The sequence below is a fragment of the Ornithodoros turicata genome, unplaced genomic scaffold (genome assembly GCF_037126465.1).
Source record: "Ornithodoros turicata isolate Travis unplaced genomic scaffold, ASM3712646v1 Chromosome29, whole genome shotgun sequence".
NCBI lineage: Eukaryota > Metazoa > Arthropoda > Arachnida > Ixodida > Argasidae > Ornithodoros > Ornithodoros turicata.
The window spans coordinates 889032-958509 of NW_026999353.1; the positions used below are offsets into that span (position 1 = coordinate 889032).

At 45.3% G+C, this 69478-nt stretch overlaps 2 protein-coding genes across 2 annotated transcripts; one reads left to right on the forward strand and one right to left on the reverse strand.

Moving 5' to 3' along the window:
- Window positions 1-219: 219 nt before the first annotated feature.
- LOC135373681 (uncharacterized) lies at window positions 220-30328 on the reverse strand. Its single transcript, XM_064606768.1, has 3 exons — window positions 30283-30328; window positions 1355-1539; window positions 220-1294 (listed from the first exon to the last, which is right to left on the reverse strand). Exons 2-3 carry the CDS (start codon window positions 1447-1449, stop codon window positions 235-237), a joined length of 1155 nt encoding a protein of 384 aa, XP_064462838.1. The 5' UTR covers window positions 1450-1539; window positions 30283-30328; the 3' UTR covers window positions 220-234.
- A 13076-nt stretch (window positions 30329-43404) lies between these two features.
- On the forward strand, window positions 43405-45398 carry LOC135373670 (uncharacterized). Its single transcript, XM_064606762.1, has 3 exons — window positions 43405-43923; window positions 44758-45144; window positions 45240-45398. The coding sequence occupies exons 1-3, from the start codon at window positions 43405-43407 to the stop codon at window positions 45396-45398; spliced, it is 1065 nt and encodes a 354-aa protein (XP_064462832.1).
- The last annotated feature ends 24080 nt before the right edge of the window (window positions 45399-69478 follow it).

Here is a 69478-nt window from a genome sequence, read left to right on the forward strand (position 1 = left end):
TACAGTTTGGACTATAGAGCCCTGCGCGGATGATATTTTGGCATCCGCGCATACGTTATCCGCGTCTGATTCGCATCGGCATCATACACAACGGTTTAAGTCCGTATCCATCTGCCGAACAAAACGTACTGTCGGCACTGGATGAGCAAACTCCGCACGTTTCGAAGGACGCGTAAACACCACCGGAAGCATGTTGTTATAATTTCGGATGCCTCCATGCTCTCGCGGAAGGACTCACGACGGTAAGCAAAGCAAAGTTGAGCATTTCAACAACCGTTCAACAAACGCGATATGAAGAGACTTTTGGAGCACGTGGAACGCCACCTCGCCGGTGCTCGCGTAGTTGGCGACGCCAGAATTCCTCCTCTCGCGTCTTGGCCGTGCACGGTCACGGCCACTTCTCACTTGGCGACGCCCGACACGGCGTTGTGAGCGGGTGGCCGAAGTAAACGCGTTTTTCCGGAGTCGAGAGAGGAGAGTCGAGCCAAAAAAACTGCCATGCCGACCTTCTTTCACGACTTCGGCAAGAGCTGCCGAGAACGACAGCTGGCGACCAATTAGATGACACAGAAAGGCCACGCCTTCTGATTTTTCGTCTGCTTTGGATGACGGAACGCCACTGTGGTGGGAACATGAAATCGTGCGCTGACTGGGCGGCGGAGTTCCTCTGCCCGCGCACGACGACGCGTCGGGTGTCGACAAATGAGAACTGGCCCTCAAGGGTGAACCCGTGTATGCGCACGCTGTGTGCGCGCAATACCAATAGATTTCTGGTAGAAAAATTACTGCACACGGTATGTCCGCATCCAAACCGCTGCCGATCCTCTGCTTTCGCATCCGCATCCGATCCGCATCCGACCTCGAGCCACCCGCATCCGATCCGCACACCGCAGAAAGGGCTACATTTTCATCCGGATTCACAAGTATGTTGCGGATATCCGCGGATATACGCTTCCGTTCGCGGATGGTGCAGGGCTCTAGTTGGGACACTACGATGAATTCTAACGCGTCATCCCCTGCTCTTTCCGTACATTTAGCAATATGGAAAACCCGTTCAGGACGACAGGCACTGCAACTCAAGGACGCACTGGAGGCACAAGGAGGCACTGCAACTGCAAGGACGACTGCAACTCTCCCCCATCTGGGCGTGTCTATTTTGAAAATTTTTCCCCACAGCTGTATTCCAGTGGTGATCCTTTTCCGTCCCTTTCTCCAAGAAAACCCCGTAAGTGGAGTAGTAGCATCATCCATCCAACCTTCAGAACTCCGATGACCCTCGAGGTGTTCCAGGTACCTGCGTCAAAAAGGCGTCTGACAAGGCTATTCCCTGTTGGTGAAGGTATAAATAACCCACCTGATGAAATAGCCAAGCAGGAAAGACTTTCCACAGCGGAATACACCGGCGATCGATACAACGACCACAGGCAGGTTTTCAACTCCGTTCCACATGCTATGCTCCAGCACATCGCGTTGAAATTCGTATACGCTCCCTTCAGATTGTGAGGGCAGGATAACCGGTACGGGCAGCGTTGACAGCAACTGTATAGGAATAAGATAATTACGTAATAAATTCGCCTGCTCATCTAGTGCACATCAATACCGCTGACATTGAATGTGTTAAACGGCAATTTCAGTCAGCACAACAACATTTAATTTACTGGGTATTGTAAAGTAACTTCGCCGAAAGAAAAGGAGTACAAAACATGGAGCCGTAAATGATCGTTATGCACATCCACGAATTTTGGAACGCGTTCAAGAGTGGACGACGTCATCATGTGCTATATCCTCAGCCTGCTAGCAACAGCGCAGGCTTCACCGGCTGCGTTTCCGATTGGAACGACGGAAGCAGCTGTGCTGAGAAGACGGGAAGTTTGAGATTTAAGAAGCAAAGTCGATAGACGAGCGGAACATTGCGCCCATTGTGAGCAGGCATTTATATATATATATATATATATTGAAAAGTTGGAGTTGGATCGGACGGCTACGTAATTATAGTTGAAATAAATGGGAGACAGAAGATGAAAGTAGGGGAAGTAACAAAAAAGGGGTTTATTAAAACTTAAAAATTATAAAAGATAGGGAGGATGTCTACGTTACGGCGGCAGCTCCGCCTTCTTCGGGACAAAAGAGCTAAATGTGGCCACGAGGCTGATAAGGGGCTTGAGAATGACGTGGTCGGTTGGGGGAAATTCCCGCCACCTGGCGGTTGTCATTTCGGGAAATTTCCCCAATTGACAACCGCCATTATATATTATAGAGCGGGGAAAAAAGCTATTAAAAAATAAGTATTATAATTCACTGGCTTGCACTGTGGCATTGAGGAGTGCTCAGTCACCCTCCCAGGTGTATATCGCTCGCTGTGTGACCCTTGGTTTGCCAATCCCGAACGATGCGCAGCTACCCACGGCTGACGAGCCGCAAACACGGCGAAACACGTGTCCTCTGGTGCTGTCGCATCGTTCCATGAGTATCTGTTTCTCTACGTGCAGCCATAGGAGCCATCTTAATCTGTAAGTTTGAATTTCAAACACGTCTAGCGTCATTTACTTATTTTTTAATGGCTTTTTTCCCCGCTTTATAATTCACTGGCTTGCACTGTGGCATTGAGGAGGGCTCAGTCACCCTCCCAGGTGTATATCGCTCGCTGAGTGACCCCTGGTTTGCCAATCCCGAACGATGCGCAGCTACCCAGGGCTGACGAGCCGCAAACACGGCGAAACACGTGTCCTCTGGTGCTGTCGCATCGTTCCATGAGTATCTGTTTCTCTACGTGCAGCCATAGAAGCCATCTTAATCTGTAAGTTTGAATTTCAAACACGTCTAGCGTCATTTACTTATTTTTTAATGGCTTTTTTTTTCGCTTTATAATTCATTGGCTTGCACTGTGGCATTGAGGAGTGCTCAGTCACCCTCCCAGGTGTATTCGCTCGCTGAGTGACCCCTGGATTGCCAATCCCGAACGATGCGCAGCTACCCAGGGCTGACGAGCCGCAATCACGGCGAAACACGTGTCATCTGGTGCTGTCGCATCGTTCCATGAGTATCTGTTTCTCTACGTGCAGCCATAGAAGCCATCTTAATCTGTAAGTTTGAATTTCAAACACGTCTAGCGTCACTTACTTATTCTTTAATGGCTTTTTTCCCCGCTTTATAATTCACTGGCTTGCACTGTGGCATTGAGGAGTGCTCAGTCAACCTCCTAGGTGTATATCGCTCGCTGAGTGACCTCTGGTTTGCCAATCCCGAACGATGCGCAGCTACCCAGGGCTGACGAGCCGCAAACACAGCGAAACACGTGTCCTCTGGTGCTGTCGCATCGTTCCATGAGTATCTGTTTCTCTACGTGCAGCCATAGAAGCCATCTTAATCTGTAAGTTTGAATTTCAAACACGTCTAGCGTCATTTACTTATTTTTTGATGGCTTTTTTTTCCGCTTTATAATTCATTGGCTTGCACTGTGGCATTGAGGAGTGCTCAGTCACCCTCCCAGGTGCATATCGCTCGCTGAGTGACCCTGGTTTGCCAATCCCGACCGATGCGCAGCTACCCAGGGCTGACGAGCCGCAAACACGGCGAAACACGTGTCCTCTGGTGCTGTCGCATCGTTCCATGAGTATCTATATATATATATATATATATATATATACTGGAAGAAAGGGGTTCGGGCGACCGCGAAATTAAATAGGTACTAACAAAATATGAGGCAGACAACGAAGATGTAGGAAGTAGAAAAAGGGGGAGTTATTTATTTACTAGTGGAAAGTTAAGGGGGAAGTCAACGTTGCGGCGGAAGCTCCGCCTTCGTCAGGACTGGAGTCCTGACGAAGGCGGAGCTTCCGCCGCAACGTTGACTTCCCCCTTAACTTTCCACTAGTAAATAAATAACTCCCCCTTTTTCTACTTCCTACATCTTCGTTGTCTGCCTCATATTTTGTTAGTACCTATATATATATATATATATAGAACAAATAGGTTAATATATCAGACGGCTACGAAGTTGAATAAAAGTGAAATAATAAGACTTGGACTACAGATTACAGGAACGTTAACAAAAACTAATTTATTTAATGGGCAATTTAACACATAGATTAAAAAAAGAACGGTCGACGTTTCGACAGTGGCACTGTCTTCGTCAGGACAAAAGAGGTACAAGGGTTGCATATTGCTTAAATAGGTTTCCTGGGTGACGTCACAATCGGTGCAAGTATGCCACGTGACAGTTGGCTGAGTCATATTCTGGAACATTCCGCAAGGTCAAGTCCGGGTGGTGATGTCATCTTTCTTGGGGAGCCAGCTCAGGGTGAGCTGTACTGAGGCCATAGCTGAAAAGAAAGAAAAATAAAAGGAAAAAATGGGAAAGTATATCCCATCTAGAAGACCAGATTCCTTACTGTTGAAAGTACACCGGGATCTTCGTTAATGATTGATTGGAATTTGTAAATGAGGTAAGACTCGGGTTGTTCCCTGCCTCTATCGGAGCTAAAGTTTGATTGAAGAATAAAAAGGGCAACGTCATTTATTGAATGACCAGGCTGGTTGAAATGACGAGAAACAGGAAGATTCGGCTTTTTATTACGTCCGACCGGTGGTTGTTGAACCTGATCCGAAAAGATGTTTTGGTTTGACCTACGTATTGTGCTTGACACGCGTTGCACTGAATGGCATAAATGACGTTGGATGAATTGCAGTCAAAGTCACCTTGAATTTTGACGAAGAAATTAGAATTTGTTCTGTTAAGCACGTGGGCACTTCGCATTAGTTTGCATATTTGACATCTGCGGCCATTGCACGGGTTTCAGCCTGCCGTCGGACTTGTTGGTCGGTTGACTTTGGAGCTGACTAGATTATCGTGGAGGTTTTGCGAGCGCCTGTAGGTCACACGTGGCGGTTCCGGGAAGATGTGTCGCATGCGCTCTGACTGACAAAGAATACCGTGAATATATTCATTAGCAATTTTAACCAAGCACGTCCGTCTATCAAATTCACCCATTCTTACTCAGCTCTAACTGTTAACTTCCTAGATGTCCAGGTAAAGTTAACGGACGGTGCCCTAACTACGGACCTGTTTCCTAAACCTACGGACTCCCAGCAGTACCTAGCTTTCAAGAGTTGCCGCCCGCGGCACACTAAACTTGCTATCCCCTACAGCCAGGCACTTCGTTATAGACGCATCTGTTCCAGCGACAGTGATCTGGATAGAAATTTGAACCAACTCAAGCAAACATTCACCAGTCGCCAATTCCCACCCAGTTTAGTTGCGGACGCAATAAGGAAGGCCTGCAGGGCAGATCGCAAAGCTCTGTTCCAAAACCGCAACCGCAAATCAGACAATGGTTTCGTCAACCTCGTTGTAACATTCAACAATAATGTTTCCAACATCAACAGTATACTTAATCGCCACCACGGTATTCTTTGTCAGTCAGAGCGCATGCGACAAATCTACCCGGAACCGCCACGTGTGACCTACAGGCGCTCGCAAAACCTCCACGATAATCTAGTCAGCTCCAAAGTCAACCGACCAACAAGTCCGACGGCAGGCTGCCACCCGTGCAATGGCCGCAGATGTCAAATATGCAAACTAATGCGAAGTGCCCACGTGCTTAACAGCACAAATTATAATTTCTTCGTCAAAATTCAAGGTGACTTTGACTGCGATTCATCCAACGTCATTTATGCCATTCAGTGCAACGCGTGTCAAGCACAATACGTAGGTCAAACCAAAACATCTTTTCGGATCAGGTTCAACAACCACCGGTCGGACGTTAATAAAAAGCCAAATCTTCCTGTTTCTCGTCATTTCAACCAGCCTGGTCATTCAATAAATGACGTTGCCCTTTTTATTCTTCAATCAAACTTTAGCTCCGATAGAGGCAGGGAACAACGCGACTCTTACCTCATTTACAAATTCCAATCAATCATTAACGAAGATCCCGGTGTACTTTCAACCGTAAGGAATCTGGTCGTCTAGATGGGATATACTTTCCCATTTTTTTCCTTTTCTTTCTCTTTTTTTTCTTTTCAGCTATGGCCTCAGTACAGCTCACCCTGAGCTGGCTCCCCAAGAAAGATGACATCACCACCCGGACTTGACCTTGCGGAATGTTCCAGAATATGACTCAGACAACTGCCACGTGGCATACTTGCACCGATTGTGACGCCACCCAGGAAACATATTTAAGCAATATGCAACCCTTGTACCTCTTTTGTCCTGACGAAGACAGTGCCACTGTCGAAACGTCGACCATTCTTTTTTTAATCTATCTGTTAAATTGCCCATTAAATAAATTAGTTTTTGTTAACGTTCCTGTAATCTGTAGTCCAAGTCTTATTATTTCACTTTTATATATATATCTACATATTCTTCCAAAATGTTGCTCCGCTATATGGCACGCCAGAATCACAAAGTTAATACGTAGTTATATATATATATATATATATAGATAGATAGATACTCATTGAACGATGCGACAGCACCAGAGGACACGTGTTTCGCCGTGTTTGCGGCTCGTCGGCCCTGGGTAGCTGCGCATCGTTCGGGATTGGCAAACCAGGGGTCACTCAGCGAGCGACCATAGCTGCGTGCAGCCATAGAAGTCATTTTCATCTGTAAGTTTGAATTTCAAACACGTCTAGCATCATTTACTTATTTTTTTAATGGCTTGCCCCCCTCTTTATAATTCACTGGCTTGCACTGTGGCATTGAGGAGTGCTCAGTCACCCTCCCGGTATCGCTCGCTGAGTGACCCCTGGTTTGCCAATCCCGAACGATGCGCTGCTACCCAGGGCTGACGAGCCGCAAACACGGCGAAACACGTGTCCTCTGGTGCTGTCGCATCGTTCAATGAGTATCTGTTTCTCTACGTGCAGCCATAGAAGCCATTTTAATCTGTAAGTTTGAATTTCAAACACGTCTAGCATCATTTACTTATTTTTTTAATGGCTTTCCCCCTCTTTATATATATATATATATATATATATATATATATAGTGGAAAAAAATAGCATAGGCTCTTTGGCTGCACGTTGAACATATGTTTATAAGTCCCAAACGTATACGATATATATATATGAACACTGCATAATAACTTTATCATTCTGGCGTGCCATATAGCGGAGCAACATTTTGGAAGAATATTTTGCTAGAGACACATTTCGCATTGGCATAAATCTGGTAAACGTCACTACATTTCGTCAGTAGGAAATTAATTTAATTGTAACAATAAAAACGCTGATCTTTCGCCGAGAAGCAATATGGCTGTGATACCAAGGAGGTAACAGCACTTCCGCCGTTAAACGCAAAGAAAGGCACATGTTGGTCTGGCAGCTTTCGGTAAATAATGGGCACTTAGTGAGGCACGTAGCCCAAGCAGAAGTCATGGCGAACTTCTAAACGGTAAAACACAGAAGGTTCATACACTTTCCGTACGAAGAAAGGAGTGTTCATTTGTAAAAGTACGATACAACATAAGAAAGTAATCAGACCCATCGGGACAGACAGCAACCGAACAGAGGGCACATTATCATTGACACACATCATGGAAAACGAACCTTCGTAGCAAACTACATGGTCTTGGAAGACATATTCATTTCCTGTTGCCATGAAAATAACCCAAAATTTGGGTTGTGTTCTCCATCATCTTAATACTGAACAATACTGGAAGGAACTATCTTCCTTCCCCTCCCCACAGGAGTGTCGGCTAAAACAATCAGTATTGTCGTGAAGCTGCCCTTTTAATGTTCTCAATGTGCCTGGATCCCACATCCCCCGTCGAATTCTAGTAGAGCGAAAGGTGTGCCCACATACTAATTACGCAGGGGGAAAACCTGCGCCCTCATAACACGCATCTGGCTCTACTAACGAATGGTGCTGCGAGTAGGCACTTGTCCGAAAACGTTTGTATGCAGAACAGAAGGCCCTCTAACTGCGAAGTGAAGTACGAACCGAAGTGCTATCTTTCCACAGTATTCGATTGATGAGGTTAGAGTGCGAATTACACAGATTCCACATTTGATTACACTGAGTGAAGAAAAAACGGGTAGAAACACTTTATTACAATTAAGATGAACAAGGCTTTCGTGCAGAGTCTGCACTTCATCAGGTTAAAGAGTAGCCGTACAACCGGACGTATATATACCAGTAGAAAGGGAGGGAGAAAGGGAAATAGACAAGCAAAAACACAACCGAAGACACTTATCTAGCTGAGGGAGTTGAAAAAACAATAAGTAAAATAAGTAGCAGACCGGACAAGACCAAAAAATATAGCCCAGGGTCATGTGTCACAGACACATAACAGAGGAAGGTTCACAGCGCGGACAGCCGAAAAACGCAAGGCGACCCTTCCGATGCTCCCTGTAACAAGGAGTTTCGAGGAAGGCTCAAGGTCGCTCCGCGGTCCCCAGCCGGCCGCGCTGCCACCCCGCCGGCGAACACATCCACCCACAACAACCACACTTCCTGGATAACGGAAGGACGACACACTTGAAGCATAATTAAATGTTGAACAACTGTAACGGGCCAGCGTATATGTTTAACCCGTGTGGCTGAAGGGAGCAAAATTTAGAGATGAGGTAGGATTCGCGATTTTTTCGTTTTATGTCATTTGTATATCCGGATTCAAGGAGTACAATTGATAGATGAGTATTAAAGTCATGTCCCGATGCATTAAAGTGTACAGAGACAGGGGTGGGGCGATTATTAATTATGTCAGATTTGTGGCCATAAAATCCTTCTCGCATGAAATTTGATGTTTCACCAATATATTGGACGTTGCATTTTTTGCACATAATCAAATAGCATAAATTAAATGAATTGCAATGTAAAGAGTGTCGTATCTTGAATGTGAAGGAATTAGCGTTACTAGAGATAGATGTACATGGGTTTATGAAATGACATGTTTGACAACGTGTTTTATTGCAAGGAGAGCAACCGGGTTGCTGTCGCACTAAGCGGGAGGATGTGAGGATGTTGCGAATACTGCGAGATCTGCGGAAAGTTACAACTGGAGCAGTTGGGAAAATATCTTTAAGTTTTTCATCGCTGTGCAATATGTTCAGATGACGTTCAAAAATGGATCTAGCGTTGTTCAATGTTTTGTTGTAGACGGTGACGAAAGCGATATCATCGCGCTGTTTTATAGGCTGATGGGAGAGCAATGTATCTCTCTGCAAAAAACTACATTTTAATCGAGCGTTCTCTATGTATCTCTCTGCAAAAAACTACATTTTAATCGAGCGTTCTCTATCAGTTTCGGCGGATAATTGCGTTTCTGAAAGTCAACTGACATTTCTCTAGCGCGTTCAAGAAAATCATTGTCGTTAGAGCATATGCGCTTAAGGCGTGTAAATTGACCGTACGGTATATTCCTTTTTTGGAAATTTGAGTGATGGCTTTGGAAGTGTAGGTATTGACGTTTATCAGTTGGCTTCTTGTAGAGGTCGGTAATAAGTTTCCCAGATTGTGTAGATATATTAACGTCGAGGAAATTTACCGAGGTATTAGAATGGTTACAAGAGAATTTGATTGTATCGTGAACCGAGTTAAAATGTTCAAAAAACGAGCGCAGTGAATCTTCATCGCTAGACCAAATACCAAAAATGTCATCGATGTATCTAAGAAAAACTAGAGGTTTCGTCGGAAAAGAGTCCAGTGCTTTCTGTTCGAATTGCCCCATAAAAATATTTGCATAGTTCGGGGATACACGTGATCCCATAGCTGCACCTTGCACTTGGACAAAATGGTTGTCATTAAAAGTAAAGTTATTATATTGGAGAACGAGTTGAAGAAGGTGAATAATGGCGGAAGTTTGGAGGATCTCAGAAGGGAAGGAAGAGAGGTAAGATTCCACGGCGCCAAGACCTTCGTCATGTGGTATATTGGTGTATAGCGATGCAACGTCCATGTTAACGAGAGTCATGTTACTAAAATCCATAAATTGGTCGTTTAACGAGTTAATTTTGACTAGGAAATCATTGGTGTCCTTGACGTATGATGGAAGAAGCAACGGAATGTGTTTTATGCAGTGGTCAACAAGAAGGGATATGTTTTCAGTCGGTGTGTTGATGCCTGAAATTATCGGTCGGCCAGGGTTGTTCTCTTTATGTACTTTGATGACGAGGTAGAAGGAACCAGGTGTGGAGTTCTTTGGTTTGATGAAGTCTGCAATGTCGCGTGGAATCAGGTTTTTGTCAAGGAGCTCGGTAATACTTTTGTTGATAATTTTACAAAACGATGCCGTAGGGTCATGATCAAGGGGTCTGTAAAACGAAGTGTTAACCAGGTGCTTGTTAGCCTCACTAATGTAGTCTGAGGTATTCATAACAACGATGCCGCCGCCTTTGTCAGCGGGCCTAATAATGATATCATTCCGAGATTTAAGATTTTTCAATGCAATTCTTTCTGATTTTGACAAATTGCAACTTATGTTGTTACTTGAAGACGTTAGTGTGCGTTTCATGTCATTAAAGACTGCTTTGATGTAATTATCAATTTGATGGCTAGTTTTGGAAGGGTCCGGGGTCCAAATGGAAGGTTTTTTGAAAAGAGGTCGACCTATCTGTTCGTTACCGTGAAAGAATGTTCGTAGGTGCATTCTTCTGCCTAAATTTTGTAGATCGTTAAGAATATTTGCTGACAACCACCGGACTGTACCGCGTCTTCTGTGTTTCTCAAGGCCCGTAAGTTGTTTGATAAAAAGGCTAGGTTTATGTCACATTTCCATTTCTACTCAGATTGCATTGCGCAAAAAGTTGTTCCCAGAGGTCTAAGGCTTCAACTGTTCGCTACGTTTGATTTCCATTCCCCTCGTAGCTCTAGAAGATGGTGTGATACTTTGACACGTGCGTCTATAGACCTAATCAGAATTCTGCGATCAGAGAGTTCCCTAAAAATTAAGGATATTGACAACCAGCTTCGACAACTTGCTCATTCCCTAACAGCCAGCGAGATTGAAGCACTTGAATTGTTCGCATCTCACAAATTGTCTGAATTACAACATGTTAAGCATAAGAAAGCCCAACGTGACCACATTAGTCTAACAAATATCAGCAATATTAACATATCGAGTGTATTGTCTGAATCTCCATCCGCTCCTATTGCCAACGCTAAGGATGTTGTGTTGAATCTGTCTAGCTCCACTTTAGACCAAACAGAAATCAATGTACTCTCTAAAGGATTAAGCTTCGTCCCTACCCCGCCAGCAATTGATGAGTTTGATATTCTTAACGATCTACAAAATTTAGGCAGAAGAATGCACCTACGAACATTCTTTCACGGTAACGAACAGATAGGTCGACCTCTTTTCAAAAAACCTTCCATTTGGACCCCGGACCCTTCCAAAACTAGCCATCAAATTGATAATTACATCAAAGCAGTCTTTAATGACATGAAACGCACACTAACGTCTTCAAGTAACAACATAAGTTGCAATTTGTAAAAATCAGAAAGAATTGCATTGAAAAATCTTAAATCTCGGAATGATATCATTATTAGGCCCGCTGACAAAGGCGGCGGCATCGTTGTTATGAATACCTCAGACTACATTAGTGAGGCTAACAAGCACCTGGTTAACACTTCGTTTTACAGACCCCTTGATCATGACCCTACGGCATCGTTTTGTAAAATTATCAACAAAAGTATTACCGAGCTCCTTGACAAAAACCTGATTCCACGCAACATTGCAGACTTCATCAAACCAAAGAACTCCACACCTGGTTCCTTCTACCTCGTCATCAAAGTACATAAAGAGAACAACCCTGGCCGACCGATAATTTCAGGCATCAACACACCGACTGAAAACATATCCCTTCTTGTTGACCACTGCATAAAACACATTCCGTTGCTTCTTCCATCATACGTCAAGGACACCAATGATTTCCTAGTCAAAATTAACTCGTTAAACGACCAATTTGTGGATTTTAGTAACATGACTCTGGTTACCATGGACGTTGCATCGCTATACACCAATATACCACATGACGAAGGTCTTGGCGCCGTGGAATCTTACCTCTCTTCCTTCCCTTCTGAGATCCTCCAAACTTCCGCCATTATTCACCTTCTTCAACTCGTTCTCCAATATAATAACTTTACTTTTAATGACAACCATTTTGTCCAAGTGCAAGGTGCAGCTATGGGATCACGTGTATCCCCGAACTATGCAAATATTTTTATGGGGCAATTCGAACAGAAAGCACTGGACTCTTTTCCGACGAAACCTCTAGTTTTTCTTAGATACATCGATGACATTTTTGGTATTTGGTCTAGCGATGAAGATTCACTGCGCTCGTTTTTTGAACATTTTAACTCGGTTCACGATACAATCAAATTCTCTTGTAACCATTCTAATACCTCGGTAAATTTCCTCGACGTTAATATATCTATACAATCTGGGAAACTTATTACCGACCTCTACAAGAAGCCAACTGATAAACGTCAATACCTACACTTCCAAAGCCATCACTCAAATTTCCAAAAAGGGAATATACCGTACGGCCAATTTACACGCCTTAAGCGCATATGCTCTAACGACAATGATTTTCTTGAACGCGCTAGAGAAATGTCAGTTGACTTTCAGAAACGCAATTATCCGCCGAAACTGATAGAGAACGCTCGATTAAAATGTAGTTTTTTGCAGAGAGATACATTGCTCTCCCATCAGCCTATAAAACAGCGCGATGATATCGCTTTCGTCACCGTCTACAACAAAACATTGAACAACGCTAGATCCATTTTTGAACGTCATCTGAACATATTGCACAGCGATGAAAAACTTAAAGATATTTTCCCAACTGCTCCAGTTGTAACTTTCCGCAGATCTCGCAGTATTCGCAACATCCTCACATCCTCCCGCTTAGTGCGACAGCAACCCGGTTGCTCTCCTAATAATAAATAATAAAACATAAATAATAATAAATAATAAAACACGTTGTCAAACATGTCATTTCATAAACCCATGTACATCTATCTCTAGTAACGCTAATTCCTTCACATTCAAGATACGACACTCTTTACATTGCAATTCATTTAATTTACGCTATTTGATTATGTGCAAAAAATGCAACGTCCAATATATTGGTGGAACATCAAATTCCATGCGAGAAAGATTTTATGGCCACAAATCTGACATAATTAATAATCGCCCCACCCCTGTCTCTGTACACTTTAATGCATCGGGACATGACTTTAATACTCATCTATCAATTGTACTCCTTGAATCCGGATATACAAATGACATAAAACGAAAAAATCGCGAATCCTACCTGATCTCTAAATTTTGCTCCCTTCAGCCACACGGGTTAAACATATACGCTGGCCCGTTACAGTTGTTCAACTTTTAATTATGCTTCAAGTGTGTCGTCCTTCCGTTATCCAGGAAGTGTGGTTGTTGTGGGTGGATGTGTTCGCCGGCGGGGTGGCAGCGCGGCCGGCTGGGGACCGCGGAGCGACCTTGAGCCTTCCTCGAAACTCCTTGTTACAGGGAGCATCGGAAGGGTCGCCTTGCGTTTTTCGGCTGTCCGCGCTGTGAACTTTCCCCTGTTATGTGTCTGTGACACATGACCCTGGGCTATATTTTTTGGTCTTGTCCGGTCTGCTACTTATTTTACTTATTGTTTTTTCAACTCCCTCAGCTAGATTAGTGTCTTCGGTTGTGTTTTTGCTTGTCTATTTCCCTTTCTCCCTCCCTTTCTACTGGTATATATACGTCCGGTTGTACGGCTACTCTTTAACCTGATGAAGTGCAGACTCTGCACGAAAGCCTTGTTCATCTTAATTGTAATAAAGTGTTCCTACCCGTTTTTTCTTCACTCAGTGTAATCACAGTTAATTGGACTTTGGCGTTGCTTTTTAGTTTGTACTAGATTCAACATTTGTCAGAGTACTATTCTGTACAATAGTAAAACATCTCACATAATATTTCACGGGAAATCCTTCCCTAGCGAACACCGCGAGTTATTCATCCACGATATCTGGGGAGGTTACCTGCTCCACGTGAACAGCCTCAGAGAACTTTGTTATGGCACAAATCATCGTGACGATATATGTAATTATCCTCCGATTCAGTCACAGGCAACGGCCCCACTACGTTAATAACCAGTCGACGAAAGACTTTAATGATAGATGGCACAAACCAAATACGTTTCCCTCCTGGTTTGGCATGCCAACTCTGTGGAAAGTATCGCATGACCTCACATAGTACTTGATACATTCAAAGGGGCACGAACATTTTCCAATTACTATGTTCAATTAAACAACGTAGCGAACGATATTGAAATGTGTTTGCTTCTAGCGAGCGTCCTTAATACGAAACAATGCCATTCACAGAGCACAATCCGCGCGAGTCTCTCCGTATCCTGCGAACCGGGTCACGTCACCATGTTCCAAGACACAGAGTTCCACAGCTAAAGGTGAACCTATTCTTTTAAAAATATATCATTACTTTTTCTCAGATGAAATCAGTTTCAATATGGTATATCCTGAAGGGCACTCTCTAGGAGGGCATTAGCAGACTCCTAAGGCAATGTCTTAATTAACGTTCAATAATTAACTTTTTAATTGTAAAAGCTACGAAGATGTTCCAGTGAGAAAATCTGATCCCTTCGGTCACCTCATACCAAAACCGCTTTCAGAACAAAAATCCGTTGGATACAAAAAATTCGTGAAGGAACAGCTTTTTTTTTTTTGTTCATTGCGCATTTGCGAAGACGCGTCTTTCCTTCACATCCAGTGTGAGGAAGTGAAAGAGCACAGTGCCGCCTCATGTGTCGAAGACACATGAGTCATGAGTCATCATGTGTCGAAGACACATGAGGCGGCAGAGCTTTAACTTGAGCTTTAGTTGAGCTTTAGTTTGAGCTTAACTTGAGCTTGAGCACAGAGCTTTAACTTGACAGAAACAAAACAAAAACAAACGTATCGGGTGCACCTATCGCAGCCCCTGTCTTGGGTTGCATTTTCTGTTCTCTTTTAATCTTTTCCCACGACGCAACAGGCGATAGTGTGCTCTTTCATCCTCTCGTATTGGGGCTGAAGGAAAGACGCATCTCCAGAGATGCGCAATGAACAAAGTAAAGAAAAATGTGGTATTCCTTCAAGACTTTTTTTGGGAACGATCTGTCGAGTAGACTTTTGTATCGGGTGACCGCAGAGATCAGATGGTCTCAATGGAACAGCTTCGTAGCTTTTAAAATAAAAAAGTTAGAAAATTAATTGACAAGGGGCGACGAAAAAATAATTTTGGATAGACTACACAACTGGCAAAGCACTTACATTTGGTTGCATTTGTGTAGACACTCCGTTTTTTCATTAGCCCCTGGCCTTTTTTCGGTGGGACACCTGGTATAGCAACACCGAATTCTAAGCGCTGGAGGGGGAGGGGGGAGATTTCACTCTTCGAGCCAATGACGGACCCCACTCAGACAAGTTGCAGCTCGCGAAGGAATCGTTTGCGGGAACATCGCTGTGACCAAGAAAATAAATATATAACCATCCTGAATTCTGAGTGGCTGACGGCGGTCAACGCCAAGATGACGCGTCTGTATTGTCGCAAGGATATCGCACGGCGCGCGGGGTATGAGGGCGAAAGAGTGCAGTGAATATTCATTAGTCCTGGAGACATTAATTACTGTTCTGTGGCATTTTTTTAACGTTCACTGTCGGAAGCGTATCACAATTGATTTCAAAAAAGTGCGCCTCATAGACCTATTTGTTGCCCCTTTAAAACACCGAGGCCGGTGAAATTTGTCTAAAGGTCTCGTATAGTTTTCTCAAAAACTGAAGTGACCTGACCTGGCTTTTCATACTGAACAAATGCCTCTGCGGAATTACGAGCTGATTGAAGGCTCACCTTTTTTTGTCTCCGCAGCTCCGGTACTTTTAAAAGGACGTCACGTTCCTCATTTTGTATCTTTTACCAGGTATAAACAGGTTTCAAAGCAGAATCCGCCATCTGCTGATCTATTAGCCTCTATTATCTACCTGCGGCGTTAGATGTCACTGGAGAAAGGATTGTGCCTTCCTTAGCGTCTCGTCCATTACCTCAATCAAAAGCATTATTTCACTGAAATACAGTGTGGCACTTGTAGCAAAAAGCTGCATTATACAGCTTGAAAGAGCTCCAAACCCGTGAATAAATCTGACAGTGGCGAAAACAAAAGTATAAATACGTGAGACAACAAAAGAATAAACGAAATAACTACACATATCTGAACCTGGCGGGCAGACAGTTTTCAGAAAAAATACAAAATACAATACAATGCCGAAGATACAACGGGAGTAATAAATAAGTACACTCTAAATATTTTCACACCTTTAAAGGTGTAAAATTGGTGTATTCTCATGTATTACACCTATTTGACACCCTAGAACCTTGGCTTGAAAATTTTCGAGGGTGTAACTATAGGTGAATTACACCCTTTTATGAAACATTGTCAGGAGGGTGTGATGAGGGTGCAACAGAAGGTGTATTTGGAGGTGGGACAGGCTCCATTACACAGGCTAAATGTATTCCTGTTCCTGTACAGTGTTGGAGTGCTTGTGGTACTCAGAACTTAAGCTCATGATACAAGTTGTGATATCAAGACCAAATGCACTGTTACTCAGCATTTGGTACACTGTCATCTAACCCCTCAAGGTTAGATGACTGGAAAATATAAAAGTACCACTATGTGATAAAGCTGTATTAAGTGATACGTTTGAATACCTTCATGCCTACGTAATGTAGGATATGTATGCTGCATGGCATAATGTCAACCGAATAAAAGCATAACTATTCAGTTCCTGTGATTGTGTCTGATATGTATGATGCCCGCATATACCCACATCAATCACCTATAACATGTGTGCTGTGCAACATGTGTCTGCAATGTCCTATTTTTGCTTCACACAGGGTACAGCTGAGTAGTATACCTGGAAAGTATTACAAGTTCAGTGTGAGAAAAGTATATTCTTGGCTTTTTAAAGAATATTTTGCATGGCTGTGATCGAAGAGTGATGCCAAGATAGCCACAATGACACTCCAAAGTACCAAGCATGTGCCTTCTGTAAAAACTAGAAACACTATATTTTCGCAGTGAAGCTGTAATAATTTCCAGCTGCCTCTTCTATGGTTTGCGGGTTACATTACACCCTTCCATACAATTACACCCTTGATTTCTTGAGGGTGTTCTGTTACACCTTAAAAGGTGTGCGCCATGCACATGTTCTTTTACACCCTTTAAGGTGTAAAATTATTTAGAGTGTAGTAGGAAATGCTCGACAGAACAAAGTGTACTGAAGTGTCCTTTTGTTTTTTTCTGGTACCATAATTTGTCATTGAGAATGGTATCTGCCATGTTACAGCTGTGCGGGTGTGATACATTGGCAAGGCTTCCGTTAAATGTACTAAACAAAGAAAAATGCAATTATACCGCTTAGCGGCGTCTCTATACGCCAGCGCGAGCTTACACTTGTAAAGGTTTTGCACTGGTGGAATAACCAGTTGACCGAAAGCTCTACCGGTACCGGACCTTGCCGGTAGGTTTATTATGCCACGAATAGGTTTCCTGTGAATCGTCGCCAATACCTGTAAGTTTCGTTCAGTTGCAGTTCCGCACACCAGAGAGCAGTAATTGAGATGCGACTGGAACATAACATTGTAGATTATTAGTTTAGCCTTTTAAGGCAAAACAAAACGGCTTCGATTAATGACCCCTGTCACTTCGGATGGCTTTGGCTTTGTAAAGGATATGTGGCGATTCCTGCTCATGCGCTCATGAAAATGGACACCTAGGAAGTTTACTTCAGATGTTACATCAGTTGCATTAGAGTTAATGGTTATAGCAGACTTCAATTCGATTGGTTTATTCCTTGGCCGAAAAACGACCGCCTTCATTTCGTTAATGTTAATTCTCAGCTAGTTTTCGGACGTCCAATTTTCTAAAAAAATTAAATCATCATTTGCCTGCTGAACAAGATCATCAACAGTGGCACCAGAGAAGAGTACAGTGGTGTCGTCAGCATACATATTAACTTCACCGTGCGCGCACCTCTCTATAATCTCGTTAACGTAAAAGTTAAATAAGAGCGACCCTGACATGCTTCCTTATGCACACCTGATGTTACTGTTGACAAATCCGAGACAACATGATTTATTGTGACTCTTTGTTTTCTATCATCTAGATAAGACTTGAATAACTTCCATGGTATGCCACGAATTCCATAACCACGAATCTTCTTTAAAAGCACCAAGGAAATCTCCTAGCGTCATACGCTTATCTACAAAATTCTGAAATTAATTCCTTTAAGTGTCAGCAGGGCAATTTCTGTAGACCGTAGTTTTCGGAAGCAGTGTTGACAATCTGTTAACGAACCCTACTTTTCTAAATTGAAGAAAGTCTACTATGTAAGAGTTGCTGAAAATTCCTCGCAAATACAGAGAGCACGGAGATTGGTCTATAATTCGACATGCGATCTCTGTCGCCACCTTTATAAATGACAACAACCTCGGCTACCTTCATACTTGATGGGAACTCGCCTGATGATATTGAGATATTATATATACAGGCTCAATGCGGTGCAACTAAGTCGATGATATACTTCAGTGGCAGAATCTGTAGACCATATATATCCGTGCTCCTGGAATTTTTCATGCCCTGAAAAACCGACACGACTTCTTCAGCGGTAACCGGAAATAAGTAGAACGAATTTGGACAAACTGTGGCATCTCGCTCAACACTATTTATTTCATCAATATCAACAATGTTAGAGAAAAAAATCGTTAAAATTATCAGCCGGCTGCTTACCACTAATTATGCTCCCATTAATGTTTTATTGAGACTGCCTTTTGCGATCACTTTCGCGATTTATTAATTCGTTCAGGTTCCTGCATATAGAGTGTCTTACCTTGCCTTATCTCTTTATTAGCGAGGTTATACGCTGTGTCGTCAAGGCCTTATAATCGCAAGAGTGCCGTTTGCGGAGAAATTTACTAAAGAGCCTCGCCCGCTTTGGGATCATCCTAAGGTAGGTGTTGGTAACCCAGGGCTTGCGGGCACTTTTGCACTGTACCCTAATTCATGTTTGGAAATGACTGTTGTAGTGACATATGATAATATTAACATAACCTTCCTACAGTAGTGAAACATTACATTAGTTTCATGTTGTGCGCTTTCTCAATTAATTTCAGCCACTGCTCTTAGAAAACCTTCTACCCTATCTGTGGTGACAAGCTGATAGGTAGTTACTACCTCCTTTCGACCTTTCTTCCTTCTGTGAGTTCATCGTACGAACTAGGACAACGCTGCGGTGCCCCTTTCCTCCATTGGAGCGACACACTAGCAGCAAACAGGAGAGCACGCAGACACTGGGAGATGGCCGCACGTTTCTTATTCGATCTCTTCCTGATATCTCGCAGGAGGCCGCTTAGATGAGAGAAATGAACCGGTGTCGTGTTACGTAAACTTTGCCCCAAGCTATGACAGGATGATGTATATCGAAGACTTGCTGCTCCATTTTGACGGGGTTAGAACTCCTCATCGCTGTATTTCAGCCCTTGTTAGGCTTTTCACCCCGTTAGAGATGAACAATATCCTCCCTATAACACAATCCTTTTCTTTAAGCTACCCATCAAATCGGTTTTTATTAACCAGCTCAAGGTCGCGGGTTCGATACCCGTCTAGAACGCTAGCAATGAGGGAGAGAGGAAAACGTGCGTTCCAGCACCGTGTGCCGGTAATTTTCGGCGCCGGTCAATAATAAAAAAAGAAAAAACCTAGGTGGTCGAATTTACACACAGTTCTACCCTGCTGCACGTGCAGCATGTCACCACACAAATAAGCTGACTCACCTTAGGTGTAGAGCTACTTCAAATTTCAATTTCGAGATATGGATAAGGCCAATTTAGACTGCAATGTTTCGCCGAGCAGGCGCTTGGCTCTTGCCGACAACACTTTCCCTTCGGGAGACGCAACTCAGTTGCGCTGCGCATGCGCCACCAAACATGTCCCGTGTCGTACTTTGCCGCCACCGCCTTGCGGTCTGCTCGCTTCGCGTGCTCGTGGGCTAGCGGATCCCGTTTTGCTTCAGGATGCGATTTGTGGTAGTGGTGCAGGAGCTTCGCCGAATATTTCGTTCAAGTTCCTCACTGTACGCCCGTCGATGTTCACCATGTAAGGGGGGTGTTTCGGCAACTCCAGCGATTTGCATGCTCGGTCCAAAAGATCAGGGCGTCTTTACAAAATTGTTCCATGGCTCGCTCTGTTACAACAGATGCAACAGGCGGAAGTTCACTTTTTCTCATTCTGCACTGCACTCTCCCAGTCCAGGCAACCTCAGTACCACACTCTAAAAAAGGGGGAGTCGAAAGAGAGTATTAAGCAATTTTACACCATGTGCTGCGGATGAACTCTCACCAAACACCCTTGAAACTCCTTGTTTGTACATTTCCATGTTTTGATGCCTTAATAACTCCCTTCAACCTGCGCTTTACTCCGTGGCGAGAGTTAAGCGCGACACATCTGCATATTCCTGGACAGTTTTTCTCCTTGTCATTGCGCAGTTTAGCAACACTGATATCGAGGCCGTTGAGTTTGAGCGTCTGAGCTCTGCGGCGTGCGTCTCTCTCTGCTTGTCGTGCAGAGACCTGTTAACGGTCTATTGGACCGCTGAATAATATTTTCTTCGAATAATAACGTTTTTCAGCATGCTGAGCTGCAATGAATGCGACGACTGCAAGTCATATAGCTGCGTGTCCTACCACTATGTACTCAAGGTAAGTCTCCCTCCTGTGAAACGTACACGTATACGTTGCTTTGAAAGTAGGATCCGCTTTGTGGACACTGCTAACAAAATACGGTAGACGTTGGCCTGTACTTTGTTCACAAATATATGGTTGAGAGTTTCTTTCTTTTCATAAGCTTGGAAGTACCCTTTTGTTGTGTTCTAAAGGAACTCCGCTAAAGGAATTTTGACAATTATCAGGCCATCTGAATGACGATAGTTGAAATGTGATTTTAGCTAGGACACTGCGTACATGTTAACTAATGTTAACTATATTGTAGAATAGTCTGGCTTTAATGCCACGCACTACAGATGACGAAGGTGATAATTTCCCCTGAAAGGCCAGCATATCTTGGCATGACATTCAAGTGACAAACTGTGAAGGTGGTGTGAAGGAGGTCCCCTGCGCTGGTAAGTTTCAGTGGGGTGGGTACTACTGCTGTTCTGTATTAATATTTCATTCACATGTATCCTGTCGATGAGAAGTGGCGTCAGTGTTGAGTTCTAATGCTGTTGTTAGTAAGTTTCAGATTGACCACTGGTGTGCACAGCACAGCGGAAAATACGATGAAAAAGCGCTGCTCCACAAAGGAAGAAAGTTTTATGCAAATTGCAAGGAAGAGAAGGGCAACAGTTAAACAAAAGGGTAGGTACAATGCAGTGAATTAAATCCCCAATATTTTCTTCTTCTATTACATCACATCACAGTGCTGGACGAAAGTTTGCGGAACACGCTGCGGAGCATATCTTCCTCACCGTTGCAGGCCAGCAGCGAATGACACCTATAGACTTGCAAACAGATGACTGGGTTACCTAGGCACATGTCTGTAAGTTCATGCAGCCCCATTAGCTGCTAGCGTGTCACTCTGAGGAAGGCGCCGGAGCAGGTTCCATAAATTTTTTGTGTAGCACTGTACTAGCATCAATCAATTTTTCCACACGTATGATTCAAACCATTCATTTTCCTAGCACTATGTTTGTTTGGCATACGAAATGATTAATTAGCAAAAATATTTGACATATGATAGCATCACATATCGCCAGTGCGTGGACTCTCATTGCCTATATTTATGTTGCAGATTATTACACAGCAGGAGTAATTTATGTCGTTGCTCATCTGGTGAGGGAGATCAATCTGACTTGTTCACTTGTGTAAGTGCTTACTTTATTTCGTGTGCTTTATAATAGATATACAGCATAGTGCGTACACATACCTATTTTAGGAAAGCTACGCAGCAGATGAACAAGCTGGAGATTCACTCGCACACCAATATGCACATCCCAAACACTGTGATTTCTGCAAGTCTGGGACGGCACACACATTCTTACATTTTTTATGGTTTTTACGGTGCATCCTACTATCTGTCCCATCATTATATTTAAGGAAGTAAAATGTTTGCAAATAAGCGAGTTTTCAATTTTGGTGTGTATGTCCTCTGTTTGATTTGATTCTTCTCTAACTTTCAGTAACGAAAAAATTACTCTGCTCCTTAGATTAATAGGTCTACATTGCATACTTGACTGATACTACTTGAGAAGGCCATATAGAAAGGAATGTAACATAACTTGATAACTTCGTAATATATCGCTATCATTTCTCTCCCCTTAGCGGTGTCGCTTCAGACAAAAATGATCTATATCTCACAAAAATGCTCACAGAAGACCTATTCAAGTTGCAGTCCTGCTGTATCACGGTGAAGGGACGCGCCTGTAAAGTAAATGTCCGCATTCAAACATCACGAAGACTTCAACCTGAATTATGTTGCATTGGTTAGGGTACGCTTTAGGTGCCGTTAAACACTTTAGATCCTAACTTGTTGTTTCTAGTCATATGATTATGTTCCATGTACATAGCGTGTAATGTGCATTGTAATGTTCAACTTCTGCTCGTATCAGAGGCACAATAAATGTATGTTTTTTAAACATACAGTTTTACAACACTTCCTTGCATGTTTTTCAAGATGAAAAGTTGACTAGAGTAATGTACACACCGGGATAGGGGCATAATTTTTTCGCCTTATGTAGTGTAACCAAAACTCCCCAACGGAGTTACGTTAACCTCATGAGTGGAGTTGCTTTTACACTCGACATGCTGGAGTAAATATGGAGCTGTTTGTGAGTAACTTTTACTGCGTACTATAGGGGTAAATTTACTCCATAGTTCCCGGAGTTCCAGATACTCCTCAAAAAGACTATAGTTTTGCACATAGGAGTTAGGGTGTTTCACCCTCGCAAAGGTATCAGTATGACACCTGTTTTTTAGAGTGCAGGTGAATGTAAACAACTGCCAAGAGATTCACGAATGCAATTCTGTAGCTGGTAAGTGCGGCTCATGCTATGTTACACTAATAGGCACATATACATTGGTGTTCAATGCACTTGTCTCGCTGGTGTTTCAACAAATGACTCAGTGGCATAGACCAGCAAACTGGTGCGTAATGTACACCCATACTCCCATGTTCCACCGAGTTCGCGTAGCGTGTTCGAAATTTCTAATTGTATCACCTCTTCTATTTTAACACCGAGTCATTATATGAGTAAGAAATATAGTGGTTTCGACAATACATTTATTTGTGCTGAATTATTCTTATTATACTGTACTTGTGTTTTTACTCAGAATTCTCATGCTGTATTTTTCACTGGAGCAAAAAAATAATGAAACACACGAGCACTGTGTGAAAACTGAGGACATTGCTTATCTTTACTGCAGTGCAGTGCAGAGTGACAAAAAGAGGATTTCTACCTGTATCATCTGTAGTAACAAAGCGACCCAAGGAACAATTTTGTACAGACGCCTTCACCTTTTGAGCCGAGCATGAAACTCACCGACGCTGCAGATACGTTCCCTCACGTGGTGAACATCGACGGACGTCCAGCGAGGAACTTTCAGCTGACGGAATATTCACTTTTCGAACTTTCGACGGAGTATTCAGCGATGGAGCTTCACCACTATCACAAATCCATCCTCAAGGCAAACCGATGTCTGCTAGCGCATGCGCACGCGAAGCGAGCAGGCTGCTAGACGGCGGCAAAGGACAGGTGATGTCACTGCTAGCGCATGCGCAGCGCAACTGATTTTGCCCGCCCGAAGGTTAAGTGTCGACCACCGAATCCCGCGTCTTCTTTCGAAATAACCATGACGCTGTTGACACAATGGTCGTAATAGTATAAGGTGAACAAGATAGTTTTCGAAACAACAGTCGCCCTTTTCACATATGCACTTGCTAGTATGGCACTTCGTTGGGACGTCTCTTGGGACATCACCGAGACTGGCCCGGCATAAAAGGAGGTTATGGACTGTGACTTCACTCTAATGAAGCTGAAGAAAACATTGAAGGTTGTGAATGAGGACTCTTTCTGAAGCACATCGTTTGCTTCACTCCACAAAATTGGGTGGTGTTCAGTGCCTCAATATACGCGCTGCAAAGGATTGAAAATTCTGGCATCCGAGGCTCCTCCGCGCCGTTAGTTATGGACGTGTTAATGGCTTACAAACCTGTCTAAGAAGCAGGGCACAGGCTGGTTCTCCAATGGGTTAAGGCCCATGGTGGTGTCAAAGGCAATGAACAGGATAACAGCGCCACCGAAGCAGCTCTCTCGTCTCGGAGACGGGCGCGTACTGCAAGCTGTTGAGAGATGAGGTCGTCGGGCCGTACTTCGACATCTCGTGACTCCTCTGGCTACCCGCCATCGCACCGCTAACATACCCCCCCCCCCCTGCCACCGCGGTAATGCTAAGCAGGGTTGATCTAGCGCTCGCTTTCATGCCCCATGCCTGCACATATCCCTCGACAAGATGCCGAACGCGCCTCGATGTGGTCTTCACAAAACAGGGGCGCTACGCTTGAGACAAGTTGCCTCTCCCCACTGCAGCCACTACGGTGCTGTTGAAGATCTTGAACACATTATTCTCCACTGCCCACACTACCAACCTTACCGAACCGTACTTTTCGGATACCTCAACGAGCTAGACTCCTGCCTCCTCTCTCTCGCAAAATTGCTTTGTCCCTGGCCACATCCAGCATGCCAACGCTCTACCCTCAATGCTCTCTTCACCTTTCTGGACGCCGCAGGACTTCGATCATATTGTGAAGGGGCTCATTATTTCTTTCCTCGCATCACCTACCAGCAATGGGGTAGAGTATCATCCCCGGTGATGAAGGTCCCCGGTCATCAACCCCTAATAAAGTTGTTTTGGGCTCTTCCCCGGAACACGGTTAAATCACGTATGCGCACTGCGAAACCTCAGTCATTGGCGTTCGGCCACACCAAACTCTCATTTATGTAACACTTCAGGGAAACCGGGATATCTACCACTTGACCGGAAGGAGGCATTAGTTGTTCCCATTGTGAAACAAGGCACGTCCCCGAATGCCCTACAAAATGCCCAAAGAAGTATTCTGAGTCCGACACTCTTTAATGTGCTGAATGCTGCCTCAAACCGATAATTCCTCAAAAAGTGGAGCTCTGTGTAAATGTAGTTGACGTTGTCCCTTGGACAGTAGGAAAAACGCAACTTGCCATTCAGCACCGTTTCAGCTCGCCCAAAAAGAGCTGTAAAGTCAGGCAAACCTGTAGGAGTTGCATGCTTTTCTCAACGCTTGTAATTTGGATGGTTCAGATATGTAATAGTCCTGCCGGACATTGGGCCCTTTTCCAGCAATTTCCAAGATTGCCGCGCCGAGGAAAGCTCATTCAAACCGTGGGAGAGTACATGAGTTGCCTGTGTGCCCTTGACGAGAAGCCCCAGTCCGCGAACATACCGACAAAGGAGTGAGAAGAAACGAAGCGCTTCGTAAAGGTCTTTATCCAGTGGTAACATCGTAACTTTTGTTTCAGGTTGCCGCCAGTCCCCCTTGCAGTGTGAAAGTCACATCCTTTTGATTGGTAAAAGAACGTTGTGGAAGTTTGGAAAAACGTAAAATGAGCCAATTGCGAGACCCCTGCAGATGATGGCTGCCACTATTGGATCAGTATCATCCGAAAGCTTTACAGGACCTTTCACATGATATAAAGTGACCGCGTTCAAGCGCATTTTTCGTCCGCCAAGTATCGCAAAACCACGAGTGGTACGCGAAAATTAAAACAGGTTCGATCTTAATTATTTCTAAAACCCCAGAATATTTTTCAAAGTTAATTTCACAGGGGCAGAATTATGCCTGTACTTTGCGCTGTTGGTAAGGTAGATACCTTTTCTCTTTTTGATTGAAACGCTGGGCTACCTTTACGTGGAGCGATTTTTCCACCCAAAGGCGCTCCTCGTATGTTTACGAGCGAGCTTTGCTTCGTAGTCTTTGCTTTGTAATTTACTGCCCAGATGTTGCATTCTGTACTTATTTTGCACTTATGGTACGTATGTTTATTTGTTCCTTTGGAGACGCAGGGCAATACTTTCGTGGGAGCCTTGAACTTGCTATTACGCACTTTCATGGGAGTCGCACGCACGACGTTTGCGTATGCGCGTGCACATATTCAATATTCTCCCGCACATGTGCTTGAGGCAATGCACAAACGCACGCTATGAGGCTGTCGTGCGAGTTAATATTAGGAAGGCATAACTACGGCCACAGGGAACAGAAAGTTACAACACGTGAGAATACAAATTTGTGGCTGCCTGCTTGCAGCCGTCTCTGAGCTTGGGGCGCAATAAGTGATAGTTCGAAAGCTGTGCATGCTACCTTTAATTAGTTTTATGCCCCGTAGCGTTATTTCGGAACCACGATGAGTACTATATACAAAACCCGTAAGACCGCTGTGATGACAGTATGTTGCTGCTCTCAAGTATAACACGTTCGCCCTCCACGAGCTGTGTCAGTGCCACCGTGGGAATCAAAATTTTCGACAGAACAAAGCACAACTAAAATCCCTCGTTTCCGGTAGCCGTAGATACCTTAAGCCCTCCGTGTGGTCTTCAGTAATCCTTTTGGCATCCATGCGGTTGAACCCAGACACTTTATATCATGTGAACGGTCATTTCTAAACCTATCGGATGATGCTAATCCAATGGCTGCATCCATCACCTGCAGGGGTCTCGCAATGGGCACATTTTGCGTTTTGCGAAAGTTCCACAACGTTCTTTTTCCAATGAAAAGGATGTGACTTTCACACTGCCTGGGGGACTGGTGGCAACCTGAAACAAAAGCTACGATGTTACCATGCACTGGATAAAGATCTATACGAAGCGCTTCGTTTCTTCTCACTATATACTTTGTCGGTATGTTCGAGGACTCAAGGGCGCACAAGCAACTCATGTACTCTCCCACGGTTTGAATGAGCCTGACGGGACTGGGAGACCATTGGGTAAACGTAAAGTGATGCTCTGGGGACACTACAACAAGCTCACGCAGTGTGGTCATTCATTTCTCGGTCAGCGGGAGACCTGTAGCAAAGAAGAGGTTGAACGTCGCGTGCTCGTAGGTGAGGCGCGCAAGGCCGCAGCCTCTTGAACCCTGCCTGAAAAAATAAAAAAATAAAAAAATCGCTGCGCGTCTCTCGGGTAAAAATAAAAGATTGTCTCACTGGGCGTCTAAAGTAGAGACATGACGCCACCTTCTCAAAAATAATCAAGGAAATCGAAGATGGTATTTTTGAGAAAATTGAGATGCAACATTGGCAATTTTCGCCTACTATGTGCGATTCGCAAGCTAATAACACAGAAATCACTAGACTGAAAAAGATTAACTTTATACAGCACGAAAGGCCTTTCAACGTCCTATCGAATGGCACTAGGCTCGATGTCCTCAGACGTACCGTCATGAAGCAAATTGGTAACAAAATTTGGCCTTTTTGAACGCTTACGCCAAGTTTGGCATTTTTTAACAGAAAATCTGTGGCCCTCAGATTTTTATGGGTGGCTGTCGACCGTGTCTATGGTGCAGCCTATAATCACAAAAAACCTCCAGTTCCTAGGCATAAAATCAGCGGTGCTAGATCCTGTTAAAGTCGGTCCAGAAGAAAGCGCCCTCAAGCATCCTCCGACTTTCCTCCTCTTCCTCGCGGAAACTACCCCACGAGCATCGCACGTGGTGTGGTTTACTTCGTTTGAGCTGTCCTGTAACATATATTTTTTTCTGGGCGAATTCAAAAATACGACTTTGATCCGTTGTTCGATTTAAAATGAAACTACCCAGGGCATCAAATTCCTTTGCGGTTTTGCTATATGTTGTGGAGATAAAATGTTGTTCGTTACCTTTGCCCGTCAGTACAACCGTTTCGTTTTTTTTAGCGTAGGTCGTCACCGTGGAATGGTACCAAGGACATCGTTTTTCTGAGCGAAATGACAACAAGGGTACGTGCTTAGCGACCAAAGCATTTACTTTATTCTTAAATGGTGTCCAATTTTGTTCTACGGACTGCTGAAGAATGCCACCAGCAAAGGAAGGAACGAATATTGCTAGCTCAACTCGCATTGCGTTATAGTTGCCTTGTTGTAGTCCCTTATCACTTTGGAAAATGCCAATCGCCGTGGTACCACAAGTTATATACCAAAATTGATTATTTTGTGATCACTTATACCATCCAAATATGTAACAAATTTGATTATGGAACAATCCAATAAGAATACCAAATCAATCACGCTGGACGAGCTTGACACAACACCTGTTGGTTGAGTGATCATTTGAGTTAAGTTAAATAACAAACATTTATCAAGAATGTGGGTCGCAGCACCATGATGACATAAAATAGAAGCATGCTACCGCTTCATTCATTCTGACGAAAATTGAAATCATCAGCAATTGTAAGGTCTGAGATAGGATGTAATTGTGGCACATTGTATAGACAATCATGAAATTCATCAATCAACATGCCGTTGCTACCAGGCAGTCGGGAACATGCTCAATAACACCATTGCTTCATACGTACACACTCTCATACAGCCTCAATTGAACTGACAATATCTATTTGCACTGCCAGGATATGCCTTTTTATAGCAATCATAACACCACCACCAACTCTTTCCTGCCTGTCTCGGCGGAATAAGTTAAAATCACCGGAAAATTTTAATATTGCACTATTGCTAACACTAGGATGTAGCCAAGTCTCTCAAACGATAACATATTTAGCACTAGTGGCGTTTCTCATGCTCATGAGCTCATCACGTTTAGGGAGAATACTTCTTATGTTGGTTAGAAGGCCAGATAAACCGTGGTAGGGAGTGCAGGAGTGGACGGATGGAGAGAGTGATTGCTATGGTTTTACAGTGTTTACGGTGCTCGAAACAGGGTCATACATGTACGTGACATTGTTCATTATCAATTTATCAAAGCGAAGCTCTTGTTGAAGTTGAACTGATAATTATTCTCCTTTTCATTGGCTATAGGCCATTTGAGAAAGTTCCAGGGAGCAGCGTGCGCTCTGGCAGGGCGTGCCGGGAAAGGCTGTGCGAAACGACAGCGATTTGCTATCGTCTCCGATCTTTGACGTCGTCGTACTGGCGCATGCGCCGTCGCTGTCGCTTTGCACAGCATTTCCCGGCATGCGCGCTGCTCCCTGGAACTTTTGCAAATGGCCTATTGGTTATGTATTGGCTTCTTCCTAGCTAAACGTACAGTCGATGAATAGTCATCGCTGACCGACTAAGATGGCGAGTAGCTAAATTGGCGAGCTGAGCAAGTAAAAAGTGCCCTGAAGCTGGTAAAGTTGGTTCAAAAGTACTTGTGTTATGTTGAACTAGTTCACTTTTATTATTATCATATTATTGTTGCTGTGTGTAAAGCGGCCACGGCGATGCGTCTGGTCAATCACACTGGTCTCAATAGGGGGTATGCGAAATAGCCATACCCATCGCTATCGCCATGAAGGAGACGCCATTAACAGGGCAGCTCGTTTTGACGCTTGTCCTCGCTTCGGTAGCCAGTGCGATCCAGTTTCGCTTCTCGCCTGCGAGTGTATATGGTCTTCTTCTGGGAAAAGCCGCGGCCAGCACATTTAACCCTTTATGAGGCGAGATGGTTGCCCGAAAGAAAAGTAGTTTGAATTTTAAAGGTGATGTTCTGAGCCGCCCGAACGGATAATATCTGAAATTTGGTTCAAATCGACAAAGTGCATCTCATGAAAAAAGTGGGACATATTTGTCCCAACAGCTTATTTGCGTTCAAAGGGAAGTGGGACACTTCTGTCCCACTGACCTGCTAGTGCATATGCTCTGACGTTTGGCAGGAATGTTTTATTCTGAAGCGTAGTTACACGGCGAACTGAAAGTTGCAGCATAAACTTCGGCGACATCTCACCCGTTGCCATCTGGTGTGCGACAGCGCGACGAGTAGTAAACAACTTCTATAAACATAATTAGTAACCCGCCTAAAATATGGTACGGAGAACTTCAATATCACGTGATATATGTCCTCCAGACGAGCAAACACGAACTTCGTCCTCGACGAACGTCGAGCATCGCCGCATTTCAGTTTCTAGAAATACTGTATATTGACACGACCTGTCCGAACAGCACGCAACCGCCCGGCAGGAAAACGCTTACTATAAGCACGTACACAGAGAGACAGGAAGCTGATAGATAGATTCAAGAGATCAACTTACCTCATTGGAGGCGGCAAACTTTTCGGCTACAACACCGTGCAGAGCAGAAGCCTGCGCAAAGGAATTTTCATAACTCCAAGATGCTGTCTGCACTGTTTCTTTCCAAGTGTCACATAAGACCTCATAACAATGTTCCTCGTTTGTTACACATGAAAGGGTTCTGTATTGAAAACTGACCTATGACCCAGAACGCGCACTGATATCGCAAAATCAGTCAATGTGCTCGCTCAAGATCCTTACCCTTGGATATGAACGGTGCGCAATATTCATTCCTCAATCTTGCATATGCATGATGCTTATCGTTCGTAATAGAATTTTCACAAAAACTAGCGTAGCAAAATGATGAAAACATGGCTAAGAACAAATCGAGCTGGTGAAGTTGGTGCATATAATAAAACCCCGAGTCTAACGAACACGAAGGGACAGACGCAAACACTTGAGGCTTCGTGTTTGATCCTGTCCATTCGTATTCCCTAGTCTCATCATACGGCGAAATACATGCCGTTTTAGCAGTTACGCTAGTTCTGAACCTGCTAGCAAGGAACTGCCACTAAGGCATTGTATACTATGAAACAGCAAGCAGTACTTTCGTGCTGACTTTCTACCAAAATAAATAGATCCTCCGGCCATGATATGGCGTGTGTCTCGATGTCTGAAACAGAAACTCTTTGGGCGCGCCATGGAGGAAGGAAACGCAGGAGCGGGCCTTCCAACTTTTTCCATTGGGACGAGCGTGCCAGCCAGCATATTGCATTCTGGGATGCTCCTGTCTGCCACGTGACGCTCGCTAACCCCCAAGAACATGCGCATGCCAGCTGCCAAAGAAGACGACGGCAGTCGTGGTTGTTAGTGATATTCTGGTTACAATTAACGCGGGCGTGCAGTTTTATTTCTATGTGTTTGGAGGTTTATTCTTGAGTTTCCTTTTTGATTACCAGGCCAGTCAAGGCCAGTCAAGGTCTGCTGGACAATCATGGAGGCTAGAGTAGCTTGATGGGCTTGTTGGTACATGACTCGGAGAACAAGGAGCAGTCTAAACAGGGACAACGACACAAGAAGACACAAAGGAGCCTCTGTTTGTGTGTCTTCTTGTGTCGTTGTCCCTGTTTAGACTGCTCCTTGTTCTCCGAAGCATGGAGGACTAGAAACATGATTCGGCGACTCTTGTGCCACGACGAGGCCACGTTTTGTATGTTTGTTGCTGAAGTGGTAAAGAACGCCATTAATCAAAGTTGTACAGCAATGGAGAAAATCAAATGAACCTGCAGCCGTAGGATAACGGCACCTCGCAAACGAACGATTCAAGATGATTCTCTCACGCACCGGGGCACGAAAGAACCGAACGACAGCCGCAGCCGGGGAAAGAATGCTTTAACACAACGTTGTTTGAGAAAAGGTGCTGACATTTTATGAGCAAATGACTTTAGAAAGGCATAAAGGCAAGGAAAGCAGCACGAGCAACAAAGCGTTGCTAAACCGAAACTTCAGGGAGGATCACGTGATGGGCAAGAAGTAATGGCGGTTTTGACACGAGCGACCGCCAGAGAGGTCCCACGGAAATCTGTTCGAAACGGCCGCTCCTGTATTTCCTTCCTCCATGGGGTGCGCACAGTTTGCCTTTGAAGAAAGTTTAGGCTGAATTGCCGCACGACTTTAGTTAAACACTCTTGCAATGACGCTGGTATCACACACTGCAAATATTTCATTATTGTACCTCTGGGATCCGACAAACCATCGCTGGAACGGAGCCAGTGACGAACTCGGTGGTGGATATTGTTTTTTCAGTGGCCGAATTCCGAACTGCGGTATGACTCTCAAACCAATTTGCCGTTAGACGGCTTCGTTCGCTGTGCATCCGAAATGTTAACGATGTTGGTGTTCTCCGTGTCTTCCACAAATCACGGAGAAACGGGGAAGTTCCAGTGAACGAAAAAAAAAAGCCTTATTAGGCAAACATGGACAAGCAGCCTTCTCATCTCTCCTCCTTCCCTCCTGACAGCGTGACAAGATGCCTTCAACAGTTAACCTTCTCCATTCGCACGCACAAGGTGTCCACCGCCGCGGATCGGTTTGACCCACAGTGCCTCGAGCCCTCCATGAGCTGAGGATTAAAATGTTCCATCTACACCGAAGACGTTGCCATTTGGACAATAGGTACATCGCAGGTAGCAGTGCGCTAAAGGTTTCAGTTTCTGCTTGAGAGAATTTGGTGGTACCAACCGCTTAATTCAATCCATAATGGAGAAAAAAAAAATGAATACACAAGTTTACCAAGAAAACGTCACAGTGCTCAACATTTTAATAGTACACGTTACCACTGATAAGGTTTCCAACACTTTGCACACAATCATTACTGTGAATCAAACATGAAAAGAAGCTAGTCGGCAAGCGATTTCCTTCGGTCATCGCTCTAAAAATAAAAGTAAAGAGAACATAAAACGGTCTACACTGAACAAGGGCTGTACAGGGGGATAGTAAATCCATGGTTAACAGGAGCTAAATTTCTCTTTGCTATTTTCAAATACAGGTCTGACAGGATTTTTATATGTTCGTTGCTAATCATGTATATAAGCTTTAGGCGAGCTTACCTTCGTCAATACGATAAGGGTGTAGTAGCTGAAGAATGAAAATGATACCTGGAGCGTGGGAGCGAGCGTCACGGGTGGGCGCGCGAAAGTATTTCGGTCGCCATCTTGGTTACCTGACATTAAACAGCTGTTCTTTGGCAGCCATCTCATCTGGTAACATTACTGTGGCTTGGCTACCACATTGGCGACTAAGAGGAACACCGCGGCGGGGCAATCAGCTGGCGCATCAGGGTTGGCTACTCCACATCGATTTGGACCAGGGCTTTTCGACCCCAGCAGGGAAGAATGGAAACTCTTGTAGATAAGATTCCAAGCTTTACTAGATGTAGCCAGAGTATCTTCGGACACGGACAAAATGAATTCGCTGATTTCGTGGTTAGGCCCGGCGAGTTTCAAGCTTCTGTATTCACTTATTCAGCCTAATTAGGTTGCTGACATTACCTTCGCAGAATTGGTCTAGAAGCTGGACGACTTTTACGCTGTCAAACGGTTTAAGGAATTTGAGAGAACGACGTTGTTTACAACAAAAGAGAGCTGTGGGGAGACAGTTTCGGAATTCTCTGCGAGGATAACAGCGATTATTGCATCTTGTGAATACGAGAGCGAGACGGACTTCTGAGCATCATCCTTTCTCACCCCATTCATAGTCGGGTTTCTGGATCAATGTCTGCGCAGGAGGTTGGTGCTCGAGGAAGACCTCACCATTGCCGTGGCGCTTCGGTTCTCTGAAAGCATTCTGCGTGCCGAACAGGAGTTCCGACAGTCGCAAGGACTAGCGGTATAGCCTACGATTTTGCCTGTAGGAAAGATTCAGGGCAAGCCCAGAGCATATCGATGTTGGAGATGTGGGAAAAACAAATCACGCGGACAGTGCCTGTCGTTTCAAGGACGAAGGATGCAACACTTGTGGAGGGACGGGTCACGTTGCTCGAATTTGCAATACGAAGAGTTCCAGAGGAAGTACACTTCACTAGAGTACAGTCAAAGGAGTTTCGAACGTTTTTGTAGCCGATGATAGAGATGGGAAGTTAATTAACTGCGTCTTTCAAGGTCCAAAAGTTGAACTACAGGGGGTACGGGAACCAAGCATACGCTGCTGAATCAGAGTACATGGTCTCAACTTGGGATACCGAGGTTGCAGGAGCCACAGTATACGTTGCAAGGATTCAACGCCCAGAATATAAATCTTAAAGGTCAATGTACCGTATAAGTGTGTATCCTAGAAGTATATCAAGGGAATGCATGATATGCTCGTGACCGAACACCAGCACAGTAATTTGTTAGGACGAGAGTGTATCCAGATGTTAGGGCAGAATCTCAGTAGCCTCTTCGTGAGAATCGTGGGTCATTCTCCTAACTTGAGAGACCTTCTACATACAGGGTGTTCAAAATTAAGCTTTCACGAGCGCTACGCAAACACAGCGATGACAGGAAACGGGATGATAACTTTACGCTACTTGTGTAAGAAACAGGTGCTGCTAATTATGTAGCACCTGTTTCTTACTCAAGGAACAGTAAAAAAAGCACAAGTTTTCTTTTCTTCGCCTATTTATAAAGTGCTAGTGAAAGCTTAATTTTGAACACCCTGTATACATCGTCGCTTGTTCCGCGATGAAATAGGGAAATGGGTATAGGGCAAGGTACAGATGCATTGGAAGCATGGAGCAGTGCCGAAGTTCTTCAAGCCTAGGACTACTCCTTTTACTTCCCGAAAAGTAATAAGAGACGATTTGGAGAGACAGTGTAGGAATAGAGTGTTAACACCGAATGAAACGTCCGACTGGGCAACCTCAATAGTAGTAGTCCCTAAACATAACGTGACGTTTGGTGTATGTGTAGACTTCAGAATTTATGTTAACCCACAGCTGGGCATTGATCAATATCCTTTCCACGACTAGACGAATTGTTCGCAATGCTAAACGGTGATCAGCCATTCTCGAAGCTTGATTTATTGAAGCATACCTCCAAATGCTCTTAGATGACAGCGCCAAGAAGATTTTGGTGGTGAATACGCACAAGGGTATGTACCAATCACCACCTCCTTCGTGGAGAGGATGCTGAGAGCTTTGGCCTTGGGTTGTACGGACAGCGACAGTTCGGTCCGTAAGGAAGCCTTTGAGCCAGATGAAGAGTCAACTGGTTACCCCGAAAGAGCGCAAGGCGTGCAACACACTAATGTGCGCGCTTGATGTCCGGGAAAACCGATAGGACGATCAGCCGTTGGCCACAAGCACGTTGTACTGTAGAGACTAGGTCGAGAACTGGATCCATGGAGCTTCGGTGGCGACGAAATCCAGCCATTTCTTCAGGAAACACACCTTGGTTTTCGAGCCACCAGTCGAGGCGATGCAAAACCATTATTTCCGTCAGTTTTTCCATACAGCTTGTCAGGCTCACAGGACGAAAAGAGCATAGGACATTTGGGGACTTGCATGGCTTCAAGATGGCAAGCCCCATGCCTACTTCCAGGTAGGTGGTAGAGATCCTTGTCGCCAAGAAGTACTATAGACATCAAGGAGAGCATGTAGTGACCGGCCGTCAAGGTTCCGCAGTGCTGCATAGATGATTTTATCGGGTCCCCGGGACGAGCCGGCGTTCACAAGCATCAACACTGTCTTTAGCTCGATTAGTGTGAAGTCGCGTTCATAACTTCCAGTGGACGGGACCAGTCTTGGTGAAGTTCAGCCGTCAAACTGTGGACAAAACTGCGGTGTAGCGGTGTCGTCGAGGCAGCCGCCGGTGCCGTTAGTGCCACATTGACGTCTGCCGCTACCCTGTTTTCATGTGCACGCTTAACGATAGCCAAGGCCGCGAGAGGATTCTTTTGAGGGGGCGGCTCCTTCAGAGATCGGACTGTCCGCCAGGTCTTTGTGACCGGATCAAACGGTGAAAGGTGATGACAAAACTTACACCAACACTTCCTGTCTTCTTTCTTAAGCTTTCGTGTTACTTTAGCTTTCATCCGAAGGTATTCCACAACGTCAGTAAGTTACCCTATCCGACCGTATCGGGCACAGAGCCCTGCTATCGGCAGCAATTTCCCAGCGCAGAATAAAAACGTGATGAATCAGCCCTGATAACTTTTGCCAAGCTTTTCTTTGCTGCACTGCTGCTCAGAATTCTGGGCTGCTGCTCGTAGCGTGTGGGACAGGGAGATTGCCACTCGTAAGCCTGGTCCTGATACATTTTTTGTTCTATCTGCGGGGAATGGGGATGCCGCGAAAACCCTAGAAATAGATGGAAATAGATTATGCTCTATGAGCTACGATTCTACGGGCGTCTGATTCGCTTTATTCTTAAATGGGGTGAACACGATAGACAATTTTAGAAATCCGTTCACATAACGTGGCTTGTCTGAACAAATCAGTCGATTCTGAGTTTTGCATAACTGCAAATTGACACCGACAAGCATGGTAAGCTTAGAAATATTCTGCTAAAACTGAAACTTTTATGCGCTTGCTATTGATAAAGTGAAATAAGAGACTACAACTAGCCCGTAACGACAGTCCTCGCAGTTCCACATGACGGCACTTTGTAATATGGAGAAGCGGTAAAGAAAAACACAGGTGCATGTACAAGTTCTCTCACTCGTCGGAAGCACTGTAATGCGTAATCCGCAGTCTCCGTGGGACTTGCATTACTTGATATGAAGGTTTGATTAAATGCATGGAAAGCTTTGTGAGTGAACACAAGAACACATGCTTAAGGATGAAGAAATAAAATTTAAAAAGAGAAACAGCCACTTCGACTCCACGCGCCTTGCTGTTCTAAAGATAGCGGATAAAGATGTTCTCCCTGCTGTTCTTCTGCAATGTTAACACCTTTGCTGCAAGGCGGGGACTTTCTGTAACATCGCAGTAGGTTCGGATGCGATGAAAATTGGTGTACCGTTCCCATACTAGCCATGCTATGTAATAGTGCTTACTAATAAGCCATCCATGAAGAAAATTGTGACGCCTTTGCCTTGCCGTTATCTCAAAACTCTCTTCATAAAGAAGAAGAAAGGCATGACCCTTAGTGGAACCAGGGAACATAAGCTAGAATCGACATCTGCAACACTGAACCAACAACCCAGAATGTTGTCATCGTGAGGGACCACGATGCAGCCGCTTTGGAAGGCACACTGAGCAGTCGTTACTTAAAAGCGAATAAAAAAAAGAACTGAGGCACATTACAGTTGCAATAAAAGAACCGCAGAAAATAGCTTCGCCTTTCGTGCATGACATGAGCACTTTCGAAGAGGACGGCGCTTTCTGTGGAACACATTGCTTTCCCGAAATGCAAGTACAAAGTCACGCCAATGCAATTGAAAGGACGAAAATAAGTTCCACAGGAAAAAAAAGTAAGATACTGACGAACTTGGGTTTCGATTCCAGTTGTACAACATGGTAGGACGTCTCGTATAATACCCAAATGTTGACACGTCTTTCTAAAGCTGAGGGCAAAAGAATATTCCAGGTAAAATGCATAGGTTTAATCAAGGGCCAGGTATACGCCGGTGAAGTCAACTTGAGGAGGGTGTGTCGTGCAATTCTTGGAATGACTGCAATATCGGAATCACTGTTAAGATCACAGCAATTAAAAGCCTGTTCATATGGCTGAGCGCTTGCAATTGAAAATGACGACCTGATCATGCCCTTGCGCGAAGGCTCAAAACGGACTATTTGACGAGTTCCGGATCAGTAGGGAACAAAGGGCGTTCAAGCCACAGGCCTACAACTAGAGTGAGTGATATACTACCATATATATACTGGGTGCGTCACTTGAGACTGACCAGAATTTGATTAAATTCGCCGCTTGTTTTCTTTTTTTTTTTTTCGAAAGTCATTGAATGTACCTATTCCTGATGGGACGTACTCAATGGCGGTGGCGTATCAGTAATTAGTGCAGCCGTTGATTACTTTGATAATGAATCTTCATAACGCCTGAAAAGAAGTTGAGCGTACAATTCCAAATTTGTAAAGCACTACACCCTGATAAGTCTCGTCAGCAATAATGGAAACAGTAGCACTTTTCTGTGCCTTTAAAAAATGAGCGAAAATGCACTATTTTCGTGCTTTGCGCGAGTTCTGCGGCCGCTTTTTCCTATCACTCTCATTGTCACAGTTTGACAACACTGACATCACGCTGTTCCTTAAAACATGCCCCCTCCCCCGCTTCCTAGCTTCCTCGTTGTTTTTCTTCTGTTAAAATTTGATACAACGTAGGCACTTGTTGGGCAGCAGAATCTGTGATTTCATTTTTCTCATCTGCCAGGTTTTTACATTAATGCCAAGGTATATCTAAAGAGGTAGCGCAACTCCTATAGGCCCCTGTGTCTTCCAAATGGCGCCATGATAGAGACGGTCGCGCCGTCCATCCGTTGAGCGGACTACTATGATTGTAAATAAATGACGTCACAGATGACGTCAGCACTATGAGTAATAATTAGTGCATAATTAGCCATGACTTGTTTACGTTCGCGCACTTTGTTTGCATTGTATACCCTTTCCCTCACCAAAGCAACAACACCAGACGAAAATACAGAAAAATAAATCACATCAAGTTTAATTAAACATATCAATTCGAAATACATACAGTTATCACAGATTTATACAATTCCAGACCGAAGGGCACCGTGATGACCACAAAGAAATTAGGAAGATTCACTTAAGTTACATTTCTCTCCTAGAGCTACACGTACACGTAGTGATTAGACGTTTGCATTTATTCAGTGAGTGGCTATTATAGGTAAATTGCAACGAAACATGGCATCGTTGGTGCACAGCTGATTCCTGCTAACACTCACGCTATCATGGCCCCTCGTCCCATGACGAAATTTTTTGCCGCGGGCCAGCAACAGGAGATGCATTGTATTTATCTGTTCACACAAGTGGTTCTTGGTCTACAGCTCCAAGATGTGAACGTTGTTTCCTGTTTAACCCATAAAGCGTACCAACTCAATATTACAATGCACGGACACACGGCACGGATATAGAGATGCACTGATTAACTGTGACACATGCGCAAAGGGACCAGGACACGGAAATGTACTCGGGTGGTAGATGATTTCGTATGTGTGCACGAGAGGGGCAACATAAAGTTTGTTTTTAATATATATATATAGAGATTGAAATTATGAATAACCTATTAGTACACACACAAGCCACGTTCATGTTATAAAGTTTTTCTGTTTACGACCGTACCTCTACTGTCAACACCCAGGATCGCTCACGCCTCTTGCTGGTGGCCTTGCCGATGGGTCCGATTTGGTATTTTTGCTTGTTTTCGCTACCAGTTTAGATATACCTTGGTAATGCATTGGTAGTTTTATTGCGAGACGTTTATCACATCAAATCGCGAACTGTGTTGTGAGGTGTTGAGCAGGTCAAGCGAGATAACGACGGAAAGAAAATCAAATACTACATGCTTTATGACAATGTAGACTGAGAAACTGCATCGCTATTTCACTCACTTCAAGGGACAAAGCGGGCTCTTCCATGATTTCAGGGACAACCTGATGTCAGTTAAGAAGGAGTGACACCGAGACCGGGGGAAGGAGAAATTGGCCGCAAAACCCGCACAGTGCTCAATTAATTTGTATTTTGGCACTTTTTTTTTACTAGAGCCCAAAAAGGCGCTGTGATTTCGGTTCTTGCAGGATATAGCCATCAGGGTTGTGCTCTACATCCTCCCAATTAAGAAATCAACGTATTTGCACTGATTAAAAAGGTTAATCAAGAAAATTAAATAATGGCTGCGCTATTTGGTGGTACACCACCACCTTTGAGTAGGCCCCGTCCAGAAGAGATATACTCAATGACTTTTGCGAAAAACATGTCAAACGCGGATTTAATAAAATTCAATCACTCTTACGACACGTACCCAGTATATATGACAATGAGCACGCATGGTATTTTTAACATATTCATTATTTCGCTATCTAGAACGAGTTAACCCGTAAAGAGATTACGGCCTTGCACAATGCGGCATTAGAACGAAAAATTTGGCGAGTTAGGGAATAAAGGAAGTTTAAGCCATATGTCCGGTATTTCTCCAGGTATGACAGGTATCTCCACTGCAAGAAACACGCGCGGGAATTTGTTCATCTTAATTCCCTTTATCGTTAGAGCGCGTCAAAGCTGGCCCGGCATTGATCTGCAATGAAAATTTGACGAGTTGTGTCTCTACAGGGAACAAAGGATGTTTAAGCCACAAGTTCGAAATTGATGGCAAATGATTGACAAACGTCAACACCACAACAAGCACACGTGGCACTTTGTGTATCTTAATAAGTTTCGCCCTTAGAGCGCGTTAAAGTGGGCCCGCATGACGATTCCGTGTCAGGTCAATCTCGATCAATGAAAATTTGATGAGTTTCGCCTTGACAAGGAACAAAGGATGTTCAAGCCACAAGTTGGAAATTTATGTTAAATGATTGACAATAATCTACATCACAACAAACACGCGTAGCACGGGAATGTGCAAAACGGGAATTCCTGTACCGGTGAACAAAGTCGGAGTGCAGCGGAAAGTCATCTGCTATTCACATATTAAGTGCACAGGCAATCGCACAGCATTACCGCAATTAAATCAAAGCTACCGCCATGCAGTATGATATAGATCCAGTACGACATTATTAAGCGGAAACTCTAACGTTCTCGCCCAGGCGTTACTCTCGCGCCTCTCACAACAACACCAATGTGTGGATATTTCTTTGTAAAGCTCGGGGTCAACAGATATTCCAACAAAATCAGATGGAATGCATTGCTTCAATGAGGGGTAGCACGTACGCCGGTCAAGCCAACCTCAAGAAACTATGTCCCGCACTTCTGGGAATGGTAGAACGCAAAATGCGAACATTGGTTCTGCGTTGATTTTACGAAGTCAGTTCAGCATGTCAAATGTTTTACGTGAATATAACGTGGATTTGTTACTTACAAATTAACAGTAGATTGTCATACGTGAAAACAGTGTCGATGACTGTAATGAATTGTCACAGAAGGACAGATGTCGAATATACAACGTTGGTTTTGCGAAAATTTTGCCTGACACCTTTAGCAAAAAGCAGGCTCAAACAACGTGGATCTGCTGCAGTTCAACAGCGCTTTACCAAGGTTGCTTTTGCTTGATTCTGATGCTGTTAGCATTGCAAAAGATCGTAAACAGAAAATATTAATGTGGTAGTAATTCCATACGTGGGACACCTATAGCTGATGGGATACCAGTAATTGCTCACCCAGTAATCCAGATTGGGATATATTATAAAACTCAGATAATCCTGAAAACCCTGCCCATAATTACATTCCAATCATTTCAAGTAACAATGAAAGTTTGGGCGTTTGAGCCCCCTTTTCTCCGCCATCCGCCTTCACCCCCACCTTCCTAACTCAGTCCCTCTGCCGCATGAGACCCACCACTGGACCGCCGCCTGTCCGGCGCCGGGCCAGCCGGTCACAGGATAAAGCTGCGCAGAAGGAGTATTTTTTTCGACGGGCGCAAAAGAGATAATCACGTCATGCCCTAGCCCGTTGCGCCGTTGCACACTTGCAGCAGATAATTTCAAGCAATTAATGGAGTCGAGGAACATGACGGCGTCTAGATGTTTTGGGGGAACGCGGTAATTTCCAGCGCAAACAGCTCCAGCACAGGTTGCAGTTTGTAAAGCTTTAAGTGAGCATCGCAGTAGGTAACCGATACACCACATGCGGCCACAGTCTACACAGGTAAACTACCGTGGTGTCTTTGTTTATTAGCGTTTGTTTGAGACTCTATTGTTATTGCGGTCGATTCAGCACACTGAGTTAATGCAAATGAAAACGATCCTGGCTATACTTGCATGCACATTAGCGTGTCTGTGCTACTTTTAATTTGTGGTCGACTCACTGTAGTTTCATCTTAGGCCTAAACGGCTATCCCTCTCAGCGACTCTCGTAGAGTGTCCCTTTGAGCAAGTTTGGAATGCGCAACAGGTAAGAATGCTTCGTAAATGGAAAGATTATCTAGCGTTGATATGTTTGTATCATGTCTGTGTCGTTTTTCTCAGCGTGCTTCGACGGCGGAACTTCAACGTGGTGTGTGAGTTGCAGAGATCGCAAAACACGAAGGAAGAATGAAATCGATAGCCGTTCATAAGGCGACAAGGGACCAAGGCTACAGTTGAGTCGCTAGCAAGCAGGATACGAGCTAATTATACTGCTGAGTAACATCGATTATCTTCCTGATTTACATAAGGTTGCCATATTGTGATCGTGATCTGTATAAACGGACGCTGTGTGGTTTGCAAACATAAATAACGACAAAGCGGTCTTGACACAGACATGAATAGCTCATCAGCTGGCACTTTACGATCTTTTACAGATGCAAAGTCCAAGTGCTTACGTGAACAGAAAAGGAGAGAACCCCGCACAACCACAAGCCCAATAATGCAGAAGATAAATACGGGGGCTGTAGCAACTTAAAGTCAGCACCTATGCCATATGTGCTTTGGATAAAAAAGTGTTTCTATATCCCACTTTCCTGCGAAGTTATTTTTATAGCAGACTTGGGATGTCTGAAGGGACATTCAAAGTGTTAAGGATCTATATCAAAAATAAATGCAAAATTACATTGAACGTGTAATTTTTGTCGTCATGACACCGTTGGAGTAACCGAATAACTGCTGCGAAGAGGTTACAAAGTTGGGCTTTAATTTGAATGGGGTACCGTTTCGACATTGAGTACAAGTCAAACCAACAATTTGGAAATGCTGATGGCCTTTCACGGTTGCCAGAAGGTCCATATCTCGATTTCGACAAACAGGAAATTAATATCATTTGCTCAGAACGCATGTATGTTTTGCCAGATACAGCTGCCAGAATAGCCAAGGAGACAGCCCAGGACAGCGTTTTATCTGACGTTGCGTCTTGCAATGCTGGAATGGAACCGAATCTAAGGCAGAGTTCAAGGAGTTTCACTTTCGCGTTGTACTAAATCCTCACCGACTTTCGCTGCGTCCGACAATGTGTGGGCCAAGGACCCTACACGAAAGCAACAATGGGTAAGAGGATTTGTTCGTGGAAGGATTGGTCGAGTTATTTATGAGATGAAGTTGGAAGACGTGAAACATCGTCGCGTCCACGCAAATCACTTGAAGGCTAGGATGTTCCTAATACCTGGTCCCAATTTGCCCGGACAGCCGTCGCAGTTACCCAGTACTGACGCCACCATGCCACTAGGTCTCTGTGATCAAACGCCATGCATGTCGCAGGAACCATCGCTGCTGCTGAATATACCAGGCAAGTCGAATATACCGCCCTCTTAGTTTCAACGCACTCTTAGTTTCAACGCGAAGACGTTCTTCTCTGCCACATGCAGCGGCTTTGTAGATCACACGGTTAAACCTCAGGACACTTCGTCGCCGACAACGGCTACAAACGCTCGAGGACAATGAGGGATTCGACTCCCTAAACTGGACTTGTTCAAGTTTGACTGAAAACGGCACCTTTGGCCAGCCTTCTGAAGTCAGTTTCAGTGCACTGTTCAAATAATAATGAGCTGTCTTAAAGCTGACAAGATGGGCTACCTCATCACTGCGCTACGAGACGAAGCGGCTAATGCGGTACAAGGCCTTCAGTGGACTCACGGACCATACGAGATGGCGATTTCAGTCCTACGTGATCGTTTCGGGAGTGAAAACATCTTAGTTCAAGAACACTGGAAGAGCCTCGCAGACATTAAGCCTGTACATTCCAGTCCACAAGTCTCCCAGCTCCGACGACTCCACCACTCCATGCAAGCGCACATCCGGGGCTTAGAATGCTTGGGCACATCTACGGAGTCTTACTGTTCAATGTTATATTCGCTGCTGCTTCGCGCCATTCCGGGAGATATGGCGCTGAAGTTTAATCGCGTGCTTGCAGACAAGCCGTCGACATCCGTGTCCACCGGACTGCCATTTCACCTTGAAGGATTACAGTCACTGCTGACTCTCTTGCACAACGAGAAGAAGCACCGTGAGGAGTTAAGTACCCGATTCGAGAGGAGCGCCTGCAACGATAGTACAGGGTCACAGTTCTCCCAGATTGCAAAGACTGTGAGTGGTTTTCCAAGGTTCTCAAGGCAACAGTCATCAGCATCGGTCAATCCAACTGCATCGTACTGCTTCAGACCGCCACTGTTTTGCCTAGAGGAATGAAGCAAGAGGTCTTTACTCATCTAGTCTGCGATGGAGGCAGCCAACGCACCTTCATTACTAACGCTCTGTCTGACGCACTCGGCTGTCCGCAGCTGCGATCCGAAAGTGTGTCCATTGGTTCTTTTGGGCACTTCCCGTGTCCGCAATTTCTCGACACCGTGGAAGTACAGTTGGGGAGCCGGTTCGCCGACGAATGTCACACCATCTTAGCCCTTGTCGTTTAGCAAATCTGTGCTCATGCCCTAGAGGTCAGTTCGGAAGACATAGAGAGTCATATGCAGCGCTTTGGGTTAGCCATGGCTGACACGTCGCTCAATTCATCACGGCCGATTGAAATCTTCATTGGGGCTGACTGCTACTGGCAGTTCAGCACTGGGAATTCACGCAGGGGCGCGGAATTCACGCACATAGCGTGCAAACGATAGACACAAAGCCGGGATGGACGTTGCATGGGCCATACGTCGCTGTGAACAGTGTACGAGCAGCTGCTTGTGTACAATGTCACCGTGCTGCACGAAGGCCCATTGCACCAGCAGGTGTCTCGATAGCATCGGTATCCGCAGCGACGAGACAGCTTTCGAAAGTTCAATCCGCGTTGACAACAACAGGTACGTAGCTGCATTGCCATGGAAGCCCCAGTCATCAATGGCCTCCAACAAATGCACTGCGGACCTCCGTCTTTCACAGGTGACGAAAAGGTTGATGCGAATACCGTATGCACTGTACCTCTAGGACGGCGCCATTCGAGAATATCTGACCTCAGGTGTATCTGAAAAGGTCAGAGATGAAATGAACGAAAATGCTCGTGAAGAACTTGTGTATTACATCCCACATCATGCTGTAATGAAGGAAGAAAGCGTGACAACGGAAACAAGGATAGTCTTCGAGGCTTCTTCTCATGAAGGCTCCGCCACACCACTCAGTGACAACTTGGATCCCGGTTGTGACCTGAACCCGGATACTTTAGCTCTTTTAGTGAAATTAAGACTGTATCCCATTGCCTTAATCGCCGACGTTCAAAAGACGTTTCTTCAAATTGCCATTCGACCTGAAGACACAGACACGCTGCGATATCTTTCGTATGAGACGTCGCCCCAGGAGGGAAAACGACTGCCTAAGGTAGGAACGTGGCGAATGTCAAGGGTGACACTCGAAACTATATCTCATCACCTCCAGTTGCTGAGGAATATCCTGAGACCGCTGGGCTTCCTCAGAACTCGATCTACGTCGAGGACGTTATTTTGGGAGCCGCAAGCCCTGAGGAGGCAGAACAGGTGTACCTACAGGTTCACCAGGTCTTCCACAAGGCTTTTAGGAAGCTCCATAAAACAGGCATCACGTTGTCCCGAAATGCGCTCCAGATTCTGGTGTGAGAAGGACGCAGTGGTCATCGGAGCCATTACAAATGTTCTGGGTACGTCTTGGAACCAATAAACCGATGTCATGCTTCTCCCTATTAAAGATCGCGACGGCATAAAGGGTCCCACGACGAAACGACATATCTTGCGTCTTTCTGTGCAAATTTAGGATCCCTTAAGATCCGTCCTGCTCATCACGATAACGGGGATACTGCTACTGCATTCGATTCGAGGGCAAAAAAAAAAAAAAAAAACTCTCCGGGAGAGTTGTGTTTTCGACTGTGGTACAGGATGGGGTTCACGTCTTCTTCTGTTGGTAATAAACCTTTTCTGTTCCTTCTTCATTTGACTGTGCTACGTTTTCCTTGGTCGCTGAACGGACGGGCCGACGCCCCGAGAGTGGGAACCTTTGGTTCCCACACTTGGCGCCCAAGGTTTTTCGGAACCGGGTCGTCATTAGGTGGCGGGGGGCACGCAGCCCAGGCTTTCTTGGTGCCTAGTTTTCATCGGCATGGGAGTGTCATTGCACATTAGTGGCTTGGTTATTGCGCCGTCTTTTGAGTGCTTCTCAGTTGCTGTCAGTGCTTGGAAATTGAGCATTCCCCGCCGCTCGGACACCTTCTACGTAGCGGTGCCCGCCACGGACTCCCGGCAGAAGTCGAGCCGACAGGACCGGTCGGAGATGGAAATGATTCGAGGGGCACCGCCGCAAGGTACGTTGGCTGAGGTATCTGCAATGCAAAAGCCAAACCCTGCAGTAACGACAGAGCTACTGACACGCATAACAGAGCTCTGTTCGTTGACGACGCAACGCCTTGCAGCCGGGTTTGTTTCGGAGCCACAGGCTCAAGTGCCATTACGACTCTCTGTACCCGTCCCCAACTTTTCTGGGTACTCAGATAAAAAGTCGGTAGCGGACTTCCTAGATGAACTGACAGCCTATCAGACTGGCACCGGAATCTCGGAGGAAGCTCTGCTAGAACGCGTCCTGCAGGTTGCCCTAATCGGAGATGCCTCGCGCTGGCTTCGGCTGCAGTCGACGTTTAAGTCCCTGCGGGACTTCCAGCAGCGGTTAAAGAACGAATTCCTTCCACCGGATTACGAGTACCGTATCCTAGGGGAATTACATAGGCGAACTCAACACCCTAATGAGAGCCTATTGGAATTAGTTCGGGCCTTACAAGAACTGTACAAGTGAGCAGACTCCACCGCTCCAGAGGAACAACGGATGGCACGGGCAATCCGACAATGCCACCCGCGGATTGCCATCGATAGCGCACTTTCAACTTCACATGAGAACGTCTGGGCTTGCACTCTGAGAGCGTCCAGTAAGGCTCTTCTCAGAAGACGGATTCAGCGTCTGTAGAAGATCCAGTCCAGGCAGTGAAACTACCGTCATATCACGCAACAGACTCATCGTCGCTGGCGGCAGGTTTGCTGAATGTCCCAAAATAGACGGCAGCTCATTACGTCATCATTCGCGTCACCGTTCTTGGTCGCTACCGCCTGGCAATAGCTTGCTCTTCCCTTCACCTGTTCTCCGTGAACAAACGTCGTGTCGACATCCCTGATTGCTGTCTTGTCTCACAAGCTATATAACTTGTCCAACTAGCGACAAGTTCCCCAACCACACACATCGTAAGGACCTTTATATTTTTTTAAGTCGCCCCGTTGCTCGCCCGTCACTTCAGGCAACGAACATGTCAGATTTTTCATAGTTCATTCAAGTCTTTGAAGATAACCATCGCAGCGCATTCAATTAACGTTTGAGACAACTCGAATGCACATGTCACATAGAACAGTGATCCGATGAAGTTCCCAGAGCTAAAACTACAAACAAACTTAGTCCGACCTGTTCATCATCCATCGCATGGCGTGGATGACACTGCACAGGAAGCACACGCATCATGTGCTTGACTCAATATCAACAGCGAACCTTAGATGGCAGCGTGAGAAGCAGGGGGCAGATGTTATGGGCATCTATGCTGTCCATCAAACCTATACAGCCGTTCTTTTGCTTTTTTCAATGCAGTGAATGTAACCTTACGTGCAGCATTCCACTCAAGTAAAATACCGTAGAAGTTCTCTAACCCGACAAAGTAGACCGACACGCTCTAGGATCTGTTCTCTGTTCTAGAAATCTTCTATGTCGAAGGGGCCATCCTTCATTGACATTGAACCGAGAACGCATGCGAGTAGTTGTGAACAGGAGAAGACCGGAGTGATTCAACGCTGGGCTAGTAGTTCGCAGAAATAAACGTCTCTTCTTTTCTACGATGCACGACGGGACTGGAATTAAGTGTCCATCAAACTCTCCACCGAAGATACACGCTTCTACTTCTCCGCGTTGGTGTCACCCTTCGCGCCGCATTCGTGCCATCACATCACTCGTCATTTCACTCGTCATTATCATTTAAGAGATCAGGTGGCGTCAAATCGCGGCTTGAAGTCACGTCTGCGCCGTCTCCGACTCAACGATGCCTTTACCCCTGTGCTCCGGGTCAAGCAGTGTAACAGTTACACGACGCTGTGCCCAGCTTGCCACGTCTCAACTACAATTCCTCACGTCGGCGAGGTCTACGACCCAGACACCTGAGAACGGCGAACGCTTCAACGCCAACTAGCACTCCTTTTCCACACATAATTCAGCTTGTCCAATGTCCTTGGCCATGGAGCTCCCCGCGCATCAGTGCCGGGGTCTGGTCTCCCTTTTTGCTTTCGTTCAAGCTGCTGGCCTCCTCGAAAAGCCCTAAACAAAACTTCGTCCTGTCATCAGTTCGGGCTCAGTTCAGCACGTGGGAGTGTCCTGTGGCTCCCACGAAGAAGCATCCCATGCCATAACCACTTTTCAATCATTTATTGTTCTTCTTCTTGTTGTTGTTGTGCTGAAGTGATAGCCCCGACACCTAAATGAATATTGCGATGCCAAAATATTGTGATGCGCTTACCGATGTGGACACTACGCTCAGTCCAGAAGCCGCCGCCAACTTGCCGACACTGCATACAGCAGAACCCTGCGAGCAGAACACACAGATCATTGGTACATCGTTTATATTGCCACACCGTCGATTGCTTTTTGTCATGTGTATGGTGAAAGTGGACATTGTTGAAGGAAACAAAAGTGGAACAAATGGGCACTCGAAATATTGTACAAGTAAGTTTTCTGTCCCTGTATTGTTGTGGGAGGCTAATTCCACCGAAATTCGACCACCGCTGGAACTTGGACATCTGCGGTTTCTTGAAAGAAAAAAAAAATGTTTGTTGGGACGCACAAAACGGACAGTGTCTTATCAAGCGAAAGTGCTAAACATATAGCGGTATATCAATTGTAGTTAATGATAAGTTGTTAACAGACGCTGAAGAAGTTTTAAATCAATTTAATAAATATTTTAGTGACTTAGTGAACCATGTGCCTTCATTAAATAGCCCTATTCAAACAGCCCCGCTGCTTCCGTCAAATTCAAAACAGTTTTATCCTCGAGCTGCCTACATCTGATGAGGTGCGTTCTGCTATAAAGTACCTTAAACCCTTCAAAGTCCTTTGGGCATGATGGCATATCCAGAACGTTCCTTAAACGGTTTGGGCATTTGCTGGCTAAGCCACTGTCGGAGATATCACTTGACATATTTTCTCACGGTGTTTTCCTCGACACTCCTAATATTGCTGTGGTTGTCCCGATCTATAAAAAATGATGTAGTAATGCAGTTGGGAATTACCGTCCTATATCGATACTTACTTTTATTAGTAAGCTGTTCGAAAAAGTAGTACTCAACCGATTAGAAAAAAAAATCATCAGGCGTTACGTTGTTCTAGATCAGGGAGGACCCAACACGGTAGGCCCACGATCATTCGAAACCGAGCTGCCGAAATACACCGGAACGTAGGCAAAGATCACTGGCAATATGTGCCTAAAGACCCGATGATGATGATGATTGGGAGTTTAATGGCGCATTGACAACAAAGATCATAATGCGCCATAAACTGAGGTCTAAAGACCCGAACCCCTCAGATCTTTCAGCTAGGGGCATATACCCCGAGGAGCTGTTCGCTTCAGATATGTGGTGGAAAGAGCCATCTTGGCTGCAAGACACTCCTCAACTAGTGGCCTGTCCCAGATCGTCCCTAAATACCAAGTCACTTCGGAAAAGATGAAACGGGTCCCACGGTCTTGCACACGTCCGCTACGCCGTCGGGAGCAATACTCGACGGGGAAATATACAGAAGCGCAAGCACCGTACATCGACTCACAGCATGGCTTCTGCGTTTCATCAGCAACACCAGGCTACATTCAAAGATAACAGGGCCATTAGCTTATCAAGAAATTAAGGATACCGTACACTACTGGATTAGGCAAGTGCAGCACACGTCTTTCGGACTCGAGATCACTTGCTTGAGACACCGTGAGCCGATGCTTAAACCCTCTAAGATTCGGGAGCTGACTCCGTTCCTGGATGACGACAGTAGATTAATGGTCGGCGGAGGAATGCGCGCAAGTGAACGATCTTAAGGGGCGAGCCACCCGATATTGTTTCCGGCTAAATTATGCTACGTCAAACTGCTGACCTTGGCTGCACATCGTCAAGTGCTGCACAGTGGTGTACGTCACACCCTTGTGCAATTACGAGAGATGTTTTGGGTCATTCGTGCGAGCCAACAAGTTAAACACGTTTTAAAGGATTTTGTGTAATGCAAGAAAAGCAACGCCAAACATCAACATCAAAGGGAAGGACAACTTCAAGCTGATCGTTCCTCCATATGTCATCCGTTTCAAGTAATAGGTGTCGGTTTTGCTGGGCCAATCACCATAAAACAACGCAAGAAGCCTTACGCAAGGGCATACATCGCCTTGTTCACGTGCCCCGTAACGCGAGCGGTACAGCTGGAACTGTGCGAGGATATGTTCGCTGCCGCATTTTTCCAGGTATTCCGATGATTCTCATCACGCAGGCGATTCTGCCACACCGTGTGCAGTGACAACAGAAAACCGTCTAAGCTTGTTTCTAAGAAACTTCATGACATATTGCGACCCGTGAGAGACTCGTTAGTTCAAGACAACTACTCTGCCAGGGGAAGACGCTGGAAATTCATTGAAGGACGAGCTCCCTGGCGGGGTGGCTTTCGCGTTCGGTCAACTCAGCTACAGGAAGACAACAACAACAACAACTTTATTTTGTCTCTGAAGAGTGGGGAGCTCATCGCCAGAGGCGATACTCTACCCCATTGCTGGTGGGGATGCAGGGAATAAAATAACGAGCCCCTTCACAATAACTACCGAAGTCCGATGGTGTCCAGAAATGTCAGAAGAGCTTTGAGCGCAGAGCGTTGCTGGGCTGGATTGGACCAGGGACCAAGCAATTTCGATAGGGAGATGGGGCGAGAGTCCAGCTGACGAAGAGACTCGGAGAGTGTGATTCGGGACGGTTGGTAGTGGGATCAATGAAGAAGAATATGCTCCAGATCCTCAAGAGCACCATAGTGGCAGCAGGTGCGAGAGTCAACTTGTCTCAAGCGGTAACAGCACTCAGCTGTAAAGGCCACATCGAGGCGCGTTCGGTGGATTAATGCAGCATCTTGACGAGATGTGTTTCGTGGCATGCGGAAAGCGAGCTTTGGATCAATTCGGCTCAACATAGAGGGGGAAGAATGTCGGTTTTCCGTTGGCGGGAAGCCAGGGGTGTCACTAGGCGTCGCAGAATTGAACGACGGTCTCCTCTCAGCAGAACAACACTGGTCCGTTTCCGATACGAGAGTGCTGCTTCTGCGGAGCTGTCGGCCTGCTCGTTCCCCACGACACCACAATGAGCTGGAACCCACTGGAGAACTAGCCTGTGGCCTGCTGCGTAGATAGTGTGGTAAGCCATTAACACATCTATGACTAGGGGTGCGGATGGGCCTCGTATGCCGGAATTTTCTATTGCTTGAAGTGCAGATTTGGAGTCTGTAAAGACTGCCCATTCCCGGGGAGTAAAATCAGCGATGTGTTGTAGAAAGTGAAGGATGGCATGGAGTTCCGCAGCTGTGGAGGAGGTTGGATGTGAAAGGCGTCTCCCGTGCACTACGCCTTCGGATGGTATGACGAATGCTGAGGCGGACTTGTTGTTTCGGGATGCGCCATCGGTATATGCCGCCGTAAACATAGAAAACTGCTCCTCTACCAGAGCATGAAAATGGGCTCGGAGGACTTGAGGGGGGACCTGATCTCTTCTTTCCAGAAGGTTTGGGAGGCGTGCAAAAATGGGCGGTACCGGTAGAGACCAGGGGGCTTCCGGCGGTATAATGTCCTTAGTTATGAAGCCAGTGAGAGTCTGGCGTGTCCTCTGTGCTACTCGATAGAAGTCGCTTTCAGGGCGGTATCGAATTTTCCTGAGGAGCGGGTGGCGGGGAATGTGAGCACGCAAGCGGAGGTAGTGCCGAGCCACTTCCCGTTCACGGAGAACCTCAATCGGGAGCTCACCAGCTTCAGCCAGTACTTGCCGTGTTTCAGCCATTCTTGGAACTCCGAGGCATCGACGAAGGTCTCGAGCAAACAGGGACCGAAGTGTATTTAATGAAGTTGTTGATATCCTGTGCAGAATAGGAAGGCTGTAAAGCACAGTCGCCCTCACCAATGCCGCGTGAACCAGGAGCAGGGAACGCTGATCACAGCCCCATCCTGAGCCAGAAATATGTTGAATTGCGGGGAGCCATCGCTGCAATTTAGTTTCAAGGTGTGTAATGTGCCGAGCTCAGCGCAAGTCCGAGTCGATTACCACGCCAAGGAAGCGGTGAAAGCGTACCGGTTGAAGCTTCTTTGTACCAAGCAAAAGGGCGAAATTGGCCATAGCTTTGCGCGTGAAAGGGAGCTCGACACACTTTTCGGGTGAAACGTCCATCCCAAGGTGCGTGAGGTACGTATGAATATTGTTTAAAGCGAGCTGCAGGCGGCGCTGGAGAGCTGTGCGTGATTTTCCTACTGTCAAAATGGCGACGTCAGCTGCATACACGGAAAACGACACTTTGCGAGGAATTACTGATTGTAGGCCGGCCATCACAACGTTAAAGAGTGTCGGGCTGACCAGGAAGACCCTCTCAACGCAGGTAATAGGTTGCGTGGTAATGGAGACCTTGCTCGCTGAAGTGGAAGAGGTGATCAACTGGAGGCCAAGGATCGTCGTTTACAGCGAAGCTAGTGAGTCTATTCCACTTACGCCAGGGGCGAAGATAACCGTCAGACGTCTGATAGCACATCCTAACTCGTTAGCACTTCCCCCTGTGGACATTCTTCGTTCCACTCCCCTATCGGTAGACCACTTGACGCGCATAAAAAACAGACGCCAAGAACATCTTCGGTTGCTATGGATCCGATGGCGCAAGGAACGTCTCGCAGAACTGCGCTCAGCGTATTATTGACAGCATCTCGGAGGGTCAGATCTCAATACCGGTCGTCCTCACTGAAGATCCCAGCCGCAGCATGCTCCAATGAAATCTGGGGGGATATCGATAGCGCACTTCCAAGTTCACATGGGAACGTCCGGGCTTGCACTCTGAGAACGCCCAGTAAGGCTCTTCTCAGAAGACGGATTCAGCGTCTATATAAGATCCAGTCCAGGCAGTGAAACCACCGTCATATCACGCAACAGACTCATCGTCGCTGGCGGCAAGTTTGCTGAATGTCCCAAAATAGACTGCAGCTCATTACGTCATCGCTCGCGTCACCGTTCTTGGTCGCTACCGCGCGGTAATAGCTTGCTCAGCCCTTCACCTGTTCTCCGTGAACAAACGTCGTGTCGACATTCCTGATTACTGTCTTGTCTTCACAAGCTATATACCTTGTCCCCCCCAACTAGCGACAATTTCCCCAACCACACACGTCATAAGAACCTTCATATTTTTTTTTAATTCGCCCCGTTGCTCGCCCGTCACTTCAGGCAACGAACATGTCAGATTTTTCACAGTTCAGTTAAGTCTTTGAAGATAACCATCGCAGCGCATTCAATTAACGTTTGAGACAACTCGAATGCGCATGTCACATAGAACAGTGATCCGATGAAGTTCCCAGAGCTAAAACTACAAACAAACTTAGTCCGACCTGTTCATCATCCATCGCATAACGTGGATGACACTGCACAGGAAGCACACGCATCATGTGCTTGACTCAATATCAACAGCGAACCTTAGATGGCAGCGTGAGAAGCAGGGGGCAGATGTTATGATCATCTATGCTGTCCATCACACCTACACAGTCGTTTTTTTTTTCTTTTTTTATTTAACAATGTTCAATGCAGTGAATGTAACCTTACGTGCAGCATTCCACTCAAGTAAAATACCGTAGAAGTTCTCTAACCCGACAAAGTAGACCGACACGCTCTATGATCTGTTCTCTGTTCTAGAAATCTTCTGTGTCGAAGGGGCCATCCTTCATTGACATTGAACCGAGAACGCATGCGAGTAGTTGTGAACAAGAGAAGACCGGAGTGATTCAACGCTGGGCTAGTAGTTCGCAGAAATAAACGTCTCTCCTTTTCTACGATGCACGACGGGACTGTAATCAAGTGTCCATCAAACTGTTCACCGAAGATAGACTCTTCTGCTTCCCCACGTTGGTGTCACCCTTCGCGCGGCATTCGTGCCATGACATCACTCGTCATTTCACTCGTCATTATCATTTAAGAGATCAGGTGGCGTCAAATCGCGGCTTGAAGTCACGTCTGCGCCGTCTCCGACTCAACGATGCCTTTACCCCTGTGCTCCGGGTTAAGCAGTGTAACAGTTACACGACGCTGTGCCCAGCTTGCCACGTCTCAACTACAATTCCTCACGTCGGCGAGGTCTACGACCCAGACACCTGTGAACGGCGAACGCTTCAACGCCAACTTGCACTCCTTTTCCACACATAATTCAGCTTGTCCAAAGTCCTTGGCCATAGAGCTCCCCGTGCATCAGTGCCGGGGTCTGGTCTCCCTTTTTGCTTTCGTTCAAGCTGCCGGCCTCCTCGAAAAGCCCTAAACAAAACTTCGTCCTGTCATCAGTTCGGGCTCACCACGGACAGTGTCCTGTGGCTAACACGAAGAGGCATCCCATGCCATAACCACTTTTCAATCATTTATTGTTCTTCTTCTTGTTGTTGTTGTGCTGAAGTGATAGCCCGGACACCTAAATGAATATTGCGATGCCAAAATATTGTGATGCGCTTACCGATGTGGACACTACGCCCAGTCCAGAAGCCGCCGCCACCTTGCCGACACTGTATACAGCAGAACCCTGCGAGCAGAACACACAGATCATTGGCACATCGTTTATATTACCACACCGTCGGTTGCTTTTTTGTCATGTGTATGGTGAAAGTGGACATTGTTGAAGGAAACAAAAGTGGAACAAATGGGCACTCGAAATATTGTACAAGTAAGTTTTCTGTCCCTGTATTGTTCTAGGAGGCTAATTCCACCGAAATTCGACCACCGCTGGAAATTGAACATCTGCGGTTTCTTGAAAAAAAAAAAAAAGATGTTCGTTGGGACGCACAAAACGGACAGTGTCTTATCAAGCGAAAGTGCTAAACATATAGCGGTATATCAATTGTAGTTAATGATATGTTGTTAACAGACGCTGAAGAAGTTTTAAATCAATTTAATAAATATTTTAGTGACTTAGTGAACCATGTGCCTTCATTAAATAGCCCTATTCAAACAGCCCCGCTGCTTCAGTCAAATTCAAAACAGTTTTATCCTCGAGCTGACTACATCTGATGAGGTGCTTTCTGCTATAAAGTACCTTAAACCCTTTAAAATCCTTTGGACATGATGGCATATCCACAACGTTCCTTAAACGGTTTGGGCATTTGCTGGCTAACCCACTGTCGGAGATATCACTTGACATATTTTCTCACGGTGTTTTCCTCGACACACCTAATATTGCTGTGGTTGTCCCGATCTATCAAAAATGATGTAGTACTGCAGTTGGGAATTACCGTCCTATATCGATACTTACTTTTATTAGTAAGCCGCTCGAAAAAGTAGTACTCAACCGATTAGAAAGAAAAAATCATCAGGCGTTATGTTGTTCTAGATCAGGGAGGACCCAACACGGTAGGCCCACGATCATTCGAAACCGAGCTGCCGAAATACACCGGAACGTAGGCAAAGATCACTGGCAATATGTGCCTAAAGACCCGGTGATGATGATGATGATGATTGGGAGTTTAATGGCGCATTGACAACAAAGATCATAATGCGCCATAAACTGAGGTCTAATGACCCGAACCCCTCGGATCTTTTAGCTAGGAGCATATACCACGAGGAGCTGTTCGCTTCTGATATGTGCTGGAAAGAGCCATCTTGGCTGCAAGACACTCCTCAACTAGTGGCCTGTCCCAGTTCGTCCCTAAATACCAAGTCACTTCGGAAAAGATGAAACGGGTCCCACGGTCTTGCACACGTCCGCTACGCCGTCGGGAGCAATACTCGACGGGGAAATATACAGAAGCGCAAGCACCGTACCTCGAGTCACAGCATGGCTTCTGCGTTTCATCAGCAACACCAGGCTACATTCAAAGATAACAGGGCCATTAGCTGCTCAAGAAATTAAGGATACCGTCACTACTGGATTAGGCAAGTGCAGCACACGTCTTTCGGACTCGAGATCACTTGCTTGAGACACCCTGAGCCAATGCCTAAACCCTCTAAGATTCGGGAGTGACTCCGTTCCTGGATGACGACAGTAGGTTAAGGGTCGGCGGAGGAATGCGCGCAAGTGAACGATCTTAAGGGGCGAGCCACCCGATATTGTTTCCGGCTAAATTATGCTACGTCAAACTGCTGACCTTGGCTGCACATCGTCAAGTGCTGCACAGTGGTGTACGTCACACCCTTGTGCAATTACGAGAGATGTTTTGGGTCATTCGTGCGAGCCAACAAGTTAAACAGGTTTTAAAGGATTGTGTAGAATGCAAGAAAAGCAACGCCAAACATTAACATCAAAGCGAAGGACAACTTCAAGCTGATCGTTCCTCCATATGTCATCCGTTTCAAGTAATAGGTGTCGGTTTTGCTGGGCCAATCACCATAAAACAATGCAAGAAGCCTTACGCAAGGGCATACATCGCCGTGTTCACGTGCGCCGTAACGCGAGCGGTACATCTGGAACTGTGCGAGGATGTGTTCGCTGCCGCATTTTTCCAGGTATTCCGATGATTCTCATCATCCAGGCGACTCTGCCACACCGTGTGCAGTGACAACAGAAAACCGTCTAAGATTGTTTCTAAGAAACCTCATGACGTATTGCGACCCGTGAGAGACTCGTTAGTTCAGGACAACTACTCTGCCAGTGGAAGACGCTGGAAATTCATTGCAGGTCGAGCTCCCAGGCGGGGTGGCTTTTGCGTTCGGCCAACTCAGCCATCAGGAAGACCCTCTCAACGCAGGTAATATGTTTCGTGGTAATGGAGACCTTGCTCGCTGAAGTGGAAGAGGTGATCAACTGGAGGCCAATGATCTTCGTTTACAGCGAACCTAATGAGTCTATTCCACTTACGCCAGCGGCTAAGATAACCGGCAGACGTCTGATAGCACACCCCAACTCGTTAGCACTTCACCCTGTGGACATTCTTCGTGCCACTGCCCTATCGGTAGACCACTTGACGCGCATATAGAACAGACGCCAAGAAGATCTTCGGTTGCTGTGGATCCGATGGCGCAAGGAATGCCTCGCAGAACTGCGCTCAGCGTATCATTCGCAGCACCTCGGAGGGTCCGACCTCATGACCGGTCGTCCTCATTCAAGATCCCAGCAGAAGCATGCTCCAATGGAATCTGGGGGATATTGAAAGCGCACTTCCAAGTTCACATGGGAACGTCCGGGCTTGCACTCTGAGAACGTCCAATAAGGGTCTTCTCAGAAGACGGATTCAGCGTCTGTACAAGGTCCAGACCAGGGAGCGCAACCACCATCATATCACCCACCATCAGACCCATTGTCGTGGGCGGCAAATTTGCTGAATGTCCCAAAGTAGACGACTGCTCATTGCGTCATCGCTCGCGTCACCATTCTTGGTCGCTTGGCCATTGAGACATGTCCTTCGTCATTGAGCTCTCGGGGCATCAGTGCCGGGCTCTGGTCTCCCTTTTTGGTTTCGTTCCAAGCTGCTGGCCTCCTCGAAAATCTCTAAACAAAACTTCGTCCTGTCATCAGTTCCCTGATGACAGGACGAAAACTGAGACCCAGACCCGCACCTGTCGGTGCGGGTCTGGGTCTCTCTCTCCCTTCTCTTACTTCTCTCTCTGAAAGTAATGTCATCAGTTCCCGCTCACCACGGACAGTGTCCTGTGGCTACCACGAGCAAATATCCCATGCCATAACCACTTTTCCATGACTTATTGTTCTTGTGCTAAACGGATAGCTCGGATACCTAAAAGAATACTGCGATGGCAAAATGTTGTGATGCGCTTACCGACGTGGCCACTGCGCTCAGTGCGGAAGCTCCCACCACCTTGCCGGCACTGCATAAAACAGAACCCTGCGTGCAGAACACAGATCATTAGTACATCGTTTATATTGTCACCCTGTAGATTGGTAGCCTGTGTCATGTTTAGGGTAAAAGTGGACACCGCTAAAGGAAACAAAAGTGGAACAAATGGGCACTCGAAATATAGTAGAAGTCACTTTTCTGCCCCCATACTTTTGCAGGAGGCTAATTCCACCGAAGTTCGACCACCGGTGGAACTTGGACATCTACGATTTCTTGAAAAAAAAAAAAACAAGAAAAAAAAAACAAGACATATTTGTTGGGACACGCAAAGCGGACAGTGCCTTATCGAGCGAAGGTGCTAAAACACACAGCGGTATATCAACTGTAGGTAATGACAAGTTGTTAACGGACCCTGAACAAGTAGTTTTAAATCAATTTCGTAATTAACATGAGAGAACTGTGTTCTCTGGAAGTTCACACAATGGAACACAACTGAACAACATAGAAGTCACAAACACAAACAAGGCCTCAAGTTGCCTAAGAAATTAACGATGAAAGATGAAGGTCACTGAAAACGCTAGCCTGGCTCCTACAGCTGGCTAGCGTTTTCAGTGACTTTCATCTTTCATCGTCAATTTCGTAATTATTTTAGTGACGTAGTGAACCATGTGCATTTATTAAATAGCGCTATTCAGATAGTCCCGCTGCCTCAGTCAAATTCAAAACAGTTTTTTTCCTAGAGCTGACTACACCTGATGAGGTACTATCAGCTATAAAGTATCTTAAATCCTTCAATGTCCTTTGGACATGATGGCATATCCACAACGTTCCTTAAACGGTTTGGGCATTTGCTGACTAAGCCATTGTCGGAGATATCAAGTGGCATATTTTCTCACGGTGTTTTCTTGTTGCTAAGGTTGTCCCTATCTACAAAAAAGGACTGCAGTTGGGAATTATCGTCCTATATCGACATCTCCTTCTATTAGTAAGGTGGTCGATAAAGTCGTACTCAACCGATTAGAAAAATTCTTTGAAAGGTTTAACTTATTAAATTGCTCTCAGTTTGGATTCCCCCGGGGTGTGTCAACATGTTTAGCGTTGGTCACCGCAGCACATAAAAAATAAAAAATAAAATATAATAAAAAGAATATGGAATCTAAACTTCTTAATTATGAGCATTTTAGTAGACTTGACCAAGGCATTCGATTTAATAAGTCGCGAAACCCTCCTCGGGAAATTAGAGAGTTATGGAATCCGCGGCGTACCACTTATATTATTACGAAGTTATTTGCATGATGGAAAGAAATTTGTGTCGGTATTCGGATACAGCTCCAGTGTTAAAGACTCGACAACTGTTGTATCGATGGTTCTATTCTGGGACCTATTTTCATTTGTTGTTTACATTAATGATCTGCCTGACTGTATGTCACAAAAATTGCTTTCTTTATACGCTGACGACACCAACGTTTTTGTGGGTGCCGTCAGCTATTCTGTTCTCTTTGCTAAAGCTATAATAATGTTTTAAGTAAGTTCCCCCTTTGGCTTTTGAACTGAGAGCGCAAGATACACGGACAAAGAACGGAGAAATAGACAGGACGGGCGCTAACTTCCAACTAAATTTATTGAAGAAAATGAGCAAAAAAGCAGAAACCCCCTCAGAACACACGTGTCAGTTTCTGGGCGCACCGGTTCTATGTGAACAACAAGAAAAAAGAGGGTAGTTGGCTTATCATTGTAACACTCATGGATGTGAACGTATCTATCGAGATTGCCATATCATCGCAAGAAACAAGACTAAACTCCCAAGCAGCACAATGTACTGAAAGTCGAGTGCAATAGGGGTGGACGGGTAGGTGGAAGGCCTTGAACAGACTAGTGAAACTAAAGAACATTGATAAGACGCATACCGTCCACCCCTATTGCACTCGACTTTCGGTACATTGTGCTGCTTGGGTAACAAGGGAAATAAAAGAAGCAGAAAAGATAAATAACCATCAAGATGTATGCGTTAGCACACCTTCTGTATCTCTAACCGAAAAGAACTGATCTTCCTCAGAACCGGTGTGCTCAGAACCTGTGCGCCCAGAAAGTGACACGTGTGTCGTGAGGGGGGTTTCTGCTTTTTTGCTCATTTGCTTCAATAAACTTAGTTGGAAGTTAGCGCCCGTCCTGTCTATTTCTCCGTTCTTTGTCCGTGTATCTTGCGCTCAGTTCAGATGTCTCATTACCAACTAGCCCAATCATCAACCCCCCTTTGGCTGTCACTTAATAAATTACCCAAGTATAAAGTACCCAATATTTAGGAAACCTCATACGTAATTTTCCACCCACGCCAGACGTTTCTTGACTTCGAGCAAGTGACATTATATTTTTCTAGCTGTACTCTTGAAAGGGTTCCTTCAGTCATATTTCTAGAAGTCATTCTCCATGAAAATTTATGTTGGGATGATGTTTTCTTCGATCCAAGGTTCTCCCAGGTTTATACGCACTCTCAAGGCTTAGACAACTTCTTCCCAATCATATTCTTCTTATTGTGTACTATGCCTTCATTCATTCACATATTTCGCATGCCCTGAAGGTATGCGGTCTTACTTATTCTGCTAATCTCTATCCCCTTTTAATTGTCCAGAGGTCAGCCCTGCGGATTATCTTGTCTACGCCCCTCCATGATTCTAAATCTTTCCTTTTACATTGTCTCTCTCCAAGATATTCACATCCTTCTGAGATATAAGGTTACGCTTCCAGTGTACCAGCTGTATCATAGTATGGTTTCAGGTCATTTGATCTGAATGAATCATTTTCAAACACCTTACCCCCTACGTTGTCAAATTGCCCTGTTACAATCGCCTCCTCCCAGATCGAACTCTGGTATTCAGTGTCTTATGCCGACTCCAAAATATGCAATTGTTCGCCGGTATACCTGAGATTATTGACCAACTTTTCCCAGTTTAAGCAGGAAGTACCTATCTTTTGAAGTGGGTAATATGTATTACGTACCCAAGTTTTCTTTTTTTTAAACTCCGTATTAGAGCCGCGAAGCAACGGTGGCTATGAGCAGGTAGAGAGGACAGCAGGAAGGAGTGGGGGACAAGGGGGTTAGTATGCGTCCTGGGCCGACTGGAAAGTCTTCGGAAAATCCAGGAAATAACAACAAGGATGCAAGTGATCGACCTGAGATGTCGGTTGTTTTCGTAATTTTTGCGTGTATTCAACGGAAGATCACTTGTACCGCGCTGTCTCGATATTGTTCGGCTCTCCAATGCTCCACCTACAGCATTGAACGCGGAGTAAACGCGTAAAAGTGGAAGACGCGTTCACACCACGGTAGTGTTCCGTTTTTGCGAAGCGCGCCGACACCTTCCAATCTCGGAGCGAATTGCCGGATATTAGATTAGCTACAAAACATAAACGGCGCAGGACTCCGAATTCCCGGAACATAATAAACTCCTAAGAGCTCTTCTGTATGTGCCAAAAACAAACTGCGAGACAAAACTTCGATTCCTCATTGCATCTTGCATATGCCAGATCCTTTTGAAGTGCGTATGAAATGGCCGACACCCGATTCTGGATGCAATGTTCACTCCCCGCTACTGCTACCACCCAGAAAAAAAGTCATGCTTGTCACGATACACTGCGTCTCGTATAGCAAGTATACCTTCCGTATAGCTAATACTAATTGGTATTGTGTACTTACCCTTCCCTTCGTGGCAGAGATGATGTGGTCAGACATTTTCGTTCCGGTAGTAAGGGAACTGCGGGGATATGAAAAAAAAGGCATATGAAGCCTCATTCCAGGAACAGGGTCACTCCGAAACATCCCTGATCTTCACTTTCAGAAAGAAGTGACTCAAACCAAAGGGACACTCGGAACAAAGGGAACCTTGGGAATTGAAATATCTTAGAGGTGATTACACCTAACTTGATGTACTGAAAGTGGAGTGTCGTCTGAACTCCCTCATTAGTGAAGAGGTGACCTGACTGGATACCCAGCTCGACACTAACTTCTCTCTCGCTCGTAGATGTTGTACGCGTGAATCGTGATTTGTTCTTTCAACGTCTGAGTACACTATTTGCATTGGATGCAATTCGCAAGGTTTCACTTGTACTTGAGCGATGCTTCGGGAAGTGCATGTGTTCTTAAAACGAACCTAAGCACATGCGTTGTACGGATCTGCGTTGTATGAATCTCGCACAAGAAGGATGTGTTTGCTACTGCGCTAGGAAGGTTAAGGGAACACTAAAATGACTCTCGTACATTGTGTAAAAAAATGAAGACGAAAGCTGCACAGAGTAAAAGGGGGGTTTTCACTGTACCAAAATATATCAAAGGCTTTGTATGACCCACACTCTAAGGTAAACGAACTTCAACGCGTAATATGCTCCTAGCTAGACATCATCCCGAATGATACCCTTATATTCCGTGATTTCTTGAAAGCGAGGGGAGTACGCCTTTTTTGCGACAATTATGAAGAGCATAAGTGTCGCAAACGAGGCGTACGCCTCACGTTTTGAACGAATCTGGAGAGATATCGAAATCATTCGAGATAATGGTTGGCTAGGAGCAAGTTATGCGGTGATGTTCATTTTTAAGAGTGCAGGCGCTTTCACTGCTTAAGCGGTTGATCAAAGAGTGAAGTGAAGTAACTCTTCCCCTCGTCTTGTGTGCAGGCAGACAGAGGGTATGAAAGGGTGCCGTACTGTCTTTGGGTCACGTGAGCAGTCACGTGGTACACAGCAGCACTCCAGAATGCAATGCGAAGGCGGCTACGCTCGTGACGACGGGAAACGGTCGGAAGAGCACATCCTGTATGTCCTTCCTCCATGATATTGCCCGATCTCGAAATTCACGTTCTCCAAAGAAGAAAAATCATGGAAAATGCTCCACTACTTCGTAAGACGACACGACGTGCTTAAGAAGTAAATGCCAGAACTAAATGGTGTTTTCTTTTTACTCTCTCTCACTCTCTTTTCAACGAATACACCAATACGGGCAATTCTCACGTGCCATAAAGCGGACATGCGGCGCCACCTATGAATGAAGTTTCCAGCGCATGCAGCAACGTGTGCCCGAGACAAGTGGCGTCGGGCAAAAAATGTCACGTCTTGTCCCGTGTCTCCATCTTGCCCCACGTGACCCTGTATTGAATTGGCAGTCCACATGGAGCACAGGGGTGACACAAATTCGTCATTGTTGTAACTACCCTCGGGGGGGGGGGGGGGTGTTCTTGCAAAAACTGCCATCCTGACCTAGTCGCACTCGTAATTTTGAGGTCATGTGACTTTGTTTACATGTCGTTTTGCCTCCTAACGACATATTTCCGTCGTTATACAGCCAAGATACGAACGCATTTCGGAAGCGTAAACTATGCGGTGCTTCTTCCGCATTAATTATTGCGGTACTTCTCCCGCAAGAATTGTGGGTCTTTATGAAAACTCAGCCCTTAATTCTTTCCCTCTTAAGCCACTTATATATCTCAGGTTCATCGACGACATTTTTGTCCTCTCGTCTGGTGATGAGGCATCTCCACAGTCATTTTTTGACCACTTCAATTCTCTGCATAGCGAAATTAAATTTACCTGTAACTATTCAAGCTCATTCATCAACTTCCTTGATGTGACAGTGTCATGTAAATCTGGTAGGCTGAACACTGAACTATACAAGAAACCAACGGACAAGCGCCAATATCTCCACTATGAAAGCTATCATCCCAATCACCAGAAAAGGAGTATTCCATATGGTCAGTTTTAGCGCCTGAAACGAATCTGCTCAGATCAGACTGATTTTGTAAAACATGATCAGCAAATGTTATCTGATTTCGAAAAAACAAATTACCCATTCGAACTCATCCATGACTCGTTTGCCAAATCATCTAGCCTATCCAGGGAGTCCTTATTCACTCCGAAACGCAAAGAAGACATAAGTAATGTAGTTTTATCCACCACATATCATAAGTCACTTGTCAATACCAATTCCATTCTCAGACGCCACCTCAATATATTACATGCTGACGAGCAATTAAAGCAAATTTTTCCGACTCCCCCATTAGTAGCATTCCGTAGACCCAAAAATTTGCGCGACATCCTCACGTCATCATGCATGATGAAGCGCTCGCCGGGTTGTTATCCCTGTGGTAGTACACGGTGCCAGACTAGCAAATTTATCGCGCCGTCCACCATTGCCGGTAGCACTTTGGGTGTCTTCTGTTTGAAAATTCGTCATTCACTCCACTGTAATTCACCCAATATTTGTTACTTGATATTCTGCTGCAAGTGCAATTCACAATACATCGGTGAAACCTCCAACACAAAGAGAAAAAGATTTTATGGCCACAAATTTGATATCCTAAATGTTCGCCAAACTCCTGTCGCCATTCATTTCAATCAACCTAATCACGATTTTGAAACTGATTTGAAAATTATATTGCTAGAATCTGGGTTCCGCACCGACATTAAACGTAAGAATAGAGAGACCTACTTAATTTCGCTATTCAAGTGTCTCACATCAAATCGTCTGAATCTGTCCTGGCTCGCTATATCCCCTTATATAATTTAATAGTTATATATCTATATTTGTTTGTGCACAATTCTTGAATCTTCGCTTCAGTCATCGTCTGGCACTCCGTTAGATAATCCGTATAACCTTCACTTTTGTCCATTCTGGGCCACTCGTTTCCCATACTCCTGACCCCCTTCAGCGAAACTGGGTTGGCGGGCCTTTTTGTTCACTATATCACCTTTTACTGTTCTTAAACGGTTAGAGGTCACTTATCCGTCTGCCCAGCTATTCATTGTACACAGACGTGTGGCACCATATCTCCTTTCCCCTTCCCTTTCTTTGTACAGCAGTGTGTTTAGTCGTGTATATGTGTATACTATATACACTTATGTGTGTCACCACTTCCCTTTGTACCTGAGAAAGCGTGGACCTCCACACGAAAGCTTGTACAAATTAAACTTAAGCAAAAATCTTCAGTGTCGGCTTCTGTATTTTGTTCATGTCCTCTATGTGGAAAACAAAAGAAAAAATCACAAAGGTTTCATCCTGACGTCGCGTCTGCGCAAACGAATGTCTATCTCGGTAAAGAATGGACGTAGAGAATTGAGAGAAACGGTTTCGTCACCTAGAGATATCCAACGAAAACATAATTCTTCAAGCAAACTCTGAGATCACGTGCGGACTCGCAGGCATCATCTGATGTTGAAGCAACCTGATGCGCCTTTTGTCTAGAGATAAATGTGACGTCACCGAAGGACCGAAGAAGAGAAAAGGTTAGGTTTTCGAAAGAGTGCAGAGGCCTTCTCTGTTATGTAGAAGGTGTTGTAAACGCTTCATCGTTTTTCTTCATTTTTCTTTTTCTTTTTTCTAAAAACGGTATCAGCTCACTGAAGGGAACCGAATACCTAGCCTTCATAAGGAACAGTACAGTGACGAGGAGGTTCCTATACATTGGGATGATAATGTGCGCCACATAGCCAACAATATAAGGGCAATTGCCTAACATCTTGCAAAATAGTAAACTTACAATCTATACGGCTAGATCCTTGGTGGTGGTCTCCTCTCACTGCCGCACGAGCTCAACAAGGCACAGATGGCTCTTTCGCACTGCCGCTGCAATGTCTGGGATTTCGGATATGCTCACATATCGTTATCTTACTCCGTATGCGACAGATTGTTGACAGTCCTTATAGGCCGGCGGAATGATTGCGAAACGATGGCACCTTCCCAAGCAGCGCAATGTATAATCGAATGCAATAGGAGTGGACGGATGGTGGACGAAGGCCATGACAAGATTCGTGCAACTCGAACACATCGATAAGACGCACACCGTTCTCGTCTATTCCCGCCGTCTTTCTTGGAAAACGCCATTCACAGAAGAGCGATAGTGTAATTGGACGCGGCGACCCACTCTTAGAAAGTTGGCTGAAACCCAATAGGTGGCAGTTTGTTGCATTATTCTCTCACCGGTACTTAAGGTTCTCCGCTTTCCGATTAGAGGCCTGTTCTTCATAACACTTGAACACCGAACCAACTTTCAGAAATTCGGTCGCGACGTCATTCATCCCCGTATTCTACCAATTCTTTCAATCTCAGACACCGCCACAGTAACGCACGAAAGGGATAAATCACGTCATGAACCTCAGCCCTTAAGTACACAGCATTTTGTAATGGTGCTGTAGACCGCTTTCCGGCTTTTGGCGATGAGACCCTCACGAGGGACCCTCCCTGTGCCGCCTCTTGGTAGGGATTTGCGTTTCGGTTTTGGTTTTCTTTCCTGCTAGTTACATTCCAAACTGTCATATTTACCTTTACTAGTTTCTACTATGGTGTTGATTGTTGGTGTTGATTGTGTTTGAGGCTGGGATGCACCATTACCTAGGCAACCGTTGTTCGTGGGCACCATAAAAATACCAATAAATAAATAAATAAATAAATAAACGCTGGAACGCATACATCGTCTTCGTAACGCATTACCAGGAGCTATCAGCCTCTTACACGTGGAAAGGCCGTCCTGCATGGTGCGCGTTCCTGTGAATATCGCGCTGCGTTAAACTCTGGATGGCCACGCACCTGAACAAATGCGCCTGTTCAACCGCAAGGGGCGCAAATCCCGCTGCTGCGTGCACAGCGGGTTTGGCGTACGTGCAAGGTATATTTAGCCAGGTAGCGAAGGAGAAAAAAAAAAATGACCCGGCAACACTCTCATCTCCGTGTCTAGAGCGATCCTGGATGTTGATAACACAGGTACAGTCGTAAACAAGCAATATTTATGATGCGCGCATCGGTCTTGTATAAACTAATAGTTCACTCATAATTTACGTATAATACACATACGGAATCATCTACCACCTGAGTACATTTCCGTATCCTGCTCCACTGCGCATGTGTAGCACTAGGGTCGTTTGTCCGTGCATTTTTCTATCCGTACCGTGTGTCCGTGCATTGTAATGCGGAGTTCGTATACTTTTCGGATTAAACAGGAAGCAACGTTCACATCTCGAAGCTGTAGACCAAGTTTAACACGTGTGAACGTATGAGGGCTATGCATCCCGTGTTGCTGATGCCGCGAAAAATAGGTTTCGCCATGACAAGGCAAGACCGGCCATGATAGCGTGAGCGCTACTGAATCAGCTGTGCGCGAACAATGCCATTGTTTTTTCATTTATTTCATATTTTTTTTTGGCAACGAACCCATTGTGACCACTGAGTGAAGAAATACAAACGGCTATTCACTAGGTGTACGTTTGGGTCTAGGTGAGAGATGGACATTAAGTAAAACTTCCGGTTTATTTGTGGTTATCACGTGCCCCCTATCAAAACCTGTGATAATTGTACGTATTTCGAGCTGATATGTGTCGTTAAACATGATTTACTTTTCTTTGTTCTCGTTTGGTATTGCTGCCCTGGGTGACTAGTATGGCTTGGTAAGGAAAAAGGGAAGGGTATATAACGCAAACGAAGTACGCGAATGCAAACGCGCCATGGCCACTTATGCACTATTTATTATCCATGCTGCTGACGTCATATCTGACGATGATATTTATTTACATAGTAGTCCGCGCAACGAATGGATGGCGCTGACAGTCGCTATCATGGTGTCATCTAAAGACGCAAGGCCCTGTAGGAATTTCGCTACATGTCTATATATACCTTGGTGTGTGTTTTACAAAGTGTTGGCAACATTCTCCTCTCCGTCCAGTTCCGTCCTGAACTTGTTGTTTTTATATGCGTTCTTTTCTATTTGATTTGCATTTGGTAAAATGGATCCAGATCCATTCGGATCCAGACCTTCGTTGGGGGGGGGGGGGGGGGTTCTTTGTCGGAGCACGTAGTGGGGGAGGAGGGAGAGGGGAATTCAATGTATAAAGTGACGTTCCGGGGGGCGATCGCCCAACCGCACCCCTCTTTGGGTCTGCCCCTGTACTAGGTGGCACCTTCTGCAGCCTTTTCGTAAGAGCTGCCATTGCTAAAAGGGAAGTAAAATGCTGGACCTGAATAAAAAACGACTTGCTGCGCCGTACGAAATTTCGCGCTGGGTTTTACGCGAGAAAGTGCTCAGCTTTTACGCGAGAGAAACGCCCAAGCGGGCAGGCCTTAATGCCTCGATACGCAATTGAACGTGCGGACACCGCCTGGGTGCATTTCCACAACACGGTTCGTTCAGTGAACACCAGGGGCGGCCCAAGCTTCCGTGTGCCATTTGCCGGTGCAGCGCAGAATTCGTTGTGCCTGCCTTGCGGCATTTGTGACACCGAAAGGTAATAACTGAGGGTTCACATCGCGAGACAACTGAGATCATGAGCGACGCCACAGCGGTCGGTCTGTGGATTGCTTTTCCTCACCTGAGCGTTCTTTAACGTGCGAACAAAGCTCGCCCACACTGTGCGAGACGGTATTTTGCGGACCGTCATTTGACGTACCTCACGGAAGACAGCGTATAAATGCAACTTGTACCCTTCACACTTCAATTTAAAAATATTTCAATTAAGCGTTTTCCGAAGCCTTCCTAAATGGTGGGAAAACTTTCCAGAAGATGATTGCCTAAAGCCCCATATCCCTCCAGCGAGTTTGTCCACGGCTAGAGTTTTAGCTATCACTTTAAGTTAAACACCTGTATAAAGATGGCTGTCAGAAACCATATTCATACGTAGTTATCCACTTGTCTCAACTCAGCAACTATCACTGCAGGAGACAATTCATGTGCTGAGGATGGAACACATACAGAAAAAAAAAGAAGAAAAAAAAAACACATACAAAACCTCAAATGCCTAAGACATCAAGCATGAAATATGGGAGTCACTGAAAGGTTAGCCAGCTGTAGGACTCGAACCCACACTTTCGAGATTACCGGTTCAGGGCTCTACTAATTGAGCTAATCTAACAACACCTGCCCAGCGATTTCCAAGGGCGCGTCATCTGAAGGGACAAACCGGCCACTCTCTCTCACTCATCCTCCTTTCACACCTACATTTTTCTCGCTCATACACACAATCACACGACGGGGTCGACTCAACGGCAACTGTTGAACATGAGAGAACAGATGTTCTGAGGCTGGAACAACATAGAAGGGACAAACTCATACAAGGCGTGAAATGCCTAAGTCACTGAAACTCATGGAAGTCACTGAAAAGCTTATCCAGCTGTAGGACTCGAACCCACATCTTCTATATTACAGGTTCAGGGCTCTAACAATTGAGCTAAGCTAACCTGTGTTTGTCCTTTTTATTTGTGTTCCAGCCTGAGAACATCTGTTTTCTCATATTCAACAGTTGCCGCTTGCGGCGATCCCGTCGTATGAATGTGTGAATGAGTAAGAAAAATGTAAAAGTGAAAGGGGGATGAGTGAGAAAGTGTCGTTGATTGGTCACTTCAGATGACGCCCGCTTGGGAGTCGCTGGGAAGGTGTATTGGCTTAGCTCAGTTAGCCCTCCCCTTCCGATTTGTTTCGGTTTCAATGTGTCTACCAACGTCTCATGACGTTTGTCAGGTAGAGGCCTATTCAGTGTGTCTCTCGCAGTGTGTCCTTACAAACCTAGCTATCAGAATGTGCTGCATGCACGTTCCTATACAGCAGCACCGCAAGCGATGCAGCGCGCGCTACTTCCGGTACTGGTTAAGCCGAGACCACACGAGACCAGTAATAGGAAGTTTTA

Excerpts from the sequence above, each read along its gene's own strand:
- LOC135373670 (XM_064606762.1), top strand. The coding sequence starts at position 43,405 with ATGGGCTACCTCATCACTGCGCTACGAGACGAAGCGGCTAATGCGGTA. Across the intron at positions 43,924-44,757 it reads TCTCCCAGATTGCAAAGACT|GACGGCGCCATTCGAGAATA; the intron begins GTGAGTGGTTTT and ends CTGTACCTCTAG. Across the intron at positions 45,145-45,239 it reads AGGGAAAACGACTGCCTAAG|AACTCGATCTACGTCGAGGA; the intron begins GTAGGAACGTGG and ends GGGCTTCCTCAG.
- LOC135373681 (XM_064606768.1), bottom strand. The coding sequence starts at position 1,449 with ATGTGGAACGGAGTTGAAAACCTGCCTGTGGTCGTTGTATCGATCGCC. Across the intron at positions 1,295-1,354 it reads CTGCTTGGCTATTTCATCAG|GTACCTGGAACACCTCGAGG; the intron begins GTGGGTTATTTA and ends TTTTTGACGCAG.